This window comes from Cetorhinus maximus, chromosome 9, assembly GCF_964194155.1.
Source record: "Cetorhinus maximus chromosome 9, sCetMax3.hap1.1, whole genome shotgun sequence".
Taxonomy (NCBI): domain Eukaryota; kingdom Metazoa; phylum Chordata; class Chondrichthyes; order Lamniformes; family Cetorhinidae; genus Cetorhinus; species Cetorhinus maximus.
The window spans coordinates 58,326,647-58,398,735 of NC_135887.1; positions in this window are offsets into that span (position 1 = coordinate 58,326,647).

Genomic DNA, 72,089 nt, shown 5'->3' on the forward strand with positions numbered 1-72,089 from the left:
ACACACAGGCTGCAGTGTCCATCAGATCCTCACACATAGGCTGCAGTGTCCATCAGATCCTCACACACAGACTGCAGTGTCCATCAGATCCTCACACACAGGATGCAGTGAACATCAGATCCTCACACACAGGCTGCAGTGTCCATCAGATCCTCACACACAGGCTGCAGTGTCCATCAGATCCTCACACACAGGCTGCAGTGTCCATCAGATCCTCACAATCAGACTGTAGTGTCCATCAGATACTCACACACAGGCTGCAGTGTCCATCAGATCGTCACACACAGGCTGAAGTGTCCATCAGATCCTCACACACAGGCTGCAGTTTCCATCAGATCCTCATACACACAGACTGCAGTGTCCATCAGATCCTCACACACAGGCTGCAGTGTGCATCAGATCCTCACACCCAGGCTGCAGTGTCCATCAGATCCTCACACACAGGCTGCAGTGTCCATCAGATCCTCACACACAGGCTGCAGTGTCCATCAGATCCACACACACAGGCTGCAGTGTCCATCAGATCCTCACACACAGGCTGCAGTGTCCATCAGATCCTCACACACAGACTGCAGTGTCCATAAGATCCTCACACACAGGCTGCATTGTCCATCAGATCCTCACACACACAGGCTGCAGTGTCCATCAGATCCTCACACGCACAGACTTCAGTGTCCATCAGATCCTCACACGCACAGGCTGCAGTGTCCATCAGATCCTCGCACACACAGGCTGCAGTGTCCATCAGATCCACACGCACAGGCTGCAGTGTCCATCAGATCCTCACACACAGACTGCAGTGTCCATCAGATCCTCACACACAGGCTGCAGTGTCCATCAGATCCTCACACAGGCTGCAGTGTCCATCAGATCCTCACACACACGCTGCAGTGTCCATCAGATCCACACACACAGGCTGCAGTGTCCATCAGATCCTCACACATAGGCTGCAGTGTCCATCAGATCCTCACACACAGACTGCAGTGTCCATCAGATCCTCACACACAGGCTGCAGTGAACATCAGATAATCACACACAGGCTGCAGTGTCCATCAGATCCTCACACACAGGCTGCAGTGTCCATCAGATCCTCACACACAGGCTGCAGTGTCCATCAGATCCTCACACACAGACTGCAGTGTCCATCAGATACTCACACACAGGCTGCAGTGTCCATCAGATCCTCACACACAGGCTGCAGTGTCCATCAGATCCTCACACACAGGCTGCAGTTTCCATCAGATCCTCATACACACAGACTGCAGTGTCCATCAGATCCTCACACACAGGCTGCAGTGTCCATCAGATCCACACACACAGGCTTGAGTTTCCATCAGATCCTCACACACAGGCTGCAGTGTCCATCAGATCCACACACACAGGCTGCAGTGTCCATCAGATCCTCACACATAGGCTGCAGTGTCCATCAGATCCTCACACTCAGGCTGCAGTGTCCATCAGATCCTAACACACAGGCTGCAGTGTCCGTCAGATCCTCACACACACAGGCTGCAGTGTCCATCAGATCCTCACACACAGGCTGCAGTGTCCATCAGATCCTCACACACAGGCTGCAATGTCCATCAGATCCTCACACACAGGCTGCAGTGTCCATCAGATCCACACACACAGGCTGCAGTGTCCATCAGATCCTCACACATAGGCTGCAGTGTCCATCAGATCCTCACACTCATGCTGCATTGTCCATGAGATCCTCGCACAGGCTGCAGTGTCCATCAGATCCTCACACACAGGCTGCAGTGTCCATCAGATCCTCACAAATCGGCTGCAGTGCCCATGAGATCCTCACACACAGGCTGCAGTGTCCATCAGATCCTCACACACGGACTGCAGTGTCCATCAGATCCTCACAGACCGGCTGCAGTGTCCATCAGATTCTCACAAGCAGACTGCAGTGTCCACCAGATCCTCACACACAGGCTTCAGTGTCCATCAGATCATCACACACAGGCTGCAGTGTCCATCAGATCCTCACACACACAGGCTGCAGTGTCCATCACATCCTCACATACAGACTTCAGTGTCCATCAGATCCTCACACACACAGACTGCAGCGTCCATCAGATCCTCACACACACAGACTGCAGTGTCCATCAGATCCTCACACACAGGCTGCAGTGTCCATCAGATCCTCACACACACAATCTGCAGTGTCCATCAGATCCTCACACACACAGACTGCAGTGTCCATCAGATCCTCACACACACAGACTGCAGTGTCCATCAGATCCTCACACACAGGCTGCAGTGTTCATCAGATCCTCACACACAGGCTGTAGTGTCCATCTGATCCTCACGCAAGGACTGCAGTGTCCATCAGATCCTCACACACAGACTGCAGTGTCCATCAGATCATCACACACAGGCTGCAGTGTCCATCAGATCCTCTCACACACAGACTGCAGTGTCCATCAGATCCTCACACACAGACTGCAGTGTCCATCAGATCCTCAGACACAGGCTGCAGTGTACATCAGATCCTCACACAAGGGCTGCAGTGTCCATCAGGTCCTCACACACAGGCTGCAGTGTCCATCAGATCCTCACACACAGGCTGCAGTGTCCGTCAGATCCTCACACACAAACTGCAGTGTCCATCAGATCCTCACACACAGGCTGCAGTGTCCATCAGATCCTCACACACACAGACTGCAGTGTCCATCAGATCCTCACACACAGACTGCAGTTTCCATCAGATTCTCACACACAGGCTGCAATATCCATCAGATCCTCACACACACAGACTGCAGTGTCCATCAGATCCTGACACACAGACTGCAGTGTCCATCAGATCCTCACACACAGACTGCAATGTCCATCAGATCCTCACACGCACAGGCTGCAGTTTCCATCAGATCATCACACACACAGGCTGCAGTGTCCATCAGATATTCACACACAGGCTGCAGTGTCCATCAGATCCTCACACACAGACTGCAGTGTCCATCAGATCCTCACACACATTGGATGCAGTGTCCATCAGATCCTCACACACAGGCTGCAGTGTCCATCAGATCCTCATAATCAGACTGCAGTGTCCATCAGATCCTCACACACAGACTGCAGTGTCCATCAGATCCTCACACACAGACTGCAGTGTCCATCAGATCCTCACACACAGACTGCATTGTCCATCAGATTCTCACACACAGACTGCAGTCTCCATCAGATCCTCACACACAGACTGCAGTGTCCATCAGATCCTCACACACAGACTGCAGTGTCCATCAGATCCTCACACACAGACTACAGTGTCCATCAGATCCTCACACACAGGCTGCAGTGTCCATCAGATCCTCACACACAGGATGCAGTGTCCATCAGATCCTAACACACAGTCTGCAGTGTCCATCAGATCCTCACAGAAAGTCTGCAGTGTCCATCAGTCCTCACACACAGGCTGCAGTGTCCATCAGATCTTCACACACAGGCTGCAGTTTCCAGCAGATCCTCACACACAGGCTGCAGTGTCCATCAGATCCTCACACACCAGCTGCAGTGTCCATCCGATCCACACACACAGGCTGCAGTGTCCATCAGATCCTCACACACATGCTGCAGTGTCCATCGGATCCTAACACACAGGCTGCAGTGTCCATCAGATCCTCACACACAGACTGCAGTGTCCATCAGATCCTCACACACAGACTGCAGTGTCCATCAGATCATCACACACAGGCTGCAGTGTCCATCATAACCTCACACACAGGCTGCAGTGTCCATCAGATCCTCACACACACAGACTGCAGTGTCCATCAGATCCTCACACATACAGACTGCAGTGTCCATCAGATCCTCACACACAGGCTGCAGTGTCCATCACATCCTCACACACAGACTGCAGTGTCTTTCCGATCCTCACACAAAGGTTGCAGTGTCCATCAGATCCTCACACACACAGGCTGCCGTGTCCATCAGATCCTCACACACAGGCTGCAGTGTCCATCAGATCCTCACACACAGACTGCAGTGTCCATCAGATCCTCACACACAGGCTGCAGTGTCCATCAGATCCTCACACACAGACTGCAGTGTCCATCAGATCCTCACACACAGACTGCAGTGTCCATCAGATCCTGAAACACAGACTGCAGGGTCCATCAGATCCTCACACACAGACTGCAGTGTCCATCAGATCCTCACACACAGACTGCAGTGTCCATCAGGTCCTCACACACAGACTGCAGTGTCCATCAGATCCTCACACACAGGCTGCAGTGTCCATCATATCCTCACACACAGGCTGCAGTGTCCATCAGATCCTCACACACACAGGCTGTAGTGTCCATCTGATCCTCACACATACAGACTTCAGTGTCTATCAGATCCTCACACACAGGCTGCAGTGTCCATCACATCCTCACACACAGACTGTAGTGTCTTTCAGATCCTCACACAAAGGTTGCAGTGTCCATCAGATCCTCACACACACAGGCTGCCGTGTCCATCAGATCCTCACACACAGGCTGCAGTGTCCATCAGATCCTCACACACAGACTGCAGTGTCCATCAGATCCTCACACACAGGCTGCAGTGTCCATCAGATCCACACACACAGACTGCAGTGTCCATCAGATCCTCACACACAGACTGCAGTGTCCATCAGATCCTCACACACAGACTGCAGGGTCCATCAGATCCTCACACACAGACTGCAGTGTCCATCAGATCCTCACACACAGACTGCAGTGTCCATCAGATCCTCACACACAGACTGCAGTGTCCATCAGATCCTCACACACAGGCTCCAGTGTCCATCAGATCCTCACACACAGGATGCAATGTACATCAGATCCTCACACACAGGCTGCAGTGTCCATCAGATCCTCACACACAGGCTGCAGTGTCCATCAGATCTTCACACACAGGATGCAGTTTCCATCAGATCCTCACACACAGGCTGCAGTGTCCATCAGATCCTCACACACAGGCTGCAGGGTCCATCAGATCCTCACACACTGGCTTCAGTGCCCATCAGATCCTCACACACAGGCAGCAGTGCCCATCAGATGCTCACACACAGGCTGCTGTTTCCAACAGATCCTCACACAAAGGCTGCAGATTCCATCAGATCCTCACACGAAGGCTGCAGTGTCCATCAGATCCTCACACACAGGCTGCAGTGTCCATCAGATCCTCACACACAGGCTGCAGTGTTCATCAGATCCTCACACACAGACTGCAGTGTCCATCAGATCCTCACACACAGACTACAGTGTCCATCAGTTCCTCACACACAGGCTGCAGTGTCCATCAAATCCTCACACACAGGCTGCAGTGTCCGTCAGATCCTCACACACACAGGCTACAGTGTCCATCAGATCCTCACACACAGTCTGCAGTGTCCATCAGATCCTCACACATACAGACTGCAGTGTCCATCAGATCCTCACGCACAGAATGCAGTGTGCATCAGATTCTCACACACAGACTGCAGTGTACATCAGATCCTCACACACAGACTGCAGTGTCCATCAGATCCTCACACAGAGACTGCAGTGTCCATCAGATCCTCACACAAGGTCTGCAGTGTCCATCAGATCCTCACACACAGACTGCAGTGTCCAACAGATCCTCACACACAGGCTGCAGTGTCCATCAGATCCTCACACACAGGCTGCAGTGTCCATCAGTTCCTCACACACACAGACTGCAGTGTCCATCAGATCCTCACACACACAGACTGCAGTGTCCGTCAGATCCTCACACACAGGCTGCAGTGTCCAGCAGATCCTCACACACAGGCTGCAGTGTCCATCAGATCCTCAAAAAAAGGCTGCGGTGTCTATCAGATCCTCACACACAGGCTGCCGTGTCCATCAGATCCTCACACACAGGCTGCAGTGTCCATCAGATCCTCACACAGGCTGCAGTGTCCATCAGATCCTTACACACAGGCTGCAGTGTCCATCAGATCCTCACACCGGCTGCAGTTTCCATCAGATCCTCACACACAGGCTGCAGTGTCCATCAGATCCGCACACACAGGCTGCAGTGCCCATCAGATCCTCACACAGGCTGCAGTGTCCATCAGATCCTCACACACAGGCTGCAGTGTCCATCAGATCCGCACACACAGGCTGCAGTGCCCATCAGATCCTCACACAGGCTGCAGTGTCCATCAGATCCTCACACACAGACTGCAGTGTCCATCAGAACCTCACACACAGGCTGCAGTGTCCATCATATCCTCACACACACAGGCTGCAGTGTCCATCAGATCCTCACACACAGGCTGCAGTGTCCATCAGATCATCACACACAGACTGCAGTGTCCATCAGATCCTCACACACAGGCTGCAGTGTCCATCAGATCCTCACACACAGGCTGCAGTGTCCATCAGATCCTCACACACACAGACTGCAGTATCCAACAGAATCCTCACACACAGGCTGCAATGTCCATCAGATCCTCACAGACACAGGCTAAAGTGTCCATCAGATCCTCACACACTGGCTGCTGTGTCCATCAGATCCTCACACACAGGCTGCAGTGTCCATCAGATCCTCACACACACAGGCTGCAGTGTACATCAGATCCTCACACACACAGGCTGTAGTATCCATCAGATCCTCACACACACAGGTGGCAGTGTCCATCAGATCCTCACACACACAGGCTACAGTGTCCATCAGATCCTCACACACAGGCTGCAGTGTCCATCAGATCCTCACACACAGGCTGCAGTGTCCATCAGATCCTCACACGCAGGCTGCAGTGTCGATCAGATCCTCACACACATGCTGCAGTGTCCATCAGATCCTCACACACAGGCTGCAGTGTCCATCAGATCCTCACACACAGGCTGCAGTGTATATTCAGACCCTCACACACAGGCTGCAGTGTCCATCAGATCCTCACACACAGGCTGCAGTGTCCATCAGATCCTCACACACAGGCTGCAGTGTCCATCGGATCCTCACACACAGGCTGCAGTGTCCATCAGATCCTCACACACAGGCCGCAGTGTCCATCAGATGCACACACACAGGCTGCAGTGTCCATCAGATCCTCACACACAGACTGCAGTGTCCATCAGATCCTCAGACACAGGCTGCAGTGTGCATCAGATCCTCACACAGAGGCTGCAGTGTCCATCAGATACTCACACACAGGCTGCAGTGTCCATCAGATCCACACGCACAGGCTGCAGTGTCCATCAGATCCTCACACACAGGCTGCAGTGTCCATCAGATCCTCACACAGTCTGCTGTGTCCATCAGATCCTCACACACAGACTGCAGTGTCCATCAGATCCTCACACAAAGACTGCAGTGTATATTCAGACCCTCACGCACAGGCTGCAGTATCCATCAGATCCTCACACACAGGCTGCAGTGTCCATCAGATCCTCACACACAGACTGCAGTGTCCATCAGATCCTCACACACAGGCTGCAGTGTCCATCATATCCTCACACACAGGCTGCAGTGTCCATCTGATCCACACACACAGGCTGCAGTGTCCATCAGATCCTCACACACAGACTTCAGTGTCCATCAGATCCTCACACACAATAGCTGCAGTGTCCATTAGATCCTCACTCACAGCCTGCAGTGTCCATCAGTTCCAGACGCACAGGCTGAAGTGTCCATCAGATCCTCACACACAGACTGCAGTGTCCATCAGATCCTCACACACAGGCTGCAGTGTCCATCAGCTCCTCACACACAGGCTGCAGTGTCCATCAGATCCACACACACAGGCTGCAGTGTCCATCAGTTCCTCACACACAGACTGCAGTGTCCATCAGATCCTCACACACAGGCTGCAGTGTCCATCAGATCCTCACACACAGGCTGCAGTGTCCATCAGATCCACACGCACAGGCTGCAGTGTCCATCAGATCCTCACACACAGACTGCAGTGTCCTTCAGATCCTCACACACAGGCTGCAGTGTCCATCAGATCCTCACACAGGCTGCAGTGTCCATCAGATCCTCACACACACGCTGCAGTGTCCATCAGATCCTCACACACAGGCTGCAGTGTCCATCAAATCCTCACACACAGGCTGCAGTGTCCATCAGATCCTCACACAGGCTGCAGTGTCCATCAGATCCTCACACACAGGCTGCAGTGTCCATCAGATCCACACACACAGGCTGTAGTGTCCATCAGATCCTCACACACACAGGTGGCAGTGTCCATCAGATCCTCACACACACAGGCTACAGTGTCCATCAGATCCTCACACACAGGCTGTAGTGTCCATCAGATCCTCACACACAGGCTGCAGTGTCCATCAGATCCTCACACGCAGGCTGCAGTGTCGATCAGATCCTCACACACATGCTGCAGTGTCCATCAGATCCTCACACACAGGCTGCAGTGTCCATCAGATCCTCACACACAGGCTGCAGTGTATATTCAGACCCTAACACACAGGCTGCAGTGTCCATCAGATCCTCACACACAGGCTGCAGTGTCCATCAGATCCTCACACACAGGCTGCAGTGTCCATCGGATCCTCACACACAGGCTGCAGTGTCCATCAGATCCTCACACACAGGCCGCAGTGTCCATCAGATGCACACACACAGGCTGCAGTGTCCATCAGATCCTCACACACAGACTGCAGTGTCCATCAGATCCTCAGACACAGGCTGCAGTGTGCATCAGATCCTCACACACAGGCTGCAGTGTCCATCAGATCCTCACACACACAGGCTGCAGTGTCCATCAGATCCTCACACACAGGCTGCAGTGTCCATCAGATCCTCACACACAGGCTGCAGTGTCCATCAGATCCTCACACAGGCTGCAGTGTCCATCAGATCCTCACACACAGACGGCAGTGTCCATCAGATCCTCACACAGAGGCTGCAGTGTCCATCAGATCCTCACACACAGGCTGCAGTGTCCATCAGATCCACACGCACAGGCTGCAGTGTCCATCAGATCCTCACACACAGACTGCAGTGTCCATCTGATCCTCACACACAGGCTGCAGTGTCCATCAGATCCTCACACAGGCTGCTGTGTCCATCAGATCCTCACACACAGACTGCAGTGTCCATCAGATCCTCACACAAAGACTGCAATGTATATTCAGACCCTCACGCACAGGCTGCAGTATCCATCAGATCCTCACACACAGGCTGCAGTGTCCATCAGATCCTCACACACAGACTGCAGTGTCCATCAGATCCTCACACACAGGCTGCAGTGTCCATCAGATCCTCACACACAGGGTGCAGTGTCCATCTGATCCACACACACAGGCTGCAGTGTCCATCAGATCCTCACACACAGACTTCAGTGTCCATCAGATCCTCACACACAATAGCTGCAGTGTCCATTAGATCCTCACACACAGGCTGCAGTGTCCATCAGTTCCAGACGCACAGGCTGCAGTGTCCATCAGATCCTCACACACAGACTGCAGTGTCCATCAGATCCTCTCACACAGGCTGCAGTGTCCATCAGATCCTCACACACAGGCTGCAGTGTCCATCAGATCCACACACACAGGCTGCAGTGTCCATCAGATCCTCACACACAGACTGCAGTGTCCATCAGATCCTCACACACAGGCTGCAGTGTCCATCAGATCCTCACACACAGGCTGCAGTGTCCATCAGATCCACACGCACAGGCTGCAGTGTCCATCAGATCCTCACACACAGACTGCAGTGTCCATCAGATCCTCACACACAGGCTGCAGTGTTCATCAGATCCTCACACAGGCTGCAGTGTCCAAAAGATCCTCACACACACGCTGCAGTGTCCATCAGATCCTCACACACAGGCTGCAGTGTCCATCAAATCCTCACACACAGGCTGCAGTGTCCATCAGATCCTCACACAGGCTGCAGTGTCCATCAGATCCTCACACACAGGCTGCAGTGTCCATCAGATCCACGCACACAGGCTGCAGTTTCCATCAGATCCTCACACACAGGCTGCAGTGACCATCAGATCCACACACACAGGCTGCAGTGTCCATCAGATCCTCACACATAGGCTGCAGTGTCCATCAGATCCTCACACACAGGCTGCAGTGTCCATCAGATCCTCACACACAGGCTGCAGTGAACATCAGATCCTCAAACACAGGCTGCAGTGTCCATCAGATCCTCACACACAGGCTGCAGTGTCCACTAGATACTGACACACAGGCTGCAGTGTCCATCAGATCCTCACAAACAGACTGCAGTGCCCATCAGATACTCACACACAGGCTGCAGTGTCCATCAGATCGTCTCACACAGGCTGCAGTGTCCATCAGATCCTCACACACAGGCTGCAGTTTCCATCAGATCCTCATACACACAGACTGCAGTGTCCATCAGATCCTCACACACATGCTGCAGTGTCCATCAGATCCACACACACAGGCTGCAGTGTCCATCAGATCCTCACACACAGGCTGCAGTGTCCATCAGATCCACACACACAGGCTGCAGTGTCCATCAGATCCTCACACATAGGCTGCAGTGTCCATCAGATCCTCACACACAGACTGCAGTGTCCATCAGATCCTCACACACAGACTGCAGTGAACATCAGATCCTCACACACAGGCTGCAGTGTCCATCAGATCCTCACACACAGGCTGCAGTGTCCATCAGATCCTCACACACAGACTGCAGTGTCCATCAGATACTCACACACAGGCTGCAGTGTCCATCAGATCGTCACACACAGGCTGCAGTGTCCATCAGATCCTCACACACAGGCTTCAGTTTCCATCAGATCCTCATACACACAGACTGCAGTGTCCATCAGATCCTCACACACAGGCTGCAGTGTGCATCAGATCCTCACACCCAGGCTGCAGTGTCCATCAGATCCTCACACACAGGCTGCAGTGTCCATCAGATCCTCACACACAGGCTGCAGTGTCCATCAGATCCACACACACAGGCTGCAGTGTCCATCAGATCCTCACACACAGGCTGCAGTGTCCATCAGATCCTCACACACAGACTGCAGTGTCCATCAGATCCTCACACACAGGCTGCAGTGTCCATCAGATCCTCACACACACAGGCTGCAGTGTCCATCAGATCCTCACACGCACAGACTACAGTGTCCATCTGATCCTCACACGCACAGGCTGCAGTGTCCATCAGATCCTCGCACACACAGGCTGCAGTGTCCATCAGATCCACACGCACAGGCTGCAGTGTCCATCAGATCCTCACACACAGACTGCAGTGTCCATCAGATCCTCACACACAGGCTGCAGTGTCCATCAGATCCTCACACAGGCTGCAGTGTCCATCAGATCCTCACACACACGCTGCAGTGTCCATCAGATCCACACACACAGGCTGCAGTGTCCATCAGATCCTCGCACATAGGCTGCAGTGTCCATCAGATCCTCACACACAGACTGCAGTGTCCATCAGATCCTCACACACAGGCTGCAGTGAACATCAGATCCTCACACACAGGCTGCAGTGTCCATCAGATCCTCACACACAGGCTGCAGTGTCCATCAGATCCTCACACACAGGCTGCAGTGTCCATCAGATCATCACAAACAGACTGCAGTGTCCATCAGATACTCACACACAGGCTGCAGTGTCCATCAGATCATCACACACAGGCTGCAGTGTCCATCAGATCCTCACACACAGGCTGCAGTTTCCATCAGATCCTCATACACACAGACTGCAGTGTCCATCAGATCCTCACACACAGGCTGCAGTGTCAATCAGATCCTCACACACAGGCTGCAGTGTCCATCAGATCCACACACACAGGCTGCAGTGTCCATCAGATCCTCACACATAGGCTGCAGTGTCAATCAGATCCTCATACTCAGGATGCAGTGTCCATCAGATCCTCACAGACAGGCTGCAGTGTCCATCAGATCCTCACACACACAGGCTGCAGTGTCCATCAGATCCTCACGCACAGGGTGCAGTGTCCATCAGATCCTCACACACAGGCTGCAGTGACCAGCAGATCCTCACACACAGGCTGCAGTGTCCATCAGATCCTCACACACACAGGCTGCAGTGTACATCAGATCCTCACACACAGGCTGCAGTGTCCATCAGATCCTCACACACAGGCTGCAGTGTCCATCAGATCCACACACACAGGCTGCAGTGTCCATCAGATCCTCACACACAGACTGCAGTGTCCATCAGATCCTCACACACAGGCTGCAGTGTCCATCAGATCCTCACACACAGGCTGCAGTGTCCATCAGATCCTCACGCACAGGCTTCAGTGTCCATCAGATCCTCACACACAGACTGCAGTGTCCATCAGATCCTCACACACAGGCTGCAGTGTCCATCAGATCCACACACACAGGCTGCAGATTCCATCAGATCCTCACACACAGGCTGCAGTGTCCATCAGATCTACACACACAGGCTGCAGTGTCCATCAGATCCTCACACATAGGCTGCAGTGTCCATCAGATCCTCACACACAGGCTGCAGTGTCCTTCAGATCCTCACACAAAGGCTGCAGTGAACATCAGATCCTCACACACAGGCTGCAGTGTCCATCAGATCCTCACACACAGGCTGCAGTGTCCATCAGATCCTGACACACAGGCTGCAGTGTCCATCAGATCCTCACAAACAGACTGCAGTGTCCATCAGATACTCACACACAGGCTGCAGTGTCCATCAGATCGTCTCACACAGGCTGCAGTGTCCATCAGATCCTCACACACAGGCTGCAGTTTCCATCAGATCCTCATACACACAGACTGCAGTGTCCATCAGATCCTCACACACATGCTGCAGTGTCCATCAGATCCACACACACAGACTGCAGTTTCCATCAGATCCTCACACACAGGCTGCAGTGTCCATCAGATCCACACACACAGGCTGCAGTGTCCATCAGATCCTCACACATAGGCTGCAGTGTCCATCAGATCCTCACACACAGACTGCAGTGTCCATCAGATCCTCACACACAGGCTGCAGTGAACATCAGATCCTCACACACAGGCTGCAGTGTCCATCAGATCCTCACACACAGGCTGCAGTGTCCATCAGATCCTCACACACAGACTGCAGTGTCCATCAGATACTCACACACAGGCTGCAGTGTCCATCAGATCGTCACACACAGGCTGCAGTGTCCATCAGATCCTCACACACAGGCTGCAGTTTCCATCAGATCCTCATACACACAGACTGCAGTGTCCATCAGATCCTCACACACAGGCTGCAGTGTGCATCAGATCCTCACACCCAGGCTGCAGTGTCCATCAGATCCTCACACACAGGCTGCAGTGTCCATCAGATCCTCACACACAGGCTGCAGTGTCCATCAGATCCACACACACAGGCTGCAGTGTCCATCAGATCCTCACACACAGGCTGCAGTGTCCATCAGATCCTCACACACAGACTGCAGTGTCCATCAGATCCTCACACACAGGCTGCAGTGTCCATCAGATCCTCACACACACAGGCTGCAGTGTCCATCAGATCCTCACACGCACAGTCTACAGTGTCCATCTGATCCTCACACGCACAGGCTGCAGTGTCCATCAGATCCTCGCACACACAGGCTGCAGTGTCCATCAGATCCGCACGCACAGGCTGCAGTGTCCATCAGATCCTCACACACAGACTGCAGTGTCCATCAGATCCTCACACACAGGCTGCAGTGTCCATCAGATCCTCACACAGGCTGCAGTGTCCATCAGATCCTCACACACACGCTGCAGTGTCCATCAGATCCACACACACAGGCTGCAGTGTCCATCAGATCCTCGCACATAGGCTGCAGTGTCCATCAGATCCTCACACACAGACTGCAGTGTCCATCAGATCCTCACACACAGGCTGCAGTGAACTTCAGATCCTCACACATAGGCTGCAGTGTCCATCAGATCCTCACACACAGGCTGCAGTGTCCATCAGATCCTCACACACAGGCTGCAGTGTCCATCAGATCCTCACAAACAGACTGCAGTGTCCATCAGATACTCACACACAGGCTGCAGTGTCCATCAGATCATCACACACAGGCTGCAGTGTCCATCAGATCCTCACACACAGGCTGCAGTTTCCATCAGATCCTCATACACACAGACTGCAGTGTCCATCAGATCCTCACACACAGGCTGCAGTGTCAATCAGATCCACACACACGCTGCAGTTTCCATCAGATCCTCACACACAGGATGCAGTGTCCATCAGATCCACACACACAGGCTGCAGTGTCCATCAGATCCTCACACACAGGCTGCAGTGTCCATCAGATCCTCACACTCAGGCTGCAGTGTCCATCAGATCCTCACAGACAGGCTGCAGTGTCCATCAGATCCTCACACACACAGGCTGCAGTGTCCATCAGATCCTCAAACACAGGCTGCAGTGTCCATCAGATCCTCACACACAGGCTGCAGTGACCAGCAGATCCTCACACACAGGCTGCAGTGTCCATCAGATCCTCACACACACAGGCTGCAGTGTACATCAGATCCTCACACACAGGCTGCAGTGTCCATCAGATCCTCACACACAGGCTGCAGTGTCCATCAGATCCACACACACAGGCTGCAGTGTCCATCAGATCCTCACACACAGACTGCAGTGTCCATCAGATCCTCACACACAGGCTGCAGTGTCCATCAGATCCTCACACACAGGCTGCAGTGTCCATCAGATCCACACGCACAGGCTCCAGTGTCCATCAGATCCTCACACACAGACTGCAGTGTCCATCAGATCCTCACACACAGGCTGCAGTGTCCATCAGATCCTCACACAGGCTGCAGTGTCCATCAGATCCTCACACACACGCTGCAGTGTCCATCAGATCCTCACACACAGGCTGCAGTGTCCATCAAATCCACACACACAGGCTGCAGTGTCCATCAGATCCTCACACAGGCTGCAGTGTCCATCAGATCCTCACACACAGGCTGCAGTGTCCATCAGATCCACACACACAGGCTGCAGTTTCCATCAGATCCTCACACACAGGCTGCAGTGTCCATCAGATCCACACACACAGGCTGCAGTGTCCATCAGATCCTCACACATAGGCTGCAGTGTCCATCTGATCCTCAGACAAAGGCTGCAGTGTCCATCTGATCCTCACACACAGGCTGCAGTGTCCATCAAATCCTCACACAAAGGCTGCAGTGTCCATCAGATCCTCACACACAGACTGCAGTGTCCATCAGATCCTCACACACAGGCTGCAGTGTCCATCAGATCCTCACACACAGGCTGCAGTGTCCATCAGAACCTCACACACAGGCTGCAGTGTCCATCATATCCTCACACACACAGGCTGCAGTGTCCATCAGATCCTCACACACAGGCTGCAGTGTCCATCAGATCATCACACACAGACTGCAGTGCCCATCAGATCCTCACACACAGACTGCAGTGTCCATCAGATCCTCACACACAGGCTGCAGTGTCCATCAGATCCTCACACACACAGACTGCAGTATCCATCAGAATCCTCACACACAGGCTGCAGTGTCCATCAGATCCTCTCAGACACAGGCTACAGTGTCCATCAGATCCTCACACACAGGTTGCTGTGTCCATCAGATCCTCACACACAGGCTGCAGTGTCCATCAGATCCTCACACACACAGGCTGCAGTGTCCATCAGATCCTCACACACACAGGCTGTAGTGTCCATCAGATCCTCACACACACAGGCGGCAGTGTCCATCAGATCCTCACACACACAGGCTGCAGTGTCGATCAGATCCTCACACACATGCTGCAGTGTCCATCAGATCCTCACACACAGGCTGCAGTGTCCATCAGATCCTCACACACAGGCTGCAGTGTATATTCAGACCCTCACACACAGGCTGCAGTGTCCATCAGATCCTCACACACAGGCTGCAGTGTCCATCAGATCCTCACACACAGGCTGCAGTGTCCATCGGATCCTCACACACAGGCTGCAGTGTCCATCAGATCCTCACACACAGGCCGCAGTGTCCATCAGATGCACACACACAGGCTGCAGTGTCCATCAGATCCTCACACACAGGCTGCAGTGTCCATCAGATCCTCACACAGGCTGCAGTGTCCATCAGATCCTCACACACAGACTGCAGTGTCCATCAGATCCTCACACAGAGGCTGCAGTGTCCATCAGATCCTCACACACAGGCTGCAGTGTCCATCAGATCCACACGCACAGGCTGCAGTGTCCATCAGATTCTCACACACAGACTGCAGTGTCCATCAGATCCTCACACACAGGCTGCAGTGTCCATCAGATCCTCACACAGGCTGCAGTGTTCATCAGATCCTCACACACAGACTGCAGTGTCCATCAGAACCTCACACACAGACTGCAGTGTATATTCAGACCCTCACGCACAGGCTGCAGTGTCCATCAGATCCTCACACAAAGGCTGCAGTGTTCATCAGATCCTCACACACAGGCTGCAGTGTCCATCAGATCCTCACACACAGGCTGCAGTGTCCATCAGATCCTCACACACAGGCTGCAGAGTCCATCTGATCCAGACACACAGGCTGCAGTGTCCATCAGATCCTCACACACAGACTGCAGTGTCCATCAGATCCTCACACACACAGGCTGCAGTGTCCATCAGATCCTCACACACAGGCTGCAGTGTCCATCAGTTCCACACGCACAGGCTGCAGTGTCCATCAGATCCTCACACACAGACTGCAGTGTCCATCAGATCCTCACACACAGGCTGCAGTGTCCATCAGATCCTCACACACAGGCTTCAGTGTCCATCAGATCCACACACACAGGCTGCAGTGTCCATCAGATCCTCACACACAGACTGCAGTGTCCATCAGATCCTCACACACAGGCTGCAGTGTCCATCAGATCCTCACACACAGGCTGCAGTGTCCATCAGATCCACACGCACAGGCTGCAGTATCCATCAGATCCTCACACACAGACTGCAGTGTCCATCAGATCCTCACACACAGGCTGCAGTGTCCATCAGATCCTGACACAGGCTGCAGTGTCCATCAGATCCTCACACACACGCTGCAGTGTCCATCAGATCCTCACACACAGGCTGCAGTGTCCATCAAATCCACACACACAGGCAGCAGTGTCCATCAGATCCTCACACAGGCTGCAGTGTCCATCAGATCCTCACACACAGGCTGCAGTGTCCATCAGATCCACACACACAGGCTGCAGTTTCCATCAGATCCTCACACACAGGCTGCAGTGTCCATCAGATCCACACACACAGGCTGCAGTGTCCATCAGTTCCTCACACATAGGCTGCAGTGTCCATCAGATCCTCACACACAGGCTGCAGTGTCCATCAGATCCTCACACACAGGCTGCAGTGAACATCAGATCCTCACACACAGGCTGCAGTGTCCATCCGATCCTCACACACAGGCTGCAGTGTCCATCAGATCCTCACACACAGGCTGCAGTGTCCATCAGATCCTCACAAACAGACTGCAGTGTCCATCAGATACTCACACACAGGCTGCAGTGTCCATCAGATCGTCACACACAGGCTGCAGTGTCCATCAGATCCTCACACACAGGCTGCAGTTTCCATCAGATCCTCATACACACAGACTGCAGTGTCAATCAGATCCTCACACACAGGCTGCAGTGTCCATCAGATCCACACACACAGGCTGCAGTTTCCATCAGATCCTCACACACAGGCTGCAGTGTCCATCAGATCCACACACACAGGCTGCAGTGTCCATCAGATCCTCACACATAGGCTGCAGTGTCCATCAGATCCTCACACACAGACTGCAGTGTCCATCAGATCCTCACACACAGGCTGCAGTGAACATCAGATCCTCACACACAGGCTGCAGTGTCCATCAGATCCTCACACACAGGCTGCAGTGTCCATCAGATCCTCACACACAGGCTGCAGTGTCCATCAGATCCTCACAAACAGACTGTAGTGTCCATCAGATACTCACACACAGGCTGCAGTGTCCATCAGATCGTCACACACAGGCTGCAGTGTCCATCAGATCCTCACACAAAGGCTGCAGTTTCCATCAGATCCTCATACACACAGACTGCAGTGTCCATGAGATCCTCACACACAGGCTGCAGTGTGCATCAGATCCTCACAGCCAGGCTGCAGTGTCCATCAGATCCTCACACACAGGCTGCAGTGTCCATCAGATCCACACACACAGGCTGCAGTGTCCATCAGATCCTCACACACAGGCTGCAGTGTCCATCAGATCCTCACACACAGACTGCAGTGTCCATCAGATCCACACGCACAGGCTGCAGTGTCCATCAGATCCTCACACCCAGGCTGCAGTGTCCATCAGATCCTCACACACAGGCTGCAGTGTCCATCAGATCCTGACACAGGCTGCAGTGTCCATCAGATCCTCACACACACGCTGCAGTGTCCATCAGATCCTCACACACAGGCTGCAGTGTCCATCAAATCCACACACACAGGCTGCAGTGTCCATCAGATCCTCACACAGGCTGCAGTGTCCATCAGATCCTCACACACAGGCTGCAGTGTCCATCAGATCCACACACACAGGCTGCAGTTTCCATCAGATCCTCACACACAGGCTGCAGTGTCCATCAGATCCACACACACAGGCTGCAGTGTCCATCAGATCCTCACACATAGGCTGCAGTGTCCATCAGATCCTCACACACAGGCTGCAGTGTCCATCAGATCCTCACACACAGGCTGCAGTGAACATCAGATCCTCACACACAGGCTGCAGTGTCCATCAGATCCACACACACAGGCTGCAGTGTCCATCAGATCCTCACACACAGGCTGCAGTGTCCATCAGATCCTCACACACAGACTGCAGTGTCCATCAGATCCACACGCACAGGCTGCAGTGTCCATCAGATCCTCACACCCAGGCTGCAGTGTCCATCAGATCCTCACACACAGGCTGCAGTGTCCATCAGATCCTGACACAGGCTGCAGTGTCCATCAGATCCTCACACACACGCTGCAGTGTCCATCAGATCCTCACACACAGGCTGAAGTGTCCATCAGATCCTCACACACAGGCTGCAGTGTCCATCTGATCCACACACACAGGCTGCAGTGTCCATCAGATCCTCACACACAGACTTCAGTGTCCATCAGATCCTCACACACAATAGCTGCAGTGTCCATTAGATGCTAACACAGGCTGCAGTGTCCATCAGTTCCAGACGCACAGGCTGCAGTGTCCATCAGATCCTCACACACAGACTGCAGTGTCCATCAGATCCTCACACACAGGCTGCAGTGTCCATCAGATCCTCACACACAGGCTGCAGTGTCCATCAGATCCACACACACAGGCTGCAGTGTCCATCAGATCCTCACACACAGACTGCAGTGTCCATCAGATCCTCACACACAGGCTACAGTGTTCATCAGATCCTCACACACAGGCTGCAGTGTCCATCAGATCGACACGCACAGGCTGCAGTGTCCATCAGATCCTCACACACAGACTGCAGTGTCCATCAGATCCTCACACACAGGCTGCAGTGTTCATCAGATCCTCACACAGGCTGCAGTGTCCATCAGATCCTCACACACACGCTGCAGTGTCCATCAGATGCTCACACACAGGCTGCAGTGTCCATCAAATCCTCACACACAGGCTGCAGTGTCCATCAGATCCTCACACAGGCTGCAGTGTCCATCAGATCCTCACACACAGGCTGCAGTGTCCATCAGATCCAGGCACACAGGCTGCAGTTTCCATCAGATCCTCACACACAGGCTGCAGTGACCATCAGATCCACACACACAGGCTGCAGTGTCCATCAGATCCTCACACATAGGCTGCAGTGTCCATCAGATCCTCACACACAGGCTGCAGTGTCCATCAGATCCTCACACACAGGCTGCAGTGAACATCAGATCCTCAAACACAGGCTGCAGTGTCCATCAGATCCTCACACACAGGATGCAGTGTCCATCAGATACTGACACACAGGCTGCAGTGTCCATCAGATCCTCACAAACAGACTGCAGTGTCCATCAGATACTCACACACAGGCTGCAGTGTCCATCAGATCGTCTCACACAGGCTGCAGTGTCCATCAGATCCTCACACACAGGCTGCAGTTTCCATCAGATCCTCATACACACAGACTGCAGTGTCCATCAGATCCTCACACACATGCTGCAGTGTCCATCAGATCCACACACACAGGCTGCAGTGTCCATCAGATCCTCACACACAGGCTGCAGTGTCCATCAGATCCACACACACAGGCTGCAGTGTCCATCAGATCCTCACACATAGGCTGCAGTGTCCATCAGATCCTCACACACAGACTGCAGTGTCCATCAGATCCTCACACACAGACTGCAGTGAACATCAGATCCTCACACACAGGCTGCAGTGTCCATCAGATCCTCACACACAGGCTGCAGTGTCCATCAGATCCTCACACACAGACTGCAGTGTCCATCAGATACTCACACACAGGCTGCAGTGTCCATCAGATCGTCACACACAGGCTGCAGTGTCCATCAGATCCTCACACACAGGCTTCAGTTTCCATCAGATCCTCATACACACAGACTGCAGTGTCCATCAGATCCTCACACACAGGCTGCAGTGTGCATCAGATCCTCACACCCAGGCTGCAGTGTCCATCAGATCCTCACACACAGGCTGCAGTGTCCATCAGATCGTCACACACAGGCTGAAGTGTCCATCAGATCCACACACACAGGCTGCAGTGTCCATCAGATCCTCACACACAGGCTGCAGTGTCCATCAGATCCTCACACACAGACTGCAGTGTCCATCAGATCCTCACACACAGGCTGCAGTGTCCATCAGATCCTCACACACACAGGCTGCAGTGTCCATCAGATCCTCACACGCACAGACTACAGTGTCCATCTGATCCTCACACGCACAGGCTGCAGTGTCCATCAGATCCTCGCACACACAGGCTGCAGTGTCCATCAGATCCACACGCACAGGCTGCAGTGTCCATCAGATCCTCACACACAGACTGCAGTGTCCATCAGATCCTCACACACAGGCTGCAGTGTCCATCAGATCCTCACACAGGCTGCAGTGTCCATCAGATCCTCACACACACGCTGCAGTGTCCATCAGATCCACACACACAGGCTGCAGTGTCCATCAGATCCTCGCACATAGGCTGCAGTGTCCATCAGATCCTCACACACAGACTGCAGTGTCCATCAGATCCTCACACACAGGCTGCAGTGAACATCAGATCCTCACACACAGGCTGCAGTGTCCATCAGATCCTCACACACAGGCTGCAGTGTCCATCAGATCCTCACACACAGGCTGCAGTGTCCATCAGATCCTCACAAACAGACTGCAGTGTCCATCAGATACTCACACACAGGCTGCAGTGTCCATCAGATCATCACACACAGGCTGCATTGTCCATCAGATCCTCACACACAGGCTGCAGTTTCCATCAGATCCTCATACACACAGACTGCAGTGTCCATCAGATCCTCACACACAGGCTGCAGTGTCAATCAGATCCTCACACACAGGCTGCAGTGTCCATCAGATCCACACACACAGGCTGCAGTGTCCATCAGATCCTCACACATAGGCTGCAGTGTCAATCAGATCCTCATACTCAGGATGCAGTGTCCATCAGATCCTCACAGACAGGCTGCAGTGTCCATCAGATCCTCACACACACAGGCTGCAGTGTCCATCAGATCCTCACACACAGGCTGCAGTGTCCATCAGATCCACACACACAGGCTGCAGATTCCATCAGATCCTCACACACAGGCTGCAGTGTCCATCAGATCTACACACACAGGCTGCAGTGTCCATCAGATCCTCACACATAGGCTGCAGTGTCCATCAGATCCTCACACACAGGCTGCAGTGTCCATCAGATCCTCACACACAGGCTGCAGTGAACATCAGATCCTCACACACAGGCTGCAGTTTCCATCAGATCCTCACACACAGGCTGCAGTGTCCATCAGATCCTGACACACAGGCTGCAGTGTCCATCAGATCCTCACACACAGGCTGCAGTTTCCATCAGATCCTCACACACAGGCTGCAGTGTCCATCAGATCCACACGCACAGGCTCCAGTGTCCATCAGATCCTCACACACAGACTGCAGTGTCCATCAGATCCTCACACACAGGCTGCAGTGTCCATCAGATCCTCACACAGGCTGCAGTGTCCATCAGATCCTCACACACACGCTGCAGTGTCCATCAGATCCTCACACACAGGCTGCAGTGTCCATCAAATCCACACACACAGGCTGCAGTGTCCATCAGATCCTCACACAGGCTGCAGTGTCCATCAGATCCTCACACACAGGCTGCAGTGTCCATCAGATCCACACACACAGGCTGCAGTTTCCATCAGATCCTCACACACAGGCTGCAGTGTCCATCAGATCCACACACACAGGCTGCAGTGTCCATCAGATCCTCACACATAGGCTGCAGTGTCCATCTGATCCTCAGACAAAGGCTGCAGTGTCCATCTGATCCTCACACACAGGCTGCAGTGTCCATCAAATCCTCACACAAAGGCTGCAGTGTCCATCAGATCCTCACACACAGACTGCAGTGTCCATCAGATCCTCACACACAGGCTGCAGTGTCCATCAGATCCTCACACACAGGCTGCAGTGTCCATCAGAACCTCACACACAGGCTGCAGTGTCCATCATATCCTCACACACACAGGCTGCAGTGTCCATCAGATCCTCACACACAGGCTGCAGTGTCCATCAGATCATCACACACAGACTGCAGTGCCCATCAGATCCTCACACACAGACTGCAGTGTCCATCAGATCCTCACACACAGGCTGCAGTGTCCATCAGATCCTCACACACACAGACTGCAGTATCCATCAGAATCCTCACACACAGGCTGCAGTGTCCATCAGATCCTCTCAGACACAGGCTACAGTGTCCATCAGATCCTCACACACAGGTTGCTGTGTCCATCAGATCCTCACACACAGGCTGCAGTGTCCATCAGATCCTCACACACACAGGCTGCAGTGTCCATCAGATCCTCACACACACAGGCTGTAGTGTCCATCAGATCCTCACACACACAGGCGGCAGTGTCCATCAGATCCTCACACACACAGGCTGCAGTGTCGATCAGATCCTCACACACATGCTGCAGTGTCCATCAGATCCTCACACACAGGCTGCAGTGTCCATCAGATCCTCACACACAGGCTGCAGTGTATATTCAGACCCTCACACACAGGCTGCAGTGTCCATCAGATCCTCACACACAGGCTGCAGTGTCCATCAGATCCTCACACACAGGCTGCAGTGTCCATCGGATCCTCACACACAGGCTGCAGTGTCCATCAGATCCTCACACACAGGCCGCAGTGTCCATCAGATGCACACACACAGGCTGCAGTGTCCATCAGATCCTCACACACAGGCTGCAGTGTCCATCAGATCCTCACACAGGCTGCAGTGTCCATCAGATCCTCACACACAGACTGCAGTGTCCATCAGATCCTCACACAGAGGCTGCAGTGTCCATCAGATCCTCACACACAGGCTGCAGTGTCCATCAGATCCACACGCACAGGCTGCAGTGTCCATCAGATTCTCACACACAGACTGCAGTGTCCATCAGATCCTCACACACAGGCTGCAGTGTCCATCAGATCCTCACACAGGCTGCAGTGTCCATCAGATCCTCACACACAGACTGCAGTGTCCATCAGAACCTCACACACAGACTGCAGTGTATATTCAGACCCTCACGCACAGGCTGCAGTGTCCATCAGATCCTCACACAAAGGCTGCAGTGTTCATCAGATCCTCACACACAGGCTGCAGTGTCCATCAGATCCTCACACACAGGCTGCAGTGTCCATCAGATCCTCACACACAGGCTGCAGTGTCCATCTGATCCAGACACACAGGCTGCAGTGTCCATCAGATCCTCACACACAGACTGCAGTGTCCATCAGATCCTCACACACACAGGCTGCAGTGTCCATCAGATCCTCACACACAGGCTGCAGTGTCCATCAGTTCCACACGCACAGGCTGCAGTGTCCATCAGATCCTCACACACAGACTGCAGTGTCCATCAGATCCTCACACACAGGCTGCAGTGTCCATCAGATCCTCACACACAGGCTTCAGTGTCCATCAGATCCACACACACAGGCTGCAGTGTCCATCAGATCCTCACACACAGACTGCAGTGTCCATCAGATCCTCACACACAGGCTGCAGTGTCCATCAGATCCTCACACACAGGCTGCAGTGTCCATCAGATCCACACGCACAGGCTGCAGTATCCATCAGATCCTCACACACAGACTGCAGTGTCCATCAGATCCACACACACAGGCTGCAGTGTCCATCAGATCCTGACACAGGCTGCAGTGTCCATCAGATCCTCACACACACGCTGCAGTGTCCATCAGATCCTCACACACAGGCTGCAGTGTCCATCAAATCCACACACACAGGCTGCAGTGTCCATCAGATCCTCACACAGGCTGCAGTGTCCATCAGATCCTCACACACAGGCTGCAGTGTCCATCAGATCCACACACACAGTCTGCAGTTTCCATCAGATCCTCACACAAAGGCTGCAGTGTCCATCAGATCCACACACACAGGCTGCAGTGTCCATCAGTTCCTCACACATAGGCTGCAGTGTCCATCAGATCCTCACACACAGGCTGCAGTGTCCATCAGATCCTCACACACAGGCTGCAGTGAACATCAGATCCTCACACACAGGCTGCAGTGTCCATCCGATCCTCACACACAGGCTGCAGTGTCCATCAGATCCTCACACACAGGCTGCAGTGTCCATCAGATCCTCACAAACAGACTGCAGTGTCCATCAGATACTCACACACAGGCTGCAGTGTCCATCAGATCGTCACACACAGGCTGCAGTGTCCATCAGATCCTCACACACAGGCTGCAGTTTCCATCAGATCCTCATACACACAGACTGCAGTGTCAATCAGATCCTCAAACACAGGCTGCAGTGTCCATCAGATCCACACACACAGGCTGCAGTTTCCATCAGATCCTCACACACAGGCTGCAGTGTCCATCAGATCCACACACACAGGCTGCAGTGTCCATCAGATCCTCACACATAGGCTGCAGTGTCCATCAGATCCTCACACACAGACTGCAGTGTCCATCAGATCCTCACACACAGGCTGCAGTGAACATCAGATCCTCACACACAGGCTGCAGTGTCCATCAGATCCTCACACACAGGCTGCAGTGTCCATCAGATCCTCACACACAGGCTGCAGTGTCCATCAGATCCTCACAAACAGACTGTAGTGTCCATCAGATACTCACACACAGGCTGCAGTGTCCATCAGATCGTCACACACAGGCTGCAGTGTCCATCAGATCCTCACACAAAGGCTGCAGTTTCCATCAGATCCTCATACACACAGACTGCAGTGTCCATGAGATCCTCACACACAGGCTGCAGTGTGCATCAGATCCACACACACAGGCTGCAGTGTCCATCAGATCCTCACACACAGGCTGCAGTGTCCATCAGATCCTCACACACAGACTGCAGTGTCCATCAGATCCACACGCACAGGCTGCAGTGTCCATCAGATCCTCACACCCAGGCTGCAGTGTCCATCAGATCCTCACACACAGGCTGCAGTGTCCATCAGATCCTGACACAGGCTGCAGTGTCCATCAGATCCTCACACACACGCTGCAGTGTCCATCAGATCCTCACACACAGGCTGCAGTGTCCATCAAATCCACACACACAGGCTGCAGTGTCCATCAGATCCTCACACAGGCTGCAGTGTCCATCAGATCCTCACACACAGGCTGCAGTGTCCATCAGATCCACACACACAGGCTGCAGTTTCCATCAGATCCTCACACACAGGCTGCAGTGTCCATCAGATCCACACACACAGGCTGCAGTGTCCATCAGATCCTCACACATAGGCTGCAGTGTCCATCAGATCCTCACACACAGGCTGCAGTGTCCATCAGATCCTCACACACAGGCTGCAGTGAACATCAGATCCTCACACACAGGCTGCAGTGTCCATCAGATCCACACACACAGGCTGCAGTGTCCATCAGATCCTCACACACAGGCTGCAGTGTCCATCAGATCCTCACACACAGACTGCAGTGTCCATCAGATCCACACGCACAGGCTGCAGTGTCCATCAGATCCTCACACCCAGGCTGCAGTGTCCATCAGATCCTCACACACAGGCTGCAGTGTCCATCAGATCCTGACACAGGCTGCAGTGTCCATCAGATCCTCACACACACGCTGCAGTGTCCATCAGATCCTCACACACAGGCTGAAGTGTCCATCAGATCCTCACACACAGGCTGCAGTGTCCATCTGATCCACACACACAGGCTGCAGTGTCCATCAGATCCTCACACACAGACTTCAGTGTCCATCAGATCCTCACACACAATAGCTGCAGTGTCCATTAGATCCTCACACACAGGCTGCAGTGTCCATCAGTTCCAGACGCACAGGCTGCAGTGTCCATCAGATCCTCACACACAGACTGCAGTGTCCATCAGATCCTCACACACAGGCTGCAGTGTCCATCAGATCCTCACACACAGGCTGCAGTGTCCATCAGATCCACACACACAGGCTGCAGTGTCCATCAGATCCTCACACACAGACTGCAGTGTCCATCAGATCCTCACACACAGGCTACAGTGTTCATCAGATCCTCACACACAGGCTGCAGTGTCCATCAGATCGACACGCACAGGCTGCAGTGTCCATCAGATCCTCACACACAGACTGCAGTGTCCATCAGATCCTCACACACAGGCTGCAGTGTTCATCAGATCCTCACACAGGCTGCAGTGTCCATCAGATCCTCACACACACGCTGCAGTGTCCATCAGATGCTCACACACAGGCTGCAGTGTCCATCAAATCCTCACACACAGGCTGCAGTGTCCATCAGATCCTCACACAGGCTGCAGTGTCCATCAGATCCTCACACACAGGCTGCAGTGTCCATCAGATCCACGCACACAGGCTGCAGTTTCCATCAGATCCTCACACACAGGCTGCAGTGACCATCAGATCCACACACACAGGCTGCAGTGTCCATCAGATCCTCACACATAGGCTGCAGTGTCCATCAGATCCTCACACACAGGCTGCAGTGTCCATCAGATCCTCACACACAGGCTGCAGTGAACATCAGATCCTCAAACACAGGCTGCAGTGTCCATCAGATCCTCACACACAGGATGCAGTGTCCATCAGATACTGACACACAGGCTGCAGTGTCCATCAGATCCTCACAAACAGACTGCAGTGTCCATCAGATACTCACACACAGGCTGCAGTGTCCATCAGATCGTCTCACACAGGCTGCAGTGTCCATCAGATCCTCACACACAGGCTGCAGTTTCCATCAGATCCTCATACACACAGACTGCAGTGTCCATCAGATCCACACACACAGGCTGCAGTGTCCATCAGTTCCTCACACATAGGCTGCAGTGTCCATCAGATCCTCACACACAGGCAGCAGTGTCCATCAGATCCTCACACACAGGCTGCAGTGAACATCAGATCCTCACACACAGGCTGCAGTGTCCATCCGATCCTCACACACAGGCTTCAGTGTCCATCAGATCCTCACACACAGGCTGCAGTGTCCATCAGATCCTCACAAACAGACTGCAGTGTCCATCAGATACTCACACACAGGCTGCAGTGTCCATCAGATCTCACACACAGTCTTGCAGTGTCCATCAGATCCTCACACACAGGCTGCAGTTTCCATCAGATCCTCATACACACAGACTGCAGTGTCAATCAGATCCTCAAACACAGGCTGCAGTGTCCATCAGATCCACACACACAGGCTGCAGTTTCCATCAGATCCTCACACACATGCTGCAGTGTCCATCAGATCCACACACACAGGCTGCAATGTCCATCAGATCCTCACACATAGGCTGCAGTGTCCATCAGATCCTCACACACAGACTGCAGTGTCCATCAGATCCTCACACACAGGCTGCAGTGAACATCAGATCCTCACACACAGGCTGCAGTGTCCATCAGATCCTCACACACAGGCTGCAGTGTCCATCAGATCCTCACACACAGGCTGCAGTGTCCATCAGATCCTCACAAACAGACTGTAGTGTCCATCAGATACTCACACACAGGCTGCAGTGTCCATCAGATCGTCACACACAGGCTGCAGTGTCCATCAGATCCTCACACAAAGGCTGCAGTTTCCATCAGATCCTCATACACACAGACTGCAGTGTCCATGAGATCCTCACACACAGGCTGCAGTGTGCATCAGATCCACACACACAGGCTGCAGTGTCCATCAGATCCTCACACACAGGCTGCAGTGTCCATCAGATCCTCACACACAGACTGCAGTGTCCATCAGATCCACACGCACAGGCTGCAGTGTCCATCAGATCCTCACACCCAGGCTGCAGTGTCCATCAGATCCTCACACACAGGCTGCAGTGTCCATCAGATCCTGACACAGGCTGCAGTGTCCATCAGATCCTCACACACACGCTGCAGTGTCCATCAGATCCTCACACACAGGCTGCAGTGTCCATCAAATCCACACACACAGGCTGCAGTGTCCATCAGATCCTCACACAGGCTGCAGTGTCCATCAGATCCTCACACACAGGCTGCAGTGTCCATCAGATCCACACACACAGGCTGCAGTTTCCATCAGATCCTCACACACAGGCTGCAGTGTCCATCAGATCCACACACACAGGCTGCAGTGTCCATCAGATCCTCACACATAGGCTGCAGTGTCCATCAGATCCTCACACACAGGCTGCAGTGTCCATCAGATCCTCACACACAGGCTGCAGTGAACATCAGATCCTCACACACAGGCTGCAGTGTCCATCAGATCCACACACACAGGCTGCAGTGTCCATCAGATCCTCACACACAGGCTGCAGTGTCCATCAGATCCTCACACACAGACTGCAGTGTCCATCAGATCCACACGCACAGGCTGCAGTGTCCATCAGATCCTCACACCCAGGCTGCAGTGTCCATCAGTTCCTCACACACAGGCTGCAGTGTCCATCAGATCCTGACACAGGCTGCAGTGTCCATCAGATCCTCACACACACGCTGCAGTGTCCATCAGATCCTCACACACAGGCTGAAGTGTCCATCAGATCCTCACACACAGGCTGCAGTGTCCATCTGATCCACACACACAGGCTGCAGTGTCCATCAGATCCTCACACACAGACTTCAGTGTCCATCAGATCCTCACACACAATAGCTGCAGTGTCCATTAGATCCTCACACACAGGCTGCAGTGTCCATCAGTTCCAGACGCACAGGCTGCAGTGTCCATCAGATCCTCACACACAGACTGCAGTGTCCATCAGATCCTCACACACAGGCTGCAGTGTCCATCAGATCCTCACACACAGGCTGCAGTGTCCATCAGATCCACACACACAGGCTGCAGTGTCCATCAGATCCTCACACACAGACTGCAGTGTCCATCAGATCCTCACACACAGGCTACAGTGTTCATCAGATCCTCACACACAGGCTGCAGTGTCCATCAGATCGACACGCACAGGCTGCAGTGTCCATCAGATCCTCACACACAGACTGCAGTGTCCATCAGATCCTCACACACAGGCTGCAGTGTTCATCAGATCCTCACACAGGCTGCAGTGTCCATCAGATCCTCACACACACGCTGCAGTGTCCATCAGATGCTCACACACAGGCTGCAGTGTCCATCAAATCCTCACACACAGGCTGCAGTGTCCATCAGATCCTCACACAGGCTGCAGTGTCCATCAGATCCTCACACACAGGCTGCAGTGTCCATCAGATCCACGCACACAGGCTGCAGTTTCCATCAGATCCTCACACACAGGCTGCAGTGACCATCAGATCCACACACACAGGCTGCAGTGTCCATCAGATCCTCACACATAGGCTGCAGTGTCCATCAGATCCTCACACACAGGCTGCAGTGTCCATCAGATCCTCACACACAGGCTGCAGTGAACATCAGATCCTCAAACACAGGCTGCAGTGTCCATCAGATCCTCACACACAGGATGCAGTGTCCATCAGATACTGACACACAGGCTGCAGTGTCCATCGGATCCTCACAAACAGACTGCAGTGTCCATCAGATACTCACACACAGGCTGCAGTGTCCATCAGATCGTCTCACACAGGCTGCAGTGTCCATCAGATCCTCACACACAGGCTGCAGTTTCCATCAGATCCTCATACACACAGACTGCAGTGTCCATCAGATCCTCACACACATGCTGCAGTGTCCATCAGATCCACACACACAGGCTGCAGTGTCCATCAGATCCTCACACACAGGCTGCAGTGTCCATCAGATCCACACACACAGGCTGCAGTGTCCATCAGATCCTCACACATAGGCTGCAGTGTCCATCAGATCCTCACACACAGACTGCAGTGTCCATCAGATCCTCACACACAGACTGCAGTGAACATCAGATCCTCACACACAGGCTGCAGTGTCCATCAGATCCTCACACACAGGCTGCAGTGTCCATCAGATCCTCACACACAGACTGCAGTGTCCATCAGATACTCACACACAGGCTGCAGTGTCCATCAGATCGTCACACACAGGCTGCAGTGTCCATCAGATCCTCACACACAGGCTTCAGTTTCCATCAGATCCTCATACACACAGACTGCAGTGTCCATCAGATCCTCACACACAGGCTGCAGTGTGCATCAGATCCTCACACCCAGGCTGCAGTGTCCATCAGATCCTCACACACAGGCTGCAGTGTCCATCAGATCCTCACACACAGGCTGAAGTGTCCATCTGATCCACACACACAGGCTGCAGTGTCCATCAGATCCTCACACACAGGCTGCAGTGTCCATCAGATCCTCACACACAGACTGCAGTGTCCATCAGATCCTCACACACAGGCTGCAGTGTCCATCAGAAACTCACACACACAGGCTGCAGTGTCCATCAGATCCTCACACGCACAGACTACAGTGTCCATCTGATCCTCACACGCACAGGCTGCAGTGTCCATCAGATCCTCGCACACACAGGCTGCAGTGTCCATCAGATCCAGACGCACAGGCTGCAGTGTCCATCAGATCCTCACACACAGACTGCAGTGTCCATCAGATCCTCACACACAGGCTGCAGTGTCCATCAGATCCTCACACAGGCTGCAGTGTCCATCAGATCCTCACACACACGCTGCAGTGTCCATAAGATCCACACACACAGGCTGCAGTGTCCATCAGATCCTCGCACATAGGCTGCAGTGTCCATCAGATCCTCACACACAGACTGCAGTGTCCATCAGATCCTCACACACAGGCTGCAGTGAACATCAGATCCTCACACACAGGCTGCAGTGTCCATCAGATCCTCACACACAGGCTGCAGTGTCCATCAGATCCTCACACACAGGCTGCAGTGTCCATCAGATCCTCACAAACAGACTGCAGTGTCCATCAGATACTCACACACAGGCTGCAGTGTCCATCAGATCATCACACACAGGCTGCAGTGTCCATCAGATCCTCACACACAGGCTGCAGTTTCCATCAGATCCTCATACACACAGACTGCAGTGTCCATCAGATCCTCACACACAGGCTGCAGTGTCAATCAGATCCTCACACACAGGCTGCAGTGTCCATCAGATCCACACACACAGGCTGCAGTGTCCATCAGATCCTCACACATAGGCTGCAGTGTCAATCAGATCCTCATACTCAGGATGCAGTGTCCATCAGATCCTCACAGACAGGCTGCAGTGTCCATCAGATCCTCACACACACAGGCTGCAGTGTCCATCAGATCCTCACACACAGGCTGCAGTGTCCATCAGATCCTCACACACAGGCTGCAGTGACCAGCAGATCCTCACACACAGGCTGCAGTGTCCATCAGAACCTCACACACACAGGCTGCAGTGTACATCAGATCCTCACACACAGGCTGCAGTGTCCATCAGATCCTCACACACAGGCTGCAGTGTCCATCAGATCCACACACACAGGCTGCAGTGTCCATCAGATCCTCACACACAGACTGCAGTGTCCATCAGATCCTCACACACAGGCTGCAGTGTCCATCAGATCCTCACACACAGGCTGCAGTGTCCATCAGATCCTCACGCACAGGCTTCAGTGTCCATCAGATCCTCACACACAGACTGCAATGTCCATCAGATCCTCACACACAGGCTGCAGTGTCCATCAGATCCACACACACAGGCTGCAGATTCCATCAGATCCTCACACACAGGCTGCAGTGTCCATCAGATCTACACACACAGGCTGCAGTGTCCATCAGATCCTCACACATAGGCTGCAGTGTCCATCAGATCCTCACACACAGGCTGCAGTGTCCATCAGATCCTCACACACAGGCTGCAGTGAACATCAGATCCTCACACACAGGCTGCAGTTTCCATCAGATCCTCACACACAGGCTGCAGTGTCCATCAGATCCTGACACACAGGCTGCAGTGTCCATCAGATCCTCACAAACAGACTGCAGTGTCCATCAGATACTCACACACAGGCTGCAGTGTCCATCAGATCGTCTCACACAGGCTGCAGTGTCCATCAGATCCTCACACACAGGCTGCAGTTTCCATCAGATCCTCATACACACAGACTGCAGTGTCCATCAGATCCTCACACACATGCTGCAGTGTCCATCAGATCCACACACACAGGCTGCAGTTTCCATCAGATCCTCACACACAGGCTGCAGTGTCCATCAGATCCACACACACAGGCTGCAGTGTCCATCAGATCCTCACACATAGGCTGCAGTGTCCATCAGATCCTCACACACAGACTGCAGTGTCCATCAGATCCTCACACACAGGCTGCAGTGAACATCAGATCCTCACACACAGGCTGCAGTGTCCATCAGATCCTCACACACAGGCTGCAGTGTCCATCAGATCCTCACACACAGACTGCAGTGTCCATCAGATACTCACACACAGGCTGCAGTGTCCATCAGATCGTCACACACAGGCTGCAGTGTCCATCAGATCCTCACACACAGGCTGCAGTTTCCATCAGATCCTCATACACACAGACTGCAGTGTCCATCAGATCCTCACACACAGGCTGCAGTGTGCATCAGATCCTCACACCCAGGCTGCAGTGTCCATCAGATCCTCACACACAGGCTGCAGTGTCCATCAGATCCTCACACACAGGATGCAGTGTCCATCAGATCCACACACACAGGCTGCAGTGTCCATCAGATCCTCACACACAGGCTGCAGTGTCCATCTGATCCTCACACACAGACTGCAGTGTCCATCAGATCCTCACACACAGGCTGCAGTGTCCATCAGATCCTCACACACACAGGCTGCAGTGTCCATCAGATCCTCACACGCACAGTCTACAGTGTCCATCTGATCCTCACACGCACAGGCTGCAGTGTCCATCAGATCCTCGCACACACAGGCTGCAGTGTCCATCAGATCCGCACGCACAGGCTACAGTGTCCATCAGATCCTCACACACAGACTGCAGTGTCCATCAGATCCTCACACACAGGCTGCAGTGTCCATCAGATCCTCACACAGGCTGCAGTGTCCATCAGATCCTCACACACACGCTGCAGTGTCCATCAGATCCACACACACAGGCTGCAGTGTCCATCAGATCCTCGCACATAGGCTGCAGTGTCCATCAGATCCTCACACACAGACTGCAGTGTCCATCAGATCCTCACACACAGGCTGCAGTGAACTTCAGATCCTCACACACAGGCTGCAGTGTCCATCAGATCCTCACACACAGGCTGCAGTGTCCATCAGATCCTCACACACAGGCTGCAGTGTCCATCAGATCCTCACAAACAGACTGCAGTGTCCATCAGATACTCACACACAGTCTGCAGTGTCCATCAGATCATCACACACAGGCTGCAGTGTCCATCAGATCCTCACACACAGGCTGCAGTTTCCATCAGATCCTCATACACACAGACTGCAGTGTCCATCAGATCCTCACACACAGGCTGCAGTGTCAATCAGATCCACACACACAGGCTGCAGTTTCCATCAGATCCTCACACACAGGATGCAGTGTCCATCAGATCCACGCACACAGGCTGCAGTGTCCATCAGATCCTCACACATAGGCTGCAGTGTCCATCAGATCCTCACACTCAGGCTGCAGTGTCCATCAGATCCTCACAGACAGGGTGCAGTGTCCATCAGATCCTCACACACACAGGCTGCAGTGTCCATCAGATCCTCAAACACAGGCTGCAGTGTCCATCAGATCCTCACACACAGGCTGCAGTGACCAGCAGATCCTCACACACAGGCTGCAGTGTCCATCAGATCCTCACACACACAGGCTGCAGTGTACATCAGATCCTCACACACAGGCTGCAGTTTCCATCAGATCCTCACACACAGGCTGCAGTGTCCATCAGATCCACACACACAGGCTGCAGTGTCCATCAGATCCTCACACACAGACTGCAGTGTCCATCAGATCCTCACACACAGGCTGCAGTGTCCTTCAGATCCTCACACACAGGCTGCAGTGTCCATCAGATCCACACGCGCAGGGTCCAGTGTCCATCAGATCCTCACACACAGACTGCAGTGTCCATCAGATCCTCACACACAGGCTGCAGTGTCCATCAGATCCTCACACAGGCTGCAGTGTCCATCAGATCCTCACACACACGCTGCAGTGTCCATCAGATCCTCACACACAGGCTGCAGTGTCCATCAAATCCACACACACAGGCTGCAGTGTCCATCAGATCCTCACACAGGCTGCAGTGTCCATCAGATCCTCACACACAGGCTGCAGTGTCCATCAGATCCACACACACAGGCTGCAGTTTCCATCAGATCCTCACACACAGGCTGCAGTGTCCATCAGATCCACACACACAGGCTGCAGTGTCCATCAGATCCACACACATAGGCTGCAGTGTCCATCTGATCCTCAGACAAAGGCTGCAGTGTCCATCTGATCCTCACACACAGGCTGCAGTGTCCATCAAATCCTCACACAAAGGCTGCAGTGTCCATCAGATCCTCACACACAGACTGCAGTGTCCATCAGATCCTCACACACAGGCTGCAGTGTCCATCAGATCCTCACACACAGGCTGCAGTGTCCATCAGAACCTCACACACAGGCTGCAGTGTCCATCATATCCTCACACACACAGGCTGCAGTGTCCATCAGATCCTCACACACATGCTGCAGTGTCCATCAGATCATCACACACAGACTGCAGTGCCCATCAGATCCTCACACACAGACTGCAGTGTCCATCAGATCCTCACACACAGGCTGCAGTGTCCATCAGATCCTCACACACACAGACTGCAGTATCCATCAGAATCCTCACACACAGGCTGCAGTGTCCATCAGATCCTCTCAGACACAGGCTACAGTGTCCATCAGATCCTCACACACAGGTTGCTGTGTCCATCAGATCCTCACACACAGGCTGCAGTGTCCATCAGATCCTCACACACACAGGCTGCAGTGTCCATCAGATCCTCACACACACAGGCTGTAGTGTCCATCAGATCCTCACACACACAGGCGGCAGTGTCCATCAGATCCTCACACACACAGGCTGCAGTGTCGATCAGATCCTCACACACATGCTGCAGTGTCCATCAGATCCTCACACACAGGCTGCAGTGTCCATCAGATCCTCACACACAGGCTGCAGTGTATATTCAGACCCTCACACACAGGCTGCAGTGTCCATCAGATCCTCACACACAGGCTGCAGTGTCCATCAGATCCTCACACACAGGCTGCAGTGTCCATCGGATCCTCACACACAGGCTGCAGTGTCCATCAGATCCTCACACACAGGCCGCAGTGTCCATCAGATGCACACACACAGGCTGCAGTGTCCATCAGATCCTCACACACAGGCTGCAGTGTCCATCAGATCCTCACACAGGCTGCAGTGTCCATCAGATCCTCACACACAGACTGCAGTGTCCATCAGATCCTCACACAGAGGCTGCAGTGTCCATCAGATCCTCACACACAGGCTGCAGTGTCCATCAGATCCACACGCACAGGCTGCAGTGTCCATCAGATTCTCACACACAGACTGCAGTGTCCATCAGATCCTCACACACAGGCTGCAGTGTCCATCAGATCCTCACACAGGCTGCAGTGTCCATCAGATCCTCACACACAGACTGCAGTGTCCATCAGAACCTCACACACAGACTGCAGTGTATATTCAGACCCTCACGCACAGGCTGCAGTGTCCATCAGATCCTCACACAAAGGCTGCAGTGTTCATCAGATCCTCACAAACAGGCTGCAGTGTCCATCAGATCCTCACACACAGGCTGCAGTGTCCATCAGATCCTCACACACAGGCTGCAGTGTCCATCTGATCCAGACACACAGGCTGCAGTGTCCATCAGATCCTCACACACAGACTGCAGTGTCCATCAGATCCTCACACACACAGGCTGCAGTGTCCATCAGATCCTCACACACAGGCTGCAGTGTCCATCAGTTCCACACGCACAGGCTGCAGTGTCCATCAGATCCTCACACACAGACTGCAGTGTCCATCAGATCCTCACACACAGGCTGCAGTGTCCATCAGATCCTCACACACAGGCTTCAGTGTCCATCAGATCCACACACACAGGCTGCAGTGTCCATCAGATCCTCACACACAGACTGCAGTGTCCATCAGATCCTCACACACAGGCTGCAGTGTCCATCAGATCCTCACACACAGGCTGCAGTGTCCATCAGATCCACACGCACAGGCTGCAGTATCCATCAGATCCTCACACACAGACTGCAGTGTCCATCAGATCCTCACACACAGGCTGCAGTGTCCATCAGATCCTGACACAGGCTGCAGTGTCCATCAGATCCTCACACACACGCTGCAGTGTCCATCAGATCCTCACACACAGGCTGCAGTGTCCATCAAATCCACACACACAGGCTGCAGTGTCCATCAGATCCTCACACAGGCTGCAGTGTCCATCAGATCCTCACACACAGGCTGCAGTGTCCATCAGATCCACACACACAGGCTGCAGTTTCCATCAGATCCTCACACACAGGCTGCAGTGTCCATCAGATCCACACACACAGGCTGCAGTGTCCATCAGTTCCTCACACATAGGCTGCAGTGTCCATCAGATCCTCACACACAGGCTGCAGTGTCCATCAGATCCTCACACACAGGCTGCAGTGAACATCAGATCCTCACACACAGGCTGCAGTGTCCATCAGATCCTCACACACAGGCTGCAGTGTCCATCAGATCCTCACACACAGGCTGCAGTGTCCATCAGATCCTCACAAACAGACTGCAGTGTCCATCAGATACTCACACACAGGCTGCAGTGTCCATCAGATCGTCACACACAGGCTGCAGTGTCCATCAGATCCTCACACACAGGCTGCAGTTTCCATCAGATCCTCATACACACAGACTGCAGTGTCAATCAGATTCTCACACACAGGCTGCAGTGTCCATCAGATCCACACACACAGGCTGCAGTTTCCATCAGATCCTCACACACAGGCTGCAGTGTCCATCAGATCCACACACACAGGCTGCAGTGTCCATCAGATCCTCACACACAGGCTGCAGTGTCCATCAGATCCTCACAAACAGACTGCAGTGTCCATCAGATACTCACACACAGGCTGCAGTGTCCATCAGATCGTCACACACAGGCTGCAGTGTCCATCAGATCCTCACACACAGGCTGCAGTTTCCATCAGATCCTCATACACACAGACTGCAGTGTCAATCAGATCCTCACACACAGGCTGCAGCGTCCATCAGGTCCACACACACAGGCTGCAGTTTCCATCAGATCCTCACACACAGGCTGCAGTGTCCATCAGATCCACACACACAGGCTGCAGTGTCCATCAGATCCTCACACATAGGCTGCAGTGTCCATCAGATCCTCACACACAGACTGCAGTGTCCATCAGATCCTCACACACAGGCTGCAGTGAACATCAGATCCTCACACACAGGCTGCAGTGTCCATCAGATCCTCACACACAGGCTGCAGTGTCCATCAGATCCTCACACACAGGCTGCAGTGTCCATCAGATCCTCACAAACAGACTGTAGTGTCCATCAGATACTCACACACAGGCTGCAGTGTCCATCAGATCGTCACACACAGGCTGCAGTGTCCATCAGATCCTCACACAAAGGCTGCAGTTTCCATCAGATCCTCATACACACAGACTGCAGTGTCCATCAGATCCTCACACACAGGCTGCAGTGTGCATCAGATCCTCACACCCAGGCTGCAGTGTCCATCAGATCCTCACACACAGGCTGCAGTGTCCATCAGATCCTCACACACAGGCTGCAGTGTCCATCAGATCCACACACACAGGCTGCAGTGTCCATCAGATCCTCACACACAGGCTGCAGTGTCCATCAGATCCTCACACACAGACTGCAGTGTCCATCAGATCCACACGCACAGGCTGCAGTGTCCATCAGATCCTCACACGCAGGCTGCAGTGTCCATCAGATCCTCACACACAGGCTGCAGTGTCCATCAGATCCTCACACACAGGCTGCAGTGTCCATCAGATCCACACACACAGGCTGCAGTGTCCATCAGATCCTCACACACAGGCTGCAGTGTCCATCAGATCCTCACACACAGACTGCAGTGTCCATCAGATCCACATTCACAGGCTGCAGTGTCCATCAGATCCTCACACACAGACTGCAGTGTCCATCAGATCCTAACACACAGGCTGCAGTGTCCATCAGATCCTCACACACAGGCTGCAGTGTCCATCAGATCCTCACACACAGGCTGCAGTGTCCATCAGATCCTCACACACAGGCTGCAGTTTCCATCAGATCCTCACACACAGGCTGCAGTGTCCATCAGATCCACACACACAGGCTGCAGTGTCCATCAGATCCTCACACATAGGCTGCAGTGTCCATCAGATCCTCACACTCAGGCTGCAGTGTCCATCAGATCCTCACACACAGGCTGCAGTGTCCATCAGATCCTCACACACACAGGCTGCAGTGTCCATCAGATCCTCACACACAGGCTGCAGTGTCCATCAGATCCTCACACACAGGCTGCAGTGTCCAGCAGATCCTCACACACAGGCTGCAGTGTCCATCAGACCCTCACACACACAGGCTGCAGTGTACATCAGATCCTCACACACAGGCTGCAGTGTCCATCAGATCCTCACACAGGCTGCAGTGTCCATCAGATCCTGACACACAGGATGCAGTGTCCATCAGGTCCACACACACAGGCTGCAGTGTACATAAGATCCTCACACAGGCTGCAGTGTCCATCAGATCCTCACACTCAGGCTGCAGTGTCCATCAGATCCTCACACACAGGCTGCAGTGTCCATCAGATTCTCTCTCACAGACTGCGGTGTCCATCAGATTCTCTCACACAGACTGGGGTGTTAATCAGATCCTCACACACAGGCTGCATTGTCCATCAGATCCTCACACACAGGCTGCATTGTCCATGAGATCCTCGCACAGGCTGCAGTGTCCATCAGATCCTCACACACAGGCTGCAGTGTCCATCAGATCCTCACAAATCGGCTGCAGTGCCCATGAGATCCTCACACACAGGCTGCAGTGTCCATCAGATCCTCACACACGGACTGCAGTGTCCATCAGATCCTCACACACAGACTGCAGTCTCCATCAGATCCTCACTCAGTCTGCAGTGTCCATCAGATCCTCACACACAGACTGCAGTGTCCATCAGATCCTCACACACATCCTGCAGTGTCCATCAGATCCTCACACCCCGGCTGCAGTGTCCATCAGATTCTCACACACAGAATGCAGTGTCCATCAGATCCTCACAGCCCGGCTGCAGTGTCCATCAGATTCTCACACGCAGACTGCAGTGTCCACCAGATCCTCACACACAGGCTTCAGTGTCCATCAGATCATCACACACAGCCTGCAGTGTCCATCAGATCCTCACACACACAGGCTGCAGTGTCCATCACATCCTCACATACAGACTTCAGTGTCCATCAGATCCTCACACACACAGACTGCAGCGTCCATCAGATCCTCACACACACAGACTGCAGTGTCTATCAGATCCTCACACACAGGCTGCAGTGTCCATCAGATCCTCACACACACAAACTGCAGTGTCCATCAGATCCTCACACACACAGACTGCAGTGTCCATCAGATCCTCACACACACAGGCTGCAGTGTCCATCAGATCCTCACACACAGGATGCAGTGTCCATCTGATCCTCACTCAAGGACTGCAGTGTCCATCAGATCCTCACACACAGACTGCAGTGTCCATCAGATCATCACAAACAGGCTGCAGTGTCCATCAGATCCTCTCACACACAGACTGCAGTGTCCATCAGATCCTCACACACAGACTGCAGTGTCCATCAGATCCTCAGACACAGGCTGCAGTGTACATCAGATCCTCACACAAGGGCTGCAGTGTCCATCAGGTCCTCACACACAGGCTGCAGTGTCCATCAGATCCTCACACACAGGCTGCAGTGTCCGTCAGATCCTCACACACAAACTGCAGTGTCCATCAGATCCTCACACACAGGCTGCAGTGTCCATCAGATCCTCACACACACAGACTGCAGTGTCCATCAGATCCTCACACACAGACTGCAGTTTCCATCAGATCCTCACACACAGGCTGCAATGTCCATCAGATCCTCACACACACAGACTGCAGTGTCCATCAGATCCTGACACACAGACGGCAGTGTCCATCAGATCCTCACACACAGACTGCAATGTCCATCAGATCCTCACACGCACAGGCTGCAGTTTCCATCAGATCATCACACACACAGGCTGCAGTGTCCATCAGATATTCACACACAGGCTGCAGTGTCCATCAGGTCCTCACACACAGACTGCAGTGTCCATCAGGTCCTCACACACACAGGCTGCAGTGTCCATCAGATCCTCACACACAGGATGCAGTGTCCATCAGATCCTCATACACAGACTGCAGTGTCCATCAGATCCTCACACACAGACTGCAGTGTCCATCAGATCCTCACACACAGACTGCAGTGTCCATCAGATCCTCACACACAGACTGCATTGTCCATCAGATTCTCACACACAGACTGCAGTCTCCATCAGATCCTCACACACAGACTGCAGTGTCCATCAGATCCTCACACACAGACTGCAGTGTCCATGAGATCCTCACACACAGACTACAGTGTCCATCAGATCCTCACACACAGGCTGCAGTGTCCATCAGATCCTCACACACAGGATGCAGTGTCCATCAGATCCTCACACACAGTCTGCAGTGTCCATCAGTTACTCACACACCAGCTGCAGTGTCCATCCGATCCACACACACAGGCTTCAGTGTCCATCAGATCCTCACACACAGGCTGCAGTGTCCATCAGATCCTAACACACAGGCTGCAGTGTCCATCAGATCCTCACACACAGACTGCAGTGTCCATCAGATCCTCACACACAGACTGCAGTGTCCATCAGATCATCACACACAGGCTGCAGTGTCCATCATAACCTCACACACAGGCTGCAGTGTCCATCAGATCCTCACACACACAGGCTGCAGTGTCCATCAGATCCTCAAACATACAGACTGCAGTGTCCATCAGATCCTCACACACAGGCTGCAGTGTCCATCACATCCTCACACACAGACTGCAGTGTCTTTCAGATCCTCACACAAAGGTTGCAGTGTCCATCAGATCCTGACACACAGGATGCAGTGTCCATCAGGTCCACACACACAGGCTGCAGTGTACATAAGATCCTCACACAGGCTGCAGTGTCCATCAGATCCTCACACTCAGGCTGCAGTGTCCATCAGATCCTCACACACAGGCTGCAGTGTCCATCAGATTCTCTCTCACAGACTGCGGTGTCCATCAGATTATCTCACACAGACTGGGGTGTTAATCAGATCCTCACACACAGGCTGCATTGTCCATCAGATCCTCACACACAGGCTGCATTGTCCATGAGATCCTCGCACAGGCTGCAGTGTCCATCAGAGCCTCACACACAGGCTGCAGTGTCCATCAGATCCTCACAAATCGGCTGCAGTGCCCATGAGATCCTCACACACAGGCTGCAGTGTCCATCAGATCCTCACACACGGACTGCAGTGTCCATCAGATCCTCACACACAGACTGCAGTCTCCATCAGATCCTCACTCAGTCTGCAGTGTCCATCAGATCCTCACACACAGACTGCAGTGTCCATCAGATCCTCACACACATCCTGCAGTGTCCATCAGATCCTCACACCCCGGCTGCAGTGTCCATCAGATTCTCACACACAGAATGCAGTGTCCATCAGATCCTCACAGCCCGGCTGCAGTGTCCATCAGATTCTCACACGCAGACTGCAGTGTCCACCAGATCCTCACACACAGGCTTCAGTGTCCATCAGATCATCACACACAGCCTGCAGTGTCCATCAGATCCTCACACACACAGGCTGCAGTGTCCATCACATCCTCACATACAGACTTCAGTGTCCATCAGATCCTCACACACACAGACTGCAGCGTCCATCAGATCCTCACACACACAGACTGCAGTGTCTATCAGATCCTCACACACAGGCTGCAGTGTCCATCAGATCCTCACACACACAAACTGCAGTGTCCATCAGATCCTCACACACACAGACTGCAGTGTCCATCAGATCCTCACACACACAGGCTGCAGTGTCCATCAGATCCTCACACACAGGATGCAGTGTCCATCTGATCCTCACTCAAGGACTGCAGTGTCCATCAGATCCTCACACACAGACTGCAGTGTCCATCAGATCATCACAAACAGGCTGCAGTGTCCATCAGATCCTCTCACACACAGACTGCAGTGTCCATCAGATCCTCACACACAGACTGCAGTGTCCATCAGATCCTCAGACACAGGCTGCAGTGTACATCAGATCCTCACACAAGGGCTGCATTGTCCATCAGGTCCTCACACACAGGCTGCAGTGTCCATCAGATCCTCACACACAGGCTGCAGTGTCCGTCAGATCCTCACACACAAACTGCAGTGTCCATCAGATCCTCACACACAGGCTGCAGTGTCCATCAGATCCTCACACACACAGACTGCAGTGTCCATCAGATCCTCACACACAGACTGCAGTTTCCATCAGATCCTCACACACAGGCTGCAATGTCCATCAGATCCTCACACACACAGACTGCAGTGTCCATCAGATCCTGACACACAGACGGCAGTGTCCATCAGATCCTCACACACAGACTGCAATGTCCATCAGATCCTCACACGCACAGGCTGCAGTTTCCATCAGATCATCACACACACAGGCTGCAGTGTCCATCAGATATTCACACACAGGCTGCAGAGTCCATCAGGTCCTCACACACAGACTGCAGTGTCCATCAGGTCCTCACACACACAGGCTGCAGTGTCCATCAGATCCTCACACACAGGATGCAGTGTCCATCAGATCCTCATACACAGACTGCAGTGTCCATCAGATCCTCACACACAGACTGCAGTGTCCATCAGATCCTCACACACAGACTGCAGTGTCCATCAGATCCTCACACACAGACTGCATTGTCCATCAGATTCTCACACACAGACTGCAGTCTCCATCAGATCCTCAAACACAGACTGCAGTGTCCATCAGATCCTCACACACAGACTGCAGTGTCCATGAGATCCTCACACACAGACTACAGTGTCCATCAGATCCTCACACACAGGCTGCAGTGTCCATCAGATCCTCACACACAGGATGCAGTGTCCATCAGATCCTCACACACAGTCTGCAGTGTCCATCAGTTACTCACACACCAGCTGCAGTGTCCATCCGATCCACACACACAGGCTTCAGTGTCCATCAGATCCTCACACACAGGCTGCAGTGTCCATCAGATCCTAACACACAGGCTGCAGTGTCCATCAGATCCTCACAAACAGACTGCAGTGTCCATCCGATCCTCACACACAGACTGCAGTGTCCATCAGATCATCACACACAGGCTGCAGTGTCCATCATAACCTCACACACAGGCTGCAGTGTCCATCAGATCCTCACACACACAGGCTGCAGTGTCCATCAGATCCTCAAACATACAGACTGCAGTGTCCATCAGATCCTCACACACAGGCTGCAGTGTCCATCACCTCCTCACACACAGACTGCAGTGTCTTTCAGATCCTCACACAAAGGTTGCAGTGTCCATCAGATCCTTACACACACAGGCTGCCGTGTCCATCAGATCCTCACACACAGACTGCAGTGTCCATCAGATCCTCACACACAGGCTGCAGTGTCCATCAGATCCTCATACACAGACTGCAGTGTCCATCAGATCCTCACACACAGACTGCAGTGTCCAGCAGATCCTGACACACAGACTGCAGGGTCCATCAGATCCTCACACACAGACTGCAGTGTCCATCAGATCCTCACACACAGACTGCAGTGTCCATCAGGTCCTCACACACAGACTGCAGTGTCCATCAGATCCTCACACACAGGCTGCAGAGTCCATCATATCCTCACACACAGGCTGCAGTGTCAATCAGATCCTCACACACACAGGCTGTAGTGTCCATCAGGTCCTCACACATACAGACTGCAGTGTCCATCAGATCCTCACACACAGGCTGCAGTGTCCATCACATCCTCACACACAGACTGCAGTGTCTTTCAGATCCTCACACAAAGGTTGCAGTGTCCATCAGATCCTCACACACACAGGCTGCCGTGTCCATCAGATCCTCACACACAGGCTGCAGTGTCCATCAGATCCTCACACACAGACTGCAGAGTCCATCAGATCCTCACACACAGGCTGCAGTGTCCATCAGATCCACACACACAGACTGCAGTGTCCATCAGATCCTCACACACAGACTGCAGTGTCCATCAGATCCCGACACACAGACTGCAGGGTCCATCAGATCCTCACACACAGACTGCAGTGTCCATCAGATCCTCACACACAGACTGCAGTGTCCATCAGATCCTCACACACAGACTGCAGTGTCCATCAGATCCTCACACACAGGCTGCAGTGTCCATCAGATCCTCACACACAGGATGCAATGTACATCAGATCCTCGCACACAGGCTGCAGTGTCCATCAGATCCTCACACACAGGCTGCAGTGTCCATCAGATCTTCACACACAGGATGCAGTTTCCATCAGATCCTCACACACAGGCTGCAGTGTCCATCAGATCCTCACACACAGGCTGCAGGGTCCATCAGATCCTCACACACTGGCTTCAGTGCCCATCAGATCCTCACACACAGGCAGCAGTGCCCATCAGATGCTCACACACAGGATGCTGTTTCCAACAGATCCTCACACACAGGCTAGAGATTCCATCAGATCCTCACACGAAGGCTGCAGTGTCCATCAGATCCTCACACACAGGCTGCAGTGTCCATCAGATCCTCACACACAGTTTGCAGTGTTCATCAGATCCTCACACACAGACTGCAGTGTCCATCAGATCCTCACACACAGACTGCAGTGTCCATCAGTTCCTCACACACAGGCTGCAGTGTCCATCAAATCCTCACACACAGGCTGCAGTGTCCATCAGATCCTCACACACACAGGCTACAATGTCCATCAGATCCTCACACTCAGTCTGCAGTGTCCATCAGATCCTCACACATACAGACTGCAGTGTCCATCAGATCCTCACGCACAGAATGCAGTGTGCATCAGATCCTCACACAGAGACTGCAGTGTCCATCAGATCCTCACACACAGACTGCAGTGTCCATCAGATCCTCACACAGAGACTGCAGTGTCCATCAGATCCTCACACAAGGTCTGCAGTGTCCATCAGATCCTCACACACAGACTGCAGTGTCCAACAGATCCTCACACACAGGCTGCAGTGTCCATCAGATCCTCACACACAGGCTGCAGTGTCCATCAGATCCTCACACACACAGACTGCAGTGTCCATCAGATCCTCACACACACAGACTGCAGTGTCCATCAGATCCTCACTCACAGGCTGCAGTGTCCAGCAGATCCTCACACACAGGCTGCAGTGTCCATCAGATACTCAAAAAAAGGCTGCGGTGTCTATCAGATCCTCACACACAGGCTGCCGTGTCCATCAGATCCTCACACACAGGCTGCAGTGTCCATCAGATCCTCACACAGGCTGCAGTGTCCATCAGATCCTTACACACAGGCTGCAGTGTCCATCAGATCCTCACACCGGCTGCAGTGTCCATCAGATCCTCACACACAGGCTGCAGTGTCCATCAGATCCGCACACACAGGCTGCAGTGCCCATCAGATCCTCACACAGGCTGCAGTGTCCATCAGATCCTCACACACAGGCTGCAGTGTCCATCAGATCCGCACACACAGGCTGCAGTGCCCATCAGATCCTCACACACAGACTGCAGTGTCCATCAGAACCTCACACACAGGCTGCAGTGTCCATTATATCCTCACACACACAGGCTGCAGTGTCCATCAGATCCTCACACACAGGCTGCAGTGTCCATCAGATCATCACACACAGACTGCAGTGTCCATCAGATCCTCACACACAGGCTGCAATGTCCATCAGATCCTCACACACAGGCTGCAGTTTCCATCAGATCCTCACACACACAGACTGCAGTATCCATCAGAATCCTCACACACAGGCTGCAATGTCCATCAGATCCTCGCAGACACAGGCTACAGTGTCCATCAGATCATCACATACTGGCTGCTGTGTCCATCAGATCCTCACACATAGGCTGCAGTGTCTATCAGATCCTCACACACACAGGCTGCAGTGTACATCAGATCCTCACACACACAGGCTGTAGTGTCCATCAGATCCTCACACACACAGGTGGCAGTGTCCATCAGATCCTCACACACACAGGCTACAGTGTCCATCAGATCCTCACAAACAGGCTGTAGTGTCCATCAGATCCTCACACACAGGCTGCAGTGTCCATCAGATCCTCACACGCAGGCTGCATTGTCGATCAGATCCTCACACACATGCTGCAGTGTCCATCAGATCCTCACACACAGGCTGCAGTGTCCATCAGATCCTCACACACAGGCTGCAGTGTATATTCAGACCCTCACACACAGGCTGCAGTGTCCATCAGATCCTCACACACAGGCTGCAGTGTCCATCAGATCCTCACACACAGGCTGCAGTGTCCATCGGAACCTCACACACCGGCTGCAGTGTCCATCAGATCCTCACACACAGGCCGCAGTGTCCATCAGATGCACACACACAGGCTGCAGTGTCCATCAGATCCTCACACACAGACTGCAGTGTCCATCAGATCCTCAGACAGAGGCAGCAGTCTGCATCAGATCCTCACACACAGGCTGCAGTGTCCATCAGATCCTCACACACACAGGCTGCAGTGTCCATCAGATCCTCACACACAGGCTGCAGTGTCCATCAGATCCTCACACACAGGCTGCAGTGTCCATCAGATCCTCACAGAGGCTGCAGTGTCCATCAGATCCTCACACACAGACTGCAGTGTCCATCAGGTCCTCACACAGAGGCTGCAGTGTCCATCAGATCCTCACACACAGGCTGCAGTGTCCATCAGATCCACACGCACAGGCTGCAGTGTCCATCAGATCCTCACACACAGACTGCAGTGTCCATCAGATCCTCACACACAGGCTGCAGTGTCCATCAGATCCTCACACAGGCTGCTGTGTCCATCAGATCCTCACACACAGACTGCAGTGTCCATCAGATCCTCACACACAGACTGCAGTGTATATTCAGACCCTCACGCACAGGCTGCAATATCCATCAGATCCTCACACACAGGCTGCAGTGTCCATCAGATCCTCACACACAGACTGCAGTGTCCATCAGATCCTCACACACAGGCTGCAGTGTCCATCAGATCCTCACACACAGGCTGCAGTGTCCATCTGATCCACCCACACAGGCTGCAGTGTCCATCAGATCCTCACACACAGACTTCAGTGTCCATCAGATCCTCACACACAAAGGCTGCAGTGTCCATTAGATCCTCACACACAGGCTGCAGTGTCCATCAGTTCCACACGCACAGGCTGCAGTGTCCATCAGATCCTCACACACAGACTGCAGTGTCCATCAGATCCTCACACACAGGCTGTAGTGTCCATCAGATCCTCACACACAGGCTGCAGTGTCCATCAGATCCACACACACAGGCTGCAGCGTCCATCAGATCCTCACACACAGACTGCAGTGTCCATCAGATCCTCACACACAGGCTGCAGTGTCCATCAGATCCTCACACACAGGCTGCAGTGTCCATCAGATCCACACGCACAGGCTGCAGTGTCCATCAGATCCTCACGCACAGACTGCAGTGTCCATCAGATCCTCACACACAGGCTGCAGTGTCCATCAGATCCTCACACAGGCTGAAGTGTCCATCAGATCCTCACACACACGATGCAGTGTCCATCAGATCCTCACACACAGGCTGCAGTGTCCATCAAATCCACACACACAGGCTGCAGTGTCCATCAGATCCTCACACAGGCTGCAGTGTCCATCAGATCCTCACACACAGGCTGCAGTGTCCATCAGATCCACACACACAGGCTGCAGTTTCCATCAGATCCTCACACACAGGCTGCAGTGTCCATCAGATCCACACACACAGGCTGCAGTGTCCATCAGATCCTCACACATAGGCTGCAGTGTCCATCAGATCCTCACACACAGGCTGCAGTGTCCATCAGATCCTCACACACAGGCTGCAGTGAACATCAGATCCTCACACACAGGCTGCAGTGTCCATCAGATCCTCACACACAGGCTGCAGTGTCCATCAGATCCTGACACACAGGCTGCAGTGTCCATCAGATCCTCACAAACAGACTGCAGTGTCCATCAGATACTCACACACAGGCTGCAGTGTCCACCAGATCGTCTCTCACAGGCTGCAGTGTCCATCAGATCCTCACACACAGGCTGCAGTTTCCATCAGATCCTCATACACACAGACTGCAGTGTCCATCAGATCCTCACACACATGCTGCAGTGTCCATCAGTTCCACACACACAGGCTGCAGTTTCCATCAGATCCTCACACACAGGCTGCAGTGTCCATCAGATCCACACACACAGGCTGCAGTGTCCATCAGATCCTCACACATAGGCTGCAGTGTCCATCAGATCCTCACACACAGACTGCAGTGTCCATCAGATCCTCACACACAGGCTGCAGTGAACATCAGATCCTCACACACAGGCTGCAGTGTCCATCAGATCCTCACACACAGGCTGCAGTGTCCATCAGATCCTCACACACAGACTGCAGTGTCCATCAGAAACTCACACACAGGCTGCAGTGTCCATCAGATCGTCACAAACAGGCTGCAGTGTCCATCAGATCCTCACACACAGGCTGCAGTGTCCATCAGATCCGCACACACAGGCTGCAGTGCCCATCAGATCCTCACACACAGACTGCAGTGTCCATCAGAACCTCACACACAGGCTGCAGTGTCCATCATATCCTCACACACACAGGCTGCAGTGTCCATCAGATCCTCGCACACAGGCTGCAGTGTCCATCAGATCATCACACACAGACTGCAGTGTCCATCAGCTCCTCACACACAGGCTGCAATGTCCATCAGATCCTCACACACAGGCTGCAGTGTCCATCAGATCCTCACACACACAGACTGCAGTATCCATCAGAATCCTCACACACAGGCTGCAATGTCCATCAGATCCTCACAGACACAGGCTACAGTGTCCATCAGATCCTCACACACTGGCTGCTGTGTCCATCAGATCCTCACACATAGGCTGCAGTGTCTATCAGATCCTCACACACTCAGGCTGCAGTGTACATCAGATCCTCACACACACAGGCTGTAGTGTCCATCAGATCCTCACACACACAGGTGGCAGTGTCCATCAGATCCTCACACACACAGGCTACAGTGTCCATCAGATCCTCACAAACAGGCTGTAGTGTCCATCAGATCCTCACACACAGGCTGCAGTGTTCATCAGATCCTCACACGCAGGCTGCATTGTCGATCAGATCCTCACACACATGCTGCAGTGTCCATCAGATCCTCACACACAGGCTGCAGTGTCCATCAGATCCTCACACACAGGCTGCAGTGTATATTCAGACCCCCACACTCAGGCTGCAGTGTCCATCAGATCCTCACACACAGGCTGCAGTGTCCATCAGATCCTCACACACAGGCTGCAGTGTCCATCGGAACCTCACACACCGGCTGCAGTGTCCATCAGATCCTCACACACAGGCCGCAGTGTCCATCAGATGCACACACACAGGCTGCAGTGTCCATCAGATCCTCACACACAGACTGCAGTGTCCATCAGATCCTCAGACAGAGGCTGCAGTGTGCATCAGATCCTCACACACAGGCTGCAGTGTCCATCAGATCCTCACACACACAGGCTGCAGTGTCCATCAGATCCTCACACACAGGCTGCAGTGTCCATCAGATCCTCACACACAGGCTGCAGTGTCCATCAGATCCTCACACAGGCTGCAGTGTCCATCAGATCCTCACACACAGACTGCAGTGTCCATCAGGTCCTCACACAGAGGCTGCAGTGTCCATCAGATCCTCACACACAGGCTGCAGTGTCCATCAGATCCACACGCACAGGCTGCAGTGTCCATCAGATCCTCACACACAGACTGCAGTGTCCATCAGATCCTCACACACAGGCTGCAGTGTCCATCAGATCCTCACACAGGCTGCTGTGTCCATCAGATCCTCACACACAGACTGCAGTGTCCATCAGATCCTCACACACAGACTGCAGTGTATATTCAGACCCTCACGCACAGGCTGCAATATCCATCAGATCCTCACACACAGGCTGCAGTGTCCATCAGATCCTCACACACAGACTGCAGTGTCCATCAGATCCTCACACACAGGCTGCAGTGTCCATCAGATCCTCACACACAGGCTGCAGTGTCCATCTGATCCACCCACACAGGCTGCAGTGTCCATCAGATCCTCACACACAGACTTCAGTGTCCATCAGATCCTCACACACAAAGGCTGCAGTGTCCATTAGATCCTCACACACAGGCTGCAGTGTCCATCAGTTCCACACGCACAGGCTGCAGTGTCCATCAGATCCTCACACACAGACTGCAGTGTCCATCAGATCCTCACACACAGGCTGCAGTGTCCATCAGATCCTCACACACAGGCTGCAGTGTCCATCAGATCCACACACACAGGCTGCAGCGTCCATCAGATCCTCACACACAGACTGCAGTGTCCATCAGATCCTCACACACAGGCTGCAGTGTCCATCAGATCCTCACACACAGGCTGCAGTGTCCATCAGATCCACACGCACAGGCTGCAGTGTCCATCATATCCTCACACACAGACTGCAGTGTCCATCAGATCCTCACACACAGGCTGCAGTGTCCATCAGATCCTCACACAGGCTGCAGTGTCCATCAGATCCTCACACACACGCTGCAGTGTCCATCAGATCCTCATACACAGGCTGCAGTGTCCATCAAATCCACACACACAGGCTGCAGTGTCCATCAGATCCTCACACAGGCTGCAGTGTCCATCAGATCCTCACACACAGGCTGCAGTGTCCATCAGATCCACACACACAGGCTGCAGTTTCCATCAGATCCTCACACACAGGCTGCAGTGTCCATCAGATCCACACACACAGGCTGCAGTGTCCATCAGATCCTCACACATAGGCTGCATTGTCCATCAGATCCTCACACACAGGCTGCAGTGTCCATCAGATCCTCACACACAGGCTGCAGTGAACATCAGATCCTCACACACAGGCTGCAGTGTCCATCAGATCCTCACACACAGGCTGCAGTGTCCATCAGATCCTGACACACAGGCTGCAGTGTCCATCAGATCCTCACAAACAGACTGCAGTGTCCATCAGATACTCACACACAGGCTGCAGTGTCCATCAGATCGTCTCTCACAGGCTGCAGTGTCCATCAGATCCTCACACACAGGCTGCAGTTTCCATCAGATCCTCATACACACAGACTGCAGTGTCCATCAGATCCTCACACACATGCTGCAGTGTCCATCAGTTCCACACACACAGGCTGCAGTTTCCATCAGATCCTCACACACAGGCTGCAGTGTCCATCAGATCCACACACACAGGCTGCAGTGTCCATCAGATCCTCACACATAGGCTGCAGTGTCCATCAGATCCTCACACACAGACTGCAGTGTCCATCAGATCCTCACACACAGGCTGCAGTGAACATCAGATCCTCACACACAGGCTGCAGTGTCCATCAGATCCTCACACACAGGCTGCAGTGTCCATCAGATCCTCACACACAGACTGCAGTGTCCATCAGATACTCACACACAGGCTGCAGTGTCCATCAGTTCGTCACACACAGGCTGCAGTGTCCATCAGATCCTCTCACACAGGCTGCAGTTTCCATCAGATCCTCATACACACAGACTGCAGTGTCCATCAGATCCTCACACACAGGCTGCAGTGTCCATCAGATCCACACACCCAGGCTGCAGTGTCCATCAGATCCTCACACACAGGCTGCAGTGTCCATCAGATCCTCACACACAGGCTGCAGTGTCCATCAGATCCACACACACAGGCTGCAGTGTCCATCAGATCCTCACACACAGGCTGCAGTGTCCATCAGATCCTCACACACAGACTGCAGTGTCCATCAGATCCTCACACACAGGCTGCAGTGTCCATCAGATCCTCACACACACAGGCTGCAGTGTCCATCAGATCCTCACACGCACAGACTACAGTGTCCATCTGATCCTCACACGCACAGGCTGCAGTGTCCATCAGATCCTCGCACACACAGGCTGCAGTGTCCATCAGATCCACACGCACAGGCTGCAGTGTCCATCAGATCCTCACACACAGACTGCAGTGTCCATCAGATCCTCACACACAGGCTGCAGTGTCCATCAGATCCTCACACAGGCTGCAGTGTCCATCAGATCCTCACACACACGCTGCAGTGTCCATCAGATCCACACACACAGGCTGCAGTGTCCATCAGATCCTCACACATAGGCTGCAGTGTCCATCAGATCCTCACACACAGACTGCAGTGTCCATCAGATCCTCACACACAGGCTGCAGTGAACATCAGATCCTCACACACAGGCTGCAGTGTCCATCAGATCCTCACACACAGGCTGCAGTGTCCATCAGATCCTCACACACAGGCTGCAGTGTCCATCAGATCCTCACAAACAGACTGCAGTGTCCATCAGATACTCACACACAGGCTGCAGTGTCCATCAGATCATCACACACAGGCTGCAGTGTCCATCAGATCCTCACACACAGGCTGCAGTTTCCATCAGATCCTCACACACAGACTGCAGTGTCCATCAGATCCTCACACACAGGCTGCAGTGTCCATCAGATCCTCACACACACAGGCTGCAGTGTACATCAGATCCTCACACACAGGCTGCAGTGTCCATCAGATCCTCACACAGGCTGCAGTGTCCATCAGATCCTGACACACAGGATGCAGTGTCCATCTGGTCCACACACACAGGCTGCAGTGTCCATAAGATCCTCACACGGGCTGCAGTGTCCATCAGATCCTCACACACAGGCTGCAGTGTCCATCAGATCCTCACACACAGGCTGCAGTGTCCATCAGATCCTCACACACACAGGCTGCAGTGTCCATCAGATCCTCACACACAGGCTGCAGTGTCCATCAGATCCTCACACACAGGCTGCAGTGTCCATCAGATCCTCACACACAGGCTGCAGTGTCGATCAGATCCTCTCACACAGGCTGCAGTTTCCATCAGATCCTCACACACAGGCTGCAGCGTCCATCAGATCCTCACACACACAGGCTGCAGTGTCCATCAGATCCTCACACACAGGCTGCAGTGACTATCAGATCCTCAAACACAGGCTGCAGTGTCCATCAGATCCTCACACACAGGCTGCAGTGTCCATCAGATCCTCACACACATAGCCTGCAGTGTCCATCACATCCTCACATACAGACTTCAGTGTCCATCAGATCCTCACACACACAGACTGCAGAGTCCATCAGATCGTCACACACAAAGACTGCAGTGTCCATCAGATCCTCACACACAGGCTGCAGTGTCCATCAGATTTTCACACACACAAACTGCAGTGTCCATCAGATCCTCACACACACAGACTGCAGTGTCCATCAGATCCGCACACACACAGACTGCAGTGTCCATCAGATCCTCACACACAGGCTGCAGTGTTCATCAGATCCTCACACACAGGCTGCAGTGTCCATCTGATCATCACACAAGGACTGCAGTGTCCATCAGATCCTCACACACAGACTGCAGTGTCCATCAGATCATCACACACAGGCTGCAGTGTCCATCAGATCCTCTCACAAACAGACTGCAGTGTCCATCAGATCCTCACACACAGACTGCAGTGTCCATCAGATCCTCAGACACAGGCTGCAGTGTACATCAGATCCTCACACAAGGGCTGCAGTGTCCATCAGGTCCTCACACACAGGCTGCAGTGTCCATCAGATCCTCACACACAGGCTGCAGTGTCCATCAGATCCTCACACACAAACTGCAGTGTCCATCAGATCCTCACACACAGGCTGCAGTGTCCATCAGATCCTCACACGCACAGGCTGCAGTTTCCATCAGATCATCACACACACAGGCTGCAGTGTCCATCAGATATTCACACACAGGCTGCAGTGTCCATCAGATCCTCACACACAGACTGCAGTGTCCATCCCATCCTCACACACACAGGCTGCAGTGTTCATCAGATCCTCACACACAGGCTGCAGTGTCCATCAGATCCTCATACACAGACTGCAGTGTCCATCAGATCCTCACACACAGACTGCAGTGTCCATCAGATCCTCACACACAGACTGCAGTGTCCATCAGATCCTCACACACAGACTGCATTGTCCATCAGATTCTCACACACAGACTGCAGTCTCCATCAGATCCTCACACACAGACTGAAGTGTCCATCAGATCCTCACAGACAGACTGCAGTGTCCATCAGATCCTCACACACAGACTACAGTGTCCATCAGATCCTCACACACAGGCTGCAGTGTCCATCAGATCCTGACACACATGATGCAGTGTCCATCAGATCCTCACACACAGTCTGCAGTGTCCATCAGATCCTCACAGAGAGTCTGCAGTGTCCATCAGTCCTCACACACAGGCTGCAGTGTCCATCAGATCTTCACACACAGGCTGCAGTTTCCATCAGATCCTCACACACAGGCTGCAGTGTCCATCAGATCCTCACAAACTAGCTGCAGTGTCCATCAGATCCACACACACAGGCTGCAGTGTCCATCAGATCCTCACCCACAGGCTGCAGTGTCCATCAGATCCTCACACACAGGCTGCAGTGTCCATCAGATCCTCGCACACAGACTGCAGTGTCCATCAGACACTCACACACAGACTGCAGTGTCCATCAGATCATCACACACAGGCTGCAGTGTCCATCATATCCTCACACACAGGCTGCAGTGTCCATCAGATCCTCACACACACAGGCTGCAGTGTCCATCAGATCCTCACACACAGGCTGCAGTGTCCATCAGATCCTCACACATACAGACTGCAGTGTCCATCAGATCCTCTCACACAGGCTGCAGTGTCCATCACATCCTCACACACAGACTGCAGTGTCTTTCAGATCCTCACACAAAGGTTGCAGTGTCCATCAGATCCTCACACACACAGGCTGCCGTGTCCATCAGATCCTCACACACAGGCTGCAGTGTCCATCAGATCCTCACACACAGACTGCAGTGTCCATCAGTTCCTCACACACAGGCTGCAGTGTCCATCAAATCCTCACACACAGGCTGCCGTGTCCATCAGATCCTCACACACACAGGCTACAATGTCCATCAGATCCTCACACTCAGTCTGCAGTGTCCATCAGATCCTCACACATACAGACTGCAGTGTCCATCAGATCCTCACGCACAGAATGCAGTGTGCATCAGATCCTCACACACAGACTGCAGTGTCCATCAGATCCTCACACACAGACTGCAGTGTCCATCAGATCCTCACACAGAGACTGCAGTGTCCATCAGATCCTCACACAAGGTCTGCAGTGTCCATCAGATCCTCACACACAGATTGCAGTGTCCAACAGATCCTCACACACAGGCTGCAGTGTCCATCAGATCCTCACACACAGGCTGCAGTGTCCATCAGATCCTCACACACACAGACTGCAGTGTCCATCAGATCCTCACACACACAGACTGCAGTGTCCATCAGATCCTCACTCACAGGCTGCAGTGTCCAGCAGATCCTCACACACAGGCTGCAGTGTCCATCAGATCCTCAAAAAAAGGCTGCGGTGTCTATCAGATCCTCACACACAGGCTGCCGTGTCCATCAGATCCTCACACACAGGCTGCAGTGTCCATCAGATCCTCACACAGGCTGCAGTGTCCATCAGATCCTTACACACAGGCTGCAGTGTCCATCAGATCCTCACACCGGCTGCAGTGTCCATCAGATCCTCACACACAGGCTGCAGTGTCCATCAGATCCGCACACACAGGCTGCAGTGCCCATCAGATCCTCACACAGGCTGCAGTGTCCATCAGATCCTCACACACAGGCTGCAGTGTCCATCAGATCCGCACACACAGGCTGCAGTGTCCATCAGATCCTCACACAGGCTGCAGTGTCCATCAGATCCTCACACACAGACTGCAGTGTCCATCAGAACCTCACACACAGGCTGCAGTGTCCATCATATCCTCACACACACAGGCTGCAGTGTCCATCAGATCCTCACACACAGGCTGCAGTGTCCATCAGATCATCACACACAGACTGCAGTGTCCATCAGATCCTCACACACAGGCTGCAATGTCCATCAGATCCTCACACACAGGCTGCAGTGTCCATCAGATCCTCACACACACAGACTGCAGTATCCATCAGAATCCTCACACACAGGCTGCAATGTCCATCAGATCCTCACAGACACAGGCTACAGTGTCCATCAGATCCTCACACACTGGCTGCTGTGTCCATCAGATCCTCACACACAGGCTGCAGTGTCTATCAGATCCTCACACACACAGGCTGCAGTGTACATCAGATCCTCACACACACAGGCTGTAGTGACCATCAGATCCTCACACACACAGGTGGCAGTGTCCATCAGATCCTCACACACACAGGCTACAGTGTCCATCAGATCCTCACAAACAGGCTGTAGTGTCCATCAGATCCTCACACACAGGCTGCAGTGTCCATCAGATCCTCACACGCAGGCTGCATTGTCGATCAGATCCTCACACACATGCTGCAGTGTCCATCAGATCCTCACACACAGGCTGCAGTGTCCATCAGATCCTCACACACAGGCTGCAGTGTATATTCAGACCCTCACACACAGGCTGCAGTGTCCATCAGATCCTCACACACAGGCTGCAGTGTCCATCAGATCCTCACACACAGGCTGCAGTGTCCATCGGAACCTCACACACCGGCTGCAGTGTCCATCAGATCCTCACACACAGGCCGCAGTGTCCATCAGATGCACACACACAGGCTGCAGTGTCCATCAGATCCTCACACACAGACTGCAGTGTCCATCAGATCCTCAGACAGAGGCTGCAGTGTGCATCAGATCCTCACACACAGGCTGCAGTGTCCATCAGATCCTCACACACACAGGCTGCAGTGTCCATCAGATCCTCACACACAGGCTGCAGTGTCCATCAGATCCTCACACACAGGCTGCAGTGTCCATCAGATCCTCACACAGGCTGCAGTGTCCATCAGATCCTCACACACAGACTGCAGTGTCCATCAGGTCCTCACACAGAGGCTGCAGTGTCCATCAGATCCTCACACACAGGCTGCAGTGTCCATCAGATCCACACGCACAGGCTGCAGTGTCCATCAGATCCTCACACACAGACTGCAGTGTCCATCAGATCCTCACACACAGGCTGCAGTGTCCATCAGATCCTCACACAGGCTGCTGTGTCCATCAGATCCTCACACACAGACTGCAGTGTCCATCAGATCCTCACACACAGACTGCAGTGTATATTCAGACCCTCACGCACAGGCTGCAGTATCCATCAGATCCTCACACACAGGCTGCAGTGTCCATCAGATCCTCACACACAGACTGCAGTGTCCATCAGATCCTCACACACAGGCTGCAGTGTCCATCAGATCCTCACACACAGGCTGCAGTGTCCATCTGATCCACCCACACAGGCTGCAGTGTCCATCAGATCCTCACACACAGACTTCAGTGTCCATCAGATCCTCACACACAAAGGCTGCAGTGTCCATTAGATCCTCACACACAGGCTGCAGTGTCCATCAGTTCCACACGCACAGGCTGCAGTGTCCATCAGATCCTCACACACAGACTGCAGTGTCCATCAGATCCTCACACACAGGCTGCAGTGTCCATCAGATCCTCACACACAGGCTGCAGTGTCCATCAGATCCACACACACAGGCTGCAGTGTCCATCAGATCCTCACACACAGACTGCAGTGTCCATCAGATCCTCACACACAGGCTGCAGTGTCCATCAGATCCTCACACACAGGCTGCAGTGTCCATCAGATCCACACGCACAGGCTGCAGTGTCCATCAGATCCTCACACACAGACTGCAGTGTCCATCAGATCCTCACACACAGGCTGCAGTGTCCATCAGATCCTCACACAGGCTGCAGTGTCCATCAGATCCTCACACACACGCTGCAGTGTCCATCAGATCCTCACACACAGGCTGCAGTGTCCATCAAATCCACACACACAGGCTGCAGTGTCCATCAGATCCTCACACAGGCTGCAGTGTCCATCAGATCCTCACACACAGGCTGCAGTGTCCATCAGATCCACACACACAGGCTGCAGTTTCCATCAGATCCTCACACACAGGCTGCAGTGTCCATCAGATCCACACACACAGGCTGCAGTGTCCATCAGATCCTCACACATAGGCTGCAGTGTCCATCAGATCCTCACACACAGGCTGCAGTGTCCATCAGATCCTCACACACAGGCTGCAGTGAACATCAGATCCTCACACACAGGCTGCAGTGTCCATCAGATCCTCACACACTGGCTGCAGTGTCCATCAGATCCTGACACACAGGCTGCAGTGTCCATCAGATCCTCACAAACAGACTGCAGCGTCCATCAGATACTCACACACAGGCTGCAGTGTCCATCAGATCGTCTCTCACAGGCTGCAGTGTCCATCAGATCCTCACACACAGGCTGCAGTTTCCATCAGATCCTCATACACACAGACTGCAGTGTCCATCAGATCCTCACACACATGCTGCAGTGTCCATCAGATCCACACACACAGGCTGCAGTTTCCATCAGATCCTCACACACAGGCTGCAGTGTCCATCAGATCCACACACACAGGCTGCAGTGTCCATCAGATCCTCACACATAGGCTGCAGTGTCCATCAGATCCTCACACACAGACTGCAGTGTCCATCAGATCCTCACACACAGGCTGCAGTGAACATCAGATCCTCACTCACAGGCTGCAGTGTCCATCAGATCCTCACACACAGGCTTCAGTGTCCATCAGATCCTCACACACAGACTGCAGTGTCCATCAGATACTCACACACAGGCTGCAGTGTCCATCAGATCGTCACACACAGGCTGCAGTGTCCATCAGATCCTCACACACAGGCTGCAGTGTCCATCAGATCCTCACACACACAGGCTGCAGTGTCCATCAGATCCTCACACACAGGCTGCAGTGTCCATCAGATCCTCACACACAGGCTGCAGTGTATTCAGATCCTCACACACAGGCTGCAGTCTCCAACAGATCCTCACACACACAGGCTGCATTGTCCATCAGATCCTCACACACAGGCTGCAGTGTCCTTTCGATCCTCACACACATGCTGCAGTGTCCATCAGATCCTCACACACAGGCTGCAGTGTCCATCAGATCCTCACACACAGGATGCAGTGTCCATCAGATCCTCACACACAGACTGCAGTGTCCATCAGATCCTCACACACAGGCTGCAGTGTCCATCTGATCCTCAAACACACAGACTGCAGTGTCCATCAGATCCTCACACACAGGCTGCAGTGTCCATCAGATCCTCACACACACCGGCTGCATTGTCCATCAGGTCCTCACACACAGGCTGCAGTGTCCATCAGATCCTCACACACAGGCTGCAGTGTCCATCAGATCCTCACACACACAGGCTGCAGTGTCCATCAGATCCTCACACACAGGCTGCAGTGTCCATCGGATCCTCACACACAGGCTGCAGTGTCCATCAGATCGTCACACACACAGACTGCAGTGTCCATAAGATCCTCACTCACAGGCTGCAGTGTCCATCAGATGATCACACACAGGCTGCAGTGTCCATCAGATCCTCACACACAGGCTGCAGTGTCCATCAGATCCTCACACACAGGCTGCAGTGTCCATCAGATCCTCACACACAGGCTGCAGTGTCGATCAGATCCTCTCACACAGGCTGCAGTTTCCATCAGATCCTCACACACAGGCTGCAGCGTCCATCAGATCCTCACACACACAGGCTGCAGTGTCCATCAGATCCTCACACACAGGCTGCAGTGACTATCAGATCCTCAAACACAGGCTGCAGTGTCCATCAGATCCTCACACACAGGCTGCAGTGTCCATCAGATCCTCACACACACAGGCTGCAGTGTCCATCACATCCTCACATACAGACTTCAGTGTCCATCAGATCCTCACACACACAGACTGCAGAGTCCATCAGATCCTCACACACAAATACTGCAGTGTCCATGAGATCCTCACACACAGGCTGCAGTGTCCATCAGATTTTCACACACACAAACTGCAGTGTCCATCAGATCCTCACACACACAGACTGCAGTGTCCATCAGATCCGCACACACACAGACTGCAGTGTCCATCAGATCCTCACACACAGGCTGCAGTATTCATCAGATCCTCACACACAGGCTGCAGTGTCCATCTGATCATCACACAAGGACTGCAGTGTCCATCAGATCCTCACACACAGACTGCAGTGTCCATCAGATCATCACACACAGGCTGCAGTGTCCATCAGATCCTCTCACAAACAGACTGCAGTGTCCATCAGATCCTCACACACAGACTGCAGTGTCCATCAGATCCTCAGAAACAGGCTGCAGTGTACATCAGATCCTCACACAAGGGCTGCAGTGTCCATCAGGTCCTCACACTCAGGCTGCAGTGTCCATCAGATCCTCACACACAGGCTGCAGTGTCCATCAGATCCTCACACACAAACTGCAGTGTCCATCAGATCCTCACACACAGGCTGCAGTGTCCATCAGATCCTCACACGCACAGACTGCAGTTTCCATCAGATCATCACACACAGGCTGCAGTGTCCATCAGATATTCACACACAGGCTGCAGTGTCCATCAGATCCTCACACACAGACTGCAGTGTCCATCAGATCCTCACACACACAGGCTGCAGTGTCCATCAGATCCTCACACACAGGATGCAGTGTCCATCAGATCCTCATACACAGACTGCAGTGTCCATCAGATCCTCACACACAGACTGCAGTGTCCATCAGATCCTCACACACAGACTGCAGTGTCCATCAGATCCTCACACACAGACTGCATTGTCCATCAGATTCTCACACACAGACTGCAGTCTCCATCAGATCCTCACACACAGACTGCAGTGTCCATCAGATCCTCACAGACAGACTGCAGTGTCCATCAGATCCTCACACACAGACTACAGTGTCCATCAGATCCTCACACACAGGCTGCAGTGTCCATCAGATCCTGACACACAGGATGCAGTGTCCATCAGATCCTCACACACAGTCTGCTGTGTCCATCAGATCCTCACAGAGAGTCTGCAGTGTCCATCAGTCCTCACACACAGGCTGCAGTGTCCATCAGATCTTCACACACAGGCTGCAGTTTCCATCAGATCCTCACACACAGGCTGCAGTGTCCATCAGATCCTCACAAACTAGCTGCAGTGTCCATCAGATCCACACACACAGGCTGCAGTGTCCATCAGATCCTCACACACAGGCTGCAGTGTCCATCAGATCCTCACACACAGGCTGCAGTGTCCATCAGATCCTCGCACACAGACTGCAGTGTCCATCAGACCCTCACACACAGACTGCAGTGTCCATCAGATCATCACACACAGGCTGCAGTGTCCATCATATCCTCACACACAGGCTGCAGTGTCCATCAGATCCTCACACACACAGGCTGCAGTGTCCATCAGATCCTCAGACACAGGCTGCAGTGTCCATCAGATCCTCACACATACAGACTGCAGTGTCCATCAGATCCTCTCACACAGGCTGCAGTGTCCATCACATCCTAACACACAGACTGCAGTGTCTTTCAGATCCTCACACAAAGGTTGCAGTGTCCATCAGATCCTCACACACACAGGCTGCCGTGTCCATCAGATCCTCACACACAGGCTGCAGTGTCCATCAGATCCTCACACACAGACTGCAGTGTCCCTCAGATCCTCACACACAGGCTGCAGTGTCCATCAGATCCTCACACACAGACTGCAGTGTCCATCAGATCCTCACACACAGACTGCAGTGTCCATCAGATCCTGACACACAGACTGCAGGGTCCATCAGATCCTCACACACAGACTGCAGTGTCCATCAGATCCTCACACACAGACTGCAGTGTCCATCAGGTCCTCACACACAGACTGCAGTGTCCATCAGATCCTCACACACAGGCTGCAGTGTCCATCAGATCCTCACACACAGGATGCAATGTACATCAGATCCTCACACACAGGCTGCAGTGTCCATCAGATCCTCACACACAGTCTGCAGTGTCCATCAGATCCTCACACACAGGCTGCAGTGTCCATCAGATCTTCACACACAGGATGCAGTTTCCATCAGATCCTCACACACAGGCTGCAGTGTCCATCAGATCCTCACACACAGTCTGCAGGGTCCATCAGATCCTCACCCACTGGCTTCAGTGCCCATCAGATCCTCACACACAGGCAGCAGTGCCCATCAGATGCTCACACAGAGGCTGCTGTTTCCAACAGATCCTCACACACAGGCTGCAGATTACATCAGATCCTCACACGAAGGCTGCAGTGTGCATCAGATCCTCACACACAGGCTGCAGTGTCCATCAGATCCTCACACACAGGCTGCAGTGTCCATCAGATCCTCACACACAGACTGCAGTGTCCATCAGATCCTCACACACAGACTGCACTGTCCATCAGTTCCTCACACACAGGCTGCAGTGTCCATCAAATCCTCACACACAGGCTGCAGTGTCCATCAGATCCTCACACACACAGGCTACAGTGTCCATCAGATCCTCACACACAGGCTGCAGTGTCCATCAGATCCTCACACATACAGACTGCAGTGTCCATCAGATCCTCACGCACAGAATGCATTGTGCATCAGATCCTCACACACAGACTGCAGTGTCCATCAGATCCTCACACATAGACTGCACTGTCCATCAGATCCTCACACAGAGACTGCAGTGTCCATCAGATCCTCACACAAGGTCTGCAGTGTCCATCAGATCCTCACACACAGACTGCAGTGTCCAACAGATCCTCACACAAAGGCTGCAGTGTCCATCAGATCCTCACACACAGGCTGCAGTGTCCATCAGATCCTCGCACACACAGACTGCATTGTCCATCAGATCCTCACACACACAGACTGCAGTGTCCATCAGATCCTCACACACAGGCTGCAGTGTCCAGCAGATCCTCACACACAGGCTGCAGTGTCCATCAGATCCTCACACACAGGCTGCAGTGCCCATCAGATCCTCACACACAGGCTGCGGTGTCCATCAGATCCTCAAAAAAAGGCTGCGGTGTCCATCAGATCCTCACACACAGGCTGCCGTGTCCATCAGATCCTCACACACAAACTGCAGTGTCCATCAGATCCTCACACACAGGCTGCGTTGTCCATCAGATCCTCACACACAGGCTGCAGTGTCCATCAGATCCTCACAAACTGGCTGCATTGACCATCAGATCCTCACACACAGGCTGCAGTGTCCATCAGATCCTCACACACACAGGCTGCAGTGCCCATCAGATCCTCACACACAGGCTGCAGTGTCCATCAGATCCTCACACACAGACTGCAGCGTCCATCAGATCCTCACACACACAGGCTGCAGTGTCCATCAGATCCTCACACACAGGCTGCAGTGACTATCAGATCCTCAAACACAGGCTGCAGTGTCCATCAGATCCTCACACACAGGCTGCAGTGTCCATCAGATCCTCACACACACAGGCTGCAGTGTCCATCACATCCTCACATACAGACTTCAGTGTCCATCAGATCCTCACACACACAGACTGCAGAGTCCATCAGATCCTCACACACAAATACTGCAGTGTCCATCAGATCCTCACACACAGGCTGCAGTGTCCATCAGATTTTCACACACACAAACTGCAGTGTCCATCAGATCCTCACACACACAGACTGCAGTGTCCATCAGATCCGCACACACACAGACTGCAGTGTCCATCAGATCCTCACACACAGGCTGCAGTATTCATCAGATCCTCACACACAGGCTGCAGTGTCCATCTGATCATCACACAAGGACTGCAGTGTCCATCAGATCCTCACACACAGACTGCAGTGTCCATCAGATCATCACACACAGGCTGCAGTGTCCATCAGATCCTCTCACAAACAGACTGCAGTGTCCATCAGATCCTCACACACAGACTGCAGTGTCCATCAGATCCTCAGAAACAGGCTGCAGTGTACATCAGATCCTCACACAAGGGCTGCAGTGTCCATCAGGTCCTCACACTCAGGCTGCAGTGTCCATCAGATCCTCACACACAGGCTGCAGTGTCCATCAGATCCTCACACACAAACTGCAGTGTCCATCAGATCCTCACACACAGGCTGCAGTGTCCATCAGATCCTCACACGCACAGACTGCAGTTTCCATCAGATCATCACACACAGGCTGCAGTGTCCATCAGATATTCACACACAGGCTGCAGTGTCCATCAGATCCTCACACACAGACTGCAGTGTCCATCAGATCCTCACACACACAGGCTGCAGTGTCCATCAGATCCTCACACACAGGATGCAGTGTCCATCAGATCCTCATACACAGACTGCAGTGTCCATCAGATCCTCACACACAGACTGCAGTGTCCATCAGATCCTCACACACAGACTGCAGTGTCCATCAGATCCTCACACACAGACTGCATTGTCCATCAGATTCTCACACACAGACTGCAGTCTCCATCAGATCCTCACACACAGACTGCAGTGTCCATCAGATCCTCACAGACAGACTGCAGTGTCCATCAGATCCTCACACACAGACTACAGTGTCCATCAGATCCTCACACACAGGCTGCAGTGTTCATCAGATCCTGACACACAGGATGCAGTGTCCATCAGATCCTCACACACAGTCTGCTGTGTCCATCAGATCCTCACAGAGAGTCTGCAGTGTCCATCAGTCCTCACACACAGGCTGCAGTGTCCATCAGATCTTCACACACAGGCTGCAGTTTCCATCAGATCCTCACACACAGGCTGCAGTGTCCATCAGATCCTCACAAACTAGCTGCAGTGTCCATCAGATCCACACACACAGGCTGCAGTGTCCATCAGATCCTCACACACAGGCTGCAGTGTCCATCAGATCCTCACACACAGGCTGCAGTGTCCATCAGATCCTCGCACACAGACTGCAGTGTCCATCAGACCCTCACACACAGACTGCAGTGTCCATCAGATCATCACACACAGGCTGCAGTGTCCATCATATCCTCACACACAGGCTGCAGTGTCCATCAGATCCTCACACACACAGGCTGCAGTGTCCATCAGATCCTCAGACACAGGCTGCAGTGTCCATCAGATCCTCACACATACAGACTGCAGTGTCCATCAGATCCTCTCACACAGGCTGCAGTGTCCATCACATCCTAACACACAGACTGCAGTGTCTTTCAGATCCTCACACAAAGGTTGCAGTGTCCATCAGATCCTCACACACACAGGCTGCCGTGTCCATCAGATCCTCACACACAGGCTGCAGTGTCCATCAGATCCTCACACACAGACTGCAGTGTCCCTCAGATCCTCACACACAGGCTGCAGTGTCCATCAGATCCTCACACACAGACTGCAGTGTCCATCAGATCCTCACACACAGACTGCAGTGTCCATCAGATCCTGACACACAGACTGCAGGGTCCATCAGATCCTCACACACAGACTGCAGTGTCCATCAGATCCTCACACACAGACTGCAGTGTCCATCAGGTCCTCACACACAGACTGCAGTGTCCATCAGATCCTCACACACAGGCTGCAGTGTCCATCAGATCCTCACACACAGGATGCAATGTACATCAGATCCTCACACACAGGCTGCAGTGTCCATCAGATCCTCACACACAGTCTGCAGTGTCCATCAGATCCTCACACACAGGCTGCAGTGTCCATCAGATCTTCACACACAGGATGCAGTTTCCATCAGATCCTCACACACAGGCTGCAGTGTCCATCAGATCCTCACACACAGTCTGCAGGGTCCATCAGATCCTCACCCACTGGCTTCAGTGCCCATCAGATCCTCACACACAGGCAGCAGTGCCCATCAGATGCTCACACAGAGGCTGCTGTTTCCAACAGATCCTCACACACAGGCTGCAGATTACATCAGATCCTCACACGAAGGCTGCAGTGTGCATCAGATCCTCACACACAGGCTGCAGTGTCCATCAGATCCTCACACACAGGCTGCAGTGTCCATCAGATCCTCACACACAGACTGCAGTGTCCATCAGATCCTCACACACAGACTGCACTGTCCATCAGTTCCTCACACACAGGCTGCAGTGTCCATCAAATCCTCACACACAGGCTGCAGTGTCCATCAGATCCTCACACACACAGGCTACAGTGTCCATCAGATCCTCACACACAGGCTGCAGTGTCCATCAGATCCTCACACATACAGACTGCAGTGTCCATCAGATCCTCACGCACAGAATGCATTGTGCATCAGATCCTCACACACAGACTGCAGTGTCCATCAGATCCTCACACATAGACTGCACTGTCCATCAGATCCTCACACAGAGACTGCAGTGTCCATCAGATCCTCACACAAGGTCTGCAGTGTCCATCAGATCCTCACAAACAGACTGCAGTGTCCAACAGATCCTCACACAAAGGCTGCAGTGTCCATCAGATCCTCACACACAGGCTGCAGTGTCCATCAGATCCTCGCACACACAGACTGCATTGTCCATCAGATCCTCACACACACAGACTGCAGTGTCCATCAGATCCTCACACACAGGCTGCAGTGTCCAGCAGATCCTCACACACAGGCTGCAGTGTCCATCAGATCCTCACACACAGGCTGCAGTGCCCATCAGATCCTCACACACAGGCTGCGGTGTCCATCAGATCCTCAAAAAAAGGCTGCGGTGTCCATCAGATCCTCACACACAGGCTGCCGTGTCCATCAGATCCTCACACACAAACTGCAGTGTCCATCAGATCCTCACACACAGGCTGCGTTGTCCATCAGATCCTCACACACAGGCTGCAGTGTCCATCAGATCCTCACAAACTGGCTGCATTGACCATCAGATCCTCACACACAGGCTGCAGTGTCCATCAGATCCTCACACACACAGGCTGCAGTGCCCATCAGATCCTCACACACAGGCTGCAGTGTCCATCAGATCCTCACACACAGACTGCAGTGTCCATCAGATCCTCACACACAGGCTGCAGTGTCCATCAGATTCTCACACACAGGCTGCAGTGTCCATCAGATCCTCACACACAGGCTGCAGTGTCCATCAGATCCTCACACACAGGCTGCAGTGTCCATCAGATCCTCACACACACAGGCTACAGTGTCCATCAGATCCTCACACACAGGCTGCAGTGTCCATCAGATCCTCACACATACAGACTGCAGTGACCATCAGATCCTCACGCACAGAATGCAGTGTGCATCAGATCCTCACACACAGACTGCAGTGTCCATCAGATCCTCACACATAGACTGCAGTGTCCATCAGATCCTCACACAGAGACTGCAGTGTCCATCAGATCCTCACACAAGGTCTGCAGTGTCCATCAGATCCTCACACACAGACTGCAGTGTCCAACAGATCCTCACACACAGGCTGCAGTGTCCATCAGATCCTCACACACAGGCTGCAGTGTCCATCAGATCCTCACACACACTGACTGCAGTGTCCATCAGATCCTCACACACACAGACTGCAGTGTCCATCAGATCCTCACACACAGGCTGCAGTGTCCAGCAGATCCTCACACACAGACTGCAGTGTCCATCAGATCCTCACACACAGGCTGCAGTGCCCATCAGATCCTCACACACAGGCAGCGGTGTCCATCAGATCCTCAAAAAAAGGCTGCGGTGTCCATCAGATCCTCACACACAGGCTGCCGAGTCCATCAGATCCTCACACACAAACTGCAGTGTCCATCAGATCCTCACACACAGGCTGCGTTGTCCATCAGATCCTCACACACAGGCTGCAGTGTCCATCAGATCCTCACAAACAGGCTGCATTGACCGTCAGATCCTCACACACAGGCTGCAGTTTCCATCAGATCCTCACACACACAGGCTGCAGTGCCCATCAGATCCTCACACACAGGCTGCAGTGTCCATCAGATCCTCACACACAGACTGCAGTGTCCATCAGATCCTCACACACAGGCTGCAGTGTCCATCAGATTCTCACACACAGGCTGCAGTGTCCACCAGATCCACACACACAGGCTGCAGTGTCCATCAGATCCTCACACACACAGGCTGCAGTGTCCATCAGATCCTCACACACACAGGCTGCAGTGTCCATCAGATCCTCACCCACACAGGCTGCAGTGTCCATCAGATGCTCACACACAGGCTGCAGTGTCCATCAGATCCTCACACACAGGCTACAGTGTCCATCAGATCCTCACACACAGGCTGCAGTGTCCATCAGATCCTCACACACAGGCTGCAGTGTCCATCAGATTCTCACACACAGTCTGCAGTGTCCATCAGATCCTCACACACAGGCTGCAGTGTATATTCAGACCCTCACACACAGGCTGCAGTGTCCATCAGATCCTCACACACAGGCTGCAGTGTGCATCAGATCCTCACACACAGGCTGCAGTGTCCATCAGATCCTCACACACAGGCTGCAGTGTCCATCAGATCCTCACACGCAGGCTGCAGTGTCCATCAGATCCACACACACAGGCTGCGCTGTCCATCAGATCCTCACACACAGCCTGCAGTTTCCATCAGATCCTCACACACAGGCTGCAGTGTCCATCAGATCCTCACACACAGGCTGCATTGTCCATCAGATCCTCACACACAGGCAGCAGTGTCCATCAGATCCTCACACACAGGCTGCAGTGTCCATCAGATCCTCACACACAGGCTGCAGTGTCCATCACATCCTCACACACACAGGCTGCAGTGTCCATCAGATCCTCACGCACAGGCTGCAATGTCCATCAGATCCTCACACACAGGCTGCAGTGTCCATCAGATCCTCACACACACAGGCTGCAGTGTCCATCAGATCCTCACACACAGGCTGCAGTGTCCATCAGATCCTCACACACATGCTGCAGTGTCCATCAGATCCTCACACACAGGCTGCAGTGTTAATCAGATCCTCACACACACAGGCTGCAGTGTCCATCAGATCCTCACACACAGGCTGCAGTGTCCATCAGATCCTCACGCACACAGGCTGCAGTGTCCATCAGATCCTCACACACAGGCTGCAGTGTCCATCAGATCCTCACACTGGCTGCAGTGTCCCGCAGATACTCACACACCGGCTGCAGTGTCCATCAGATCCTCACACACAGGCTGCAGTGTCCATCAGATCCACACACACAGGCTGCAGTGACCATCAGATCCTCACACAGACTGCAGTGTTCATCAGATCCTCACACACAGGCTGCAGTGTCCATGAGATCCTGACACAGGCTGCAGTGTCCATCAGATCCTCACACACAGGCTGGAGTGTCCATCAGATCCTCACACACAGGCTGCAGTGTCCATCAGATCATCACACACAGACTGCAGTGTCCATCAGATCCTCACACAAAGACTGCAGTGTCCATCAGATCCTCACACAGGCTGCAGTGTCCATCAGAACCTCACACAAAGGATGCAGTGTCCATCAGATCCTCACACACAGGCTGCAGTGTCCATCAGATCCACACACACAGGCTGCAGTGTCCATCAGATCCTCACACAGGCTGCAGTGTCCATCAGATCCTCACACACAGGCTGCAGTGTCCATCAGATCCACACACACAGGCTGCAGTGTCCATCAGATCCTCAAACAGGCTGCAGTGTCCATCAGATCCTCACACACAGGCTGCAGTGTCCATCAGATCCACACACACTGGCTGCAGTGTCCATCAGATCCTCACACACAGGATGCAGTGTCCATCAGATCCTCACACACAGGCTGCAGTGTGCATCAGATCCTCACACACAGGCTGCAGTGTCCATCAGATCCTCACACACAGGCTGCAGTGTCCATCAGATCCTCACACACAGGCTGCAGTGTCCATCAGATCCTCACAAACAGACTGCAGTGTCCATCAGATCCTCACACACAGGCTGCAGTGTCCATCAGATCCTCACACACAGGCTGCAGTGTCCATCAGATTCAGACACACAGTCTGCAGTGTCCATCAGATCCTCACACACAGACTGCAGTGTCCATCAGATCCTCACACACAGGCTGCAGAGTCCATCAAATCCACACACACAGGCTGCAGGGTCCATCAGATCCTCACACACAGGCTGCAGTGTCCATCAGATCCTCACACACAGACTGCAGTGTCCATCAGATCCTCACACACAGGCTGCAGTGTCGATCAGATCCTCACACACATGCTGCAGTGTCCATCAGATCCTCACACACAGGCTGCAGTGTCCATCAGATCCTCACACACAGGCTGCAGTGTCCATCAGATCCTCACACAAAGACTGCAGTGTCCATCACATCCTCACACACAGACTGCAGTGTCCATCAGATCCTCACACACAGACTGCAGTGTCCATCAGATCCTCACACACAGACTGCAGTGTCCATCAGATCCTCACACACAGGCTGCAGTGTCCATCAGATCCTCACGCACAGGATGCAGTGTCCATCAGATCCTCACTCACAGGATTCAGTGTCCATCAGATCCGCACACAGGCTGCAGTGTCCATCAGATCCTCACACACAGGCTGCAGTGTCCATCAGATCCTCACACACAGGCTGCAGTGTCCATCAGATCCTCACACACAGGCTGCAGTGTCAAACAGATCCTCACACACACAGACTGCAGTGTCCATCAGATCCTCACACACAGGCTGCAGTGTCTATCAGATCCTCACACACACAGGCTGCAGTGTCCATCAGGTCCTCACACACAGGCTGCAGTGTCCATCAGATCCTCACACAAAGGCTGCAGTGTCCATCAGGTCCTCACACACACAGGCTGCAGTGGCCATCAGATCCTCACACACAGGCTGCAGTGTCCATCAGATCCTCACACACAGGCTGCAGTGTCCATCAGATCCTCACACACAGGCTGCAGTCTCCATTAGATCCTCACACACACAGCCTGCAGTTTCCATCAGATCCTCACACACAGGCTGCAGTGTCCATCAGATCCTCACACACAGGCTGCAGTGTCCATCAGATCCTCACACACAGGCTGCAGTGTCCATCAGATTCGCACACACAGACTGCAGTGTCCATCAGATCCTCACACACACAGGCTGCAGTGTCCATCAGATCCTCACACACAGGCTGCAGTGTCCATCAGATCCTCACACACAGGCTGCAGTGTCCATCAGATC